A 62,659-nucleotide genomic window follows, 5' to 3' on the forward strand; every position below is an offset into this window, starting at 1 on the left:
ACTCAAGAAGATTAACTTCAAGTTTACACCTTAAATCTCTTCTTAACCCACATTATTTTATGATTTATGCTCTTAGAACACCTTAGAGCTCGAAAATCATCTCAAGAAGCTTGCTAGGGCCGAGATCTTCTCATTTCATCATCAAAAGCTGAAAACTCCTTCCATCTCTTCATCAAACCGAGAACAACAACCCAAAGTGAGCTCATACCCCCTTGTTTTCAGTTTTACTATGTTTTGGGGGAGAATACAAGTTGCTTATATGGTAGATCTATGTATTGTGCATGTTTATGTGTGTGTTTCTTATTATAAGTTGTGAAAATGTGATGAAACACTATAGATCTCGAAAACTCTAACAAAACTTGGTGATATTTGTAAACTAAAACACCTTATACAACATACTATGGAGTTGAAAGTGTTAAACATGTGAAGGTTATTGAAAAACTAAACAAAATCTTGTAAAAGGACGATTTTTGACAAATAAACAAAAGATGAGACTTTTATGACATTTACGGTTTTACAAGGGCCAAAAGAGTCATTTTATTATAAAAATGGATCTTTATGATATTCATGATTTTAAAAAGGGCCAAAAGTGTAATTTTTCGCATAATAAGCCATAATATGGGCCTTTACGTTTTTATTGGGCTCAAGTTGTAAATTTATGGTTTTTATGGACTAAAATGTCATTTAGTACAAATTTGATCCAAAAATGTAAGTTCACGGTTTTATGGGTTGAAAATGACACTTCATTCGAATTTGGGCCTAAAATGTTATTTTCACAAAACTTGGGCCGAAAATGTCATTTTTATCAAAAATGGGCTGAAAATGTAAACTTTTACAATAATGGGCCGAAAACATCAATTTATATATACTTGGGCCAAAAATGTCAATTTATAGATAATTGGGCCGAAGATGTCAATTTTCATGATATTTGGCCAAAAATGTTACTTTTAACCAAAGTGGGCTAAAAATGTCATTTTATTTGAAATAGCCCATAAATTTATATTTTTGGTCTTAAGGGACCTAAAGTTTCAATCTTACTAAAAATAAGCCTAAATTGTAAAGTTACGGCTTAATAGGCCAAAAATGTCATTATTACAAAAAGTAGGTATTTTACGTCATTTTGGTAAACCATCAAGCTAAAATGAACAACGTTATAACAAACAAACAAAATACATCAATTACATGTTTATTGGGCCTAATACTTACATTACATGTTTATTGGACCTTCGTGATCCATTTATATGTTTATTGGGTCTAATACATACATTTACATGTTTATTGGGCCTTAGTGGTCCATTTACATGTTTATTGGGCCTGAATTATACATTACATGTTTATTGGACCTTAGTGGTCCATTTACATGCTTATTAGGCCCGGAAATAACTTATATGTTTAACGGGCCATAGCTGCCCTTTTTCATGTCTGTTGACCCACATACATTCATATATATACTTTTTCTGGGTTTTGCATATCTTAATATGTATAGGAAAACATTATACATAGTGTGATTCAATACTCGCGTGAAAACAATTAAGGATCTAGTCAGACATGTCGTTTGACACATTTGAGTATACAATCGTAGCCTGTAGTTATTACCAGAGTCTCCTGGAGGGAGAGCGAGAGTTTGTGTATAGATCTATAAGGGGTGACACCCCCACACCTGAGCTGTTCGCTACAGTTAGACTAGGCTAGTATAGGGTGACAAACCTTACCTTTTTACAGCCCGACGTCTGAAAACACCAAGACAGGCGAATTAGTCACTATCAAGTGTAACGTCCCAAAATTGAATGCCAAAAATTTCATTTTTAGATAAGTTATTATAAAACCAACATTATAAGAAAACATCCATAATATCATATCATGTCAAAACCAAAGTAGAAATAATCAAAACATGTTATCATAAAACAATGTCAGAGTGTAATCTCAAAGATCTCATGTGCGGAAAACCATAGTGTGATGCGCTGCGATCGAACCGAATCCTTTCCATTGAAAACGAGTGCCTGAAACCAAAACTATAAATCGTAAGCACGAAGCTTAGTGAGTTCCCCCATCGTAGCACATACCATACAATCATATAGCATACATACTGCCAGGCATTTCTGGGGTGCCCTACCTACCCGGTACGGCCATTCTGGGGTGCCGACCTACCCATGCGGCCATTCTAGGGTGCCATCCTACCCGTGTCAAGTCATTCTGGGGTGCTGACCTACCCATGTCAAGCCATTCTGGGGTGCTGACTACCCTTCGGTCCTAACAACCGAACCTCGGGGACTATTTCACCCCCTACTACTATCGCATATATCATAGCATAATCTACTGTTAGACATATCTGGGGTGTCCGACCTACCCTTCGGTCCTAACAACCGAATCTCGGGGACTATTCCACTTCCTACTACCTCTATCTCATATAATATATCATGCTAGCAGCTAAACATATCATAACATACTGTTAAGCATATCTGGGGTGCCTAACCTACCCTTCGGTCCTAACAACCGAACTCTACCACTATCACATATCAAATCATGCTAGCATATAACATATCAGGTAGTAGCAAACACAGATGAATATCACAAAGACAAACATCTACCATACAATCCTTGCTGGTGGGCCAGCATTGTGGCCGTAAACCCACCGCTACTGGAGGTAATCACCTCACACTGTTGAAGTCCCGTAGACACAATCCCATACTGCTGAAGTCCCGCAGACTCAACCCCAACTGCTGGATGACAGATTCCCGAACTATCAACACCATAAATACATACTTTGGATAATTACTACATTACTCCCTTGCTTGGCTTTATTCAAGCCCAAGGCCCAATCCATAGGCCCAAAGTCAAACTAAGAATCAAGGCCCAACATATGGCCCATATATGACCCAATTTTTCAAATTAGGCCCTAACCCCTTACATGAGCCTTACCCTAGGCCCATTAAATCATTTTAGTCCATATGATTATTCATGGATGGCCCATTAATAATCCAATCATCAAGGCCCAATAATAAACCCAAATCAATTTAGGTTTTCTCATAAAATAATGATTAGGGATAAGTATCCTACTTAACCTATTAAGAACTTAATCTACCAAAAACTTAATCCATTAAATCCAATATTGCTTAGATTAGTTTTTGTCAATGGTTGTTATTTAATATCTACAGTTATTAAATAACTCCCATGTGTCCCGATTAATTCCCCAAATTAAGCTTTTATTGGCATTTGGGTTTTTCCAATTCAAATACTAGCCCATTATTAACTTGGGCTTTTAGGTCAATTAAAGCTTTATTGGGCCTATTAGACCCACTATAATATTATTAAGCCCATTAGAATTTTATTAGGTTAATTAGAGTCCATTAAACTTCATTTGGCCCATTATGGCTTACAAAGCCCACTATGATTTTAGTCTCTTATCCAAACATCCCAAACGAGTCACCAAACAAACGAGGCACACCGCCACCCGACACGGCAGCAGGAGGCGGCAGCCACCACCTCGCAGTGGTGGTTTGATCTTTCCTTTTTCACTATTCCAATTTGTTACAATTACAATGTTCATCCAATCAACACACTCACCCTAATCTAATTACAAACACACATTCACACGAAAATACACCCACCCATGGTGGTACACGGCGGCAGTCTCGGTTCTCCGGCTACACAGCCCATAAAACACGAATACTCGCCCCTTGCTTGAAAAATGAACGCAAATCACCCATCTGTGGTGACTGGCGACGACAGCAGCACAAAACGGCGGCGGTTGACGGCGGTTTGCAATGTAACAATGGAAGAGAGTGGCGGAGGGTAACCGGGGTGCATGAATTAGTCACTCGACGGCGGCAGCGGTATCGAGCAACGCCTCTTCAGCCCCCTTATGACCCCAACGTCCATACACCGGTCACCCACTGCCATGGCGCCGTCTAACAGAAGAAGGGAAGAAGAAGAATGGTGGTAGCGGACTTCGACCAACGATAGGGCTCCTCCCCAGCTCGCTTCTCCGGTAAAGAACTCGCAGCGTCCGACGATGGGCTTGTTTTCGAGCGGCAGCAACCGCAGCGTCAGGGCGGCTGTGGTGCAGTCCTCCTCACTCGCGACTGAAATGACACGTCCTCGTCGGCCTCCGTCTTCAGCCACCATGGAAAGGTTCCAGCAGCAACACTTGTCACGACGACGATTCTTCCGACCCCATCAGCTATGGCAGCCCCGGTGGTGAAGGGTGGCGCAAGTCGGGTGCGGCGTTGGGAGATGAAGAGGTGTGGATGGCGGCTGGACAAACACAGCTAGGGTTAGGGCACGTAAAGCATATATACCCGACTCCTCAAACTCTAACCCATCTTCACACTATCGGCCCCTCATTTCAAGATTCATTTTCAAGCATAGTCCATATTTTACCATGTCAACCCCTGCCTCTTAAATCCTTTACAAATTAAGTCCAACTTTTACCAAGTAGCCCTTCACTTGAGAATCTTTTTCAAAATAAATCCAATAATTACCTTTTTAACCCCAAAATCTCAATTATGACATATTTAGCCCTTCCTCCTCTTTTCCTTTCAAATTACATCCAAATTTACTCAAATAGTCCCTCCTCTACGAAATAATTTCAATATAAGTCCAAAAACTACAAAACGAGCCCAATTGAATATCTTTTAGACATATTATCAAATATTCTTTCCACTATGAATCTCGAAAGCATTCTTTAGACCTCCAAAACAAATTATAATGCCAATTATACACTTTTTCACTAAATTCTTTATTTAAATATATTCATATGCCGGAATAAAATGATACTTAAAACGCATCTTCAAATTTTAGGGTTTGTCTTGGAAACGAGGTGTTACAACTCTCCCCCACTTAAATTAGATTTCGTCCTCGAAATCAACACTTATCATTCCTTACATACTAACCCACTCAAGTAACCTGGCCAAAATCCTGGGCACACCCTATCCTTCTCAGGGTAGCCATGACCAATCTTCTTAAAGCCTTAAATTCCACTGGTGAACGAATTCCTCACAACAAGTCCACATTTACTCATCTGAAATATGTTGTCTTGAGATAGTCTGACTCTCTAATAGACCATTCATACTGAACCATTATCGTTGAATCCAGTCCGTTTATCCCTCAACTGACTACTCAACTTTGATAGCCTGCGGCTCCCACTAGAAAACTAAAATCACAGACCCAATTATCCCTGTAGATCACGTATACTTGGCCAAGGCTCAGCTAATCCCGCTGTGAGTGACTTGTCACTTCCCAATCAACCAACTATTTCGTCCGTACTTGCAACCTAAAACACAAAATACTAACATTGCCCAAACGCATAAACTGCCCGAACACTGAACTACCTGAAGCAGTATGTTGCCACATGGCTGCTTTCCCAAAATCTGACGGGACCTACCTGGTCTCAATTTGCCCGCCCATCATCTGAAAATACCGGATTCCGACCCGGCTGCGGAGCCAAAGGACTCCCACTTAGTCGCCTAACACGACTTCTGAATGAAATCCTTCTCTGGAACTAGTTGCAACTAGTTACCATGCCACTGTGACTCTAAAAACTTTTTGATCTAACCAATCAGTTCCATGCGTCGAATTCTAATATTACCGAATCCAAGGCTAAAAGTGATTGCTACCCAACCAATGGTAGCCTTATATCATACACGAACCTAAGCAGTCCATTGCTTCCCTGATCTCATAACTGTAGGGACGTTCCTACAGTCTTATCACTGGCTCAACCAGATCTAACCCCTTTGGGTAATTCCAAAATCCTATCCGTGGATTTCCATATCTTCATTACTACACCCGAACTGGTGCGTACTATTGTTCCTTCCGTGTTCTAACAACACGCTCAAGCTATCTACCAACCTAGTGAATGCTACGGCTACCCGCAGTCTCACGACACTCTATCATTATCTGACCGCTAGTGAATGTTACGGCTACCCTCGTAGTCTTACAACACTTCCCATGCTAACTGACCACTAGTGAATGCTACGGCTACCCCCGCAATCTTACAACACTTCTCATGCTAACTGACCACTAGTGAATGCTACGGCTACCCCCGTAGTCTTACGACACTTTCCATACTAACTGGCCACTAGTGAATGCTACGACTACCCCCATAGTCTTACAACATTTTCCATACTATCTGACTACTAGTGAATGCTACGGCTACCCCCGTAGTCTTACAACACTTTCCAAATCGGGTCGAACACGCACTTGACCTAACACATCACTGAACTAGAGCCCTAACCGGAACTTTAACCTGGTTCCCGAAACCTGCTATCACGTGACCCCACTGTATCAGTACTGTACCCATGCCCGTGATCAAAGCGTCACTGTAAACCACGAAATCATCTACACCCTCTAGCAGGGTGAGAATCGGTGCCCTGCACAACCCCTGTCTGAGAGTCTTGAAGGTTGCTTGCTGCTCAGGCCCCCAACAAAAGGCCACCGACTTCTTGGTCAGTCTGGTCAAAGGAACCGCAATCTCGGAGAAGTCTCATATAAATCTCCGGTAATAACCTGCTAGATCCAGGAAACTCCGAATCTCAGATGGAGACCTCGAAATCTCACACTGGATCACGGCCTCTATCTTGGCCGGATCGACTAAAATACCCTTCTGGTTGACAAGATGCCCAATAGATTTCACCCCGCGCAACCAGAACTCACATTTGGAGGAATTTATAAAAAGTCTCTCCCCCACTTAGATTCAACTAAGTCTTCACGGCACGCAAGAATTGAAGGATTCCCAATCCTTCTCGTTTTCTAATATCCCACTGATGACAGCCTGTGCTTACCAAAGCTAGCGATTAATCACCGGTTAAACCTTAAGATCGCCCATACTCGGAAATCTTGATGAGTACTCTTGAAATCTGGTACAGTCTGACATCTCAATCCACCTCCCATGCTGACAACTAGAGGCTTTAATCTTCACTCTGGCTGACGAGTCCTTGTTCCCGCTTCCAATCTCGCAGCAACACTGAAATCTAACCGTACACAACCTATGTGAAAATACAATTCTCTTGAACATCCAATGACCAACCACTTATGCATCTAACACTCGCAACTGACACTACCCTCTTCAAGTTACCAGTTCTGTCCTAGCGACGGTAGTGCTTTGAACTCCAAAGTTCATCCATAGACAATTGTTGACCACACCTGAACAATGATAGAACCCCTGAACGGTGACTTCACTGGGGAACTATCACTATAACCCTGACCGAGTATCCTTTAAATAGTACTCCTTCACAAATCCCGACAAAGATTCGGGATGATAACGGTACACGCGGAACCTACTTCACAATATGCATCACTCTGTGGGTTCATCAAGTACCTTTCAGCATGCAGGATGGCATATATGATCCTAGATAACCCAAACACTAGCAGAAACCGGCCCGAGATCTGACTTATCCAAACTCACTCAAAATTCCAAAGCGATACGTAATCCCAACATCCATCTAATACTAGTAGAAGATGACATACCTGCAACATCTGGAGGAATACTGATCACCTTCAGCTGACTTGATCAACCTCGCTACACTTGCAGCAGCCTAAACCCTTGGAGCGACAAACTCCCTTGTGCACTTTCCCGTACGTGCTGCACTGACTCCGGCCCTGCTAGCCTTTCACCCGATCATCAGAAGTCATGGGTCTCTTCTCAGAACCCTCTACTATACACACCTGGAACGACCCTCTCTTTCCAGGGTGCTCTAATTCGATCTCGCATTTGCAACTTCTTGGACATCATATCCTTCAGGGTCTGACACCCTGCCGCGCTCACTAACTCACTTGCCAATGGCTAAGCTGCAACAACTGGAACACCCTCTGTCCCCAAACCAGGTCACAAACTTCTCCCCAAAGCTTCTCAGATTCTCCAAGACTCTCACCGATTCGAGTATAGATCCTGTGCTTTCAGTAGTACGGGCCCAATACTACCTTCCACACCTATCCATACTTTCCTCAGCAATCCTCCCGAATCCTCCAAGTCACTTCCTCAAACTGGTAGACCCAAGTCTCACTGAGCCTCACTACTAACCCACTGAAACATATCCTAGGCTTACCCTAGGGAAATCTCCAACCCCAAACCAGTCCTCAGCCGCTGAAGGCCTCCTCGTAATGCCAATTAGCCACCACCTGAATACCATCACATGTAACGAGGCTCGGATAATCCTTCAAGTAAGGGACACATCCCTACAACGGTTAATACTCAAACGAGAGCTATACAATAGGGTCAAATCCAATACTCTAAGATTATTCAACCTTGATTACATGTGACTTAACGTATTCACCTAATAGCTAACTCCCATTACTTAGATTCCCCCAAAGCACAGAACAAGCAACATTCAGACAAAAAGGAAAATCTAACCATCATATTTCAATCAAACCATTCTATCCTCTAATCAGGAACCTGTACATGCAATTCAAAGGCTCATACAATCAGGCATAACCTAAACATGTTATCCTATCACTAACTGATCAGTACTAGCATGCAAGTCTACAAGCACGTATAATAGGCATATAAGGCATCCTCCTAGATCCTTAGCCCTAATCTGGCATGCAGTTCTCATAATCATATCATAACATAACATAACATATCATAACATGTATGGGTATCTTAGGGAAAACTTACTTGAGCTCGGCTGATTGCACGCATCACACACCTTGTTCTTTTCAAAGTCCTTTTCTCTTTTCAAACTTCTTTTTAATAAATGATTTTTCTTTTGAAAATTTTCATACCAAGTCCTTAGTTTGAGTTCAGACACACCCGAGAGTGTGCCCAAATCCCTCAAACCAAGGCTCTGATACCAACTTGTAACGTCCCAAAATTGAAGGCCAAAAATTTCATTTTTAAATAAGTTATTATAAAACCAACATTATAAGAAAACATCCATAATATCATGTCATGTCAAAACCAAAGTAGAAATAATCAAAACATGTTATCATAAAACAATGTCGGAGTGTAATCCCAAAGATCTCATGTGCGGAAAACCATAGTGTGAGGCGCTGCGATCGAACCGGCTCCTTTCCATTGAAAACGAGTACCTAAAACCAAAACTATAAACCGTAAGCACGAAGCTTAGTAAGTTCCCCCATCTTAGCACATACCATACAATCATATAGCATACATACTGCCAAGACTATTTCACCCCCTACTACTACTATCACATATATCATAGCATAATCTACTGTCAGACATATCTGGGATGTCCGACCTACCCTTTGGTCCTAACAACCGAATCTCGGGGACTATTCCCCTTCCTACTACCTCTATCTCATATAACATATCATGCTAGCAGCTAAACATATCATAACATACTGGTAGGCATATATGGCGTGCCTAACCTACCCTTCGGTCCTAACAACCGAACTCTACCACTATCACATATCAAATCATGCTAGCATATAACATATCAGGTAGTAGCAAACACAGATGAATATCACAAAGACAAACATCTACCATACAATCCTTACTGGTGGGCCAACATTGTGGTCGTAGACCCACCGCTACTGGAAGGTAAATCACCTCACACTGCTGAAGTCCCGTAGAAACAATCCCACACTGCTGAAGTCCTGCATACTCAACCCCAGCTGCTGGATGACAGATTCCTGAACTGTCAACACCAAAATAACACCCAATTAATAATTAGGTCCCAACATATAACCATAAATACATACTTTGGGTATTTACTATATTACCCCCTTGCTTGGCTTTATTCAAGCCCAAGGCCCAATCCATAGGCCCAAAGTCCAACTAGGAATCAAGGCCCAACATATGGCCCAATTTTCCAAATTGGGCCCAAACCCCTTACATGGGCCTTACCCTAGGCCCATTAAATCATTTTAGTCCATATGATTATTCTTGGATGACCCATTAATAATCCAATCATCAAGGCCCAATAATAAACCCAAGTGAACTTAGGGTTTCTCATAAAATAATGATTAGGGATAAGTGTCCTACTTAACCCATTAAGGACTTAATCTACTAAGGACTTAATCCATTAAGTCCAATATTGCTTAGATTAGTTTTTGTCAATGGTTGTTATTTAATATCTCCAGTTATTAAATAACTCCCGTGTGTCCCGATTAATTCCCCAAATTAAGGTTTTATTGGCATTTGGGTTTTTCCAATTCAAATACTAGCCCATTATTAACTTGTCAGGCTTTTAGGTCAATTAGGGCTTGATTGGGCCTATTAGGCCCACTATAATATCATTAAGCCCATTAGGATTTTATTGGGTTAATTAGGGTCCATTAAGCTTCATTGGGCCCATTAGGGCTTACAAGGCCCACTAGGGTTTTAGTCCCTTGTCCAAACATCCCAAACGAGTCACCAAACAAACGAGGCACACCGCCACTCGACATGGCGGCAGGAGGCGGCAGCCACCACCTCACAGTGGTGGTTTGATCTTTCCTTTTTCACTATTCCAATTTGTTACAATTATAATGTCCATCCGATCAACACACACACCCTAATCTAATTACAACCACACATTCACACGAAAATACTGATGGGTTTTGGACATAAGAACTTTCCCTATGTGCACATACAAACCTATAGCTTGGATCTAGGTTTCACTAATTGAACATGCAACATATCCAAGATTTTCATGGCTAGATCTAATGTAAACTAACAATTAAAACATATGAAAACATATCTAGAATAATACCTTGAGTTACTTGCTTGAAAACCTTCTTCTTCTTGGAGCTTAGAGTCACAAATGTCACTCCTCTAATGGCTTACAAACACCATCTAGCAAGAAGATGATTTGAGAGAGATGAGGAAGAGGGAAATCGGCTCTAGGGTTACTTCAATCACAAGGTGGCCGATTTCCTCAACCTTATGGGTCTATTTATATTGTGAGCTCCTAGGGTTTCACCCTAAAACCCTAATTGCATAACTTAGCCTCAAAGCAATCCAAATCCTCTTCTAGATAAGGCCTTGGACGATTTCTAGGTGATCCATATCCCTAAAATCGTCCAACCCATATCAATAAGGGTTATCAGCTCAAAATACAACTTTCACACATTTGACAGTTTATACCCCTTCATTCAATTAATCTTTTTAAGTCACCAAATTAATTCCTAATTAATTTATGACTTATATTAATCAAATAATATTATTATTCTTTTAACATATTATTCCTATAATACATTAATAATAATATCTCTTCTCTCTAAATCATCCTATCAAGTTGCTATGGTGAAGGCAACCCAAAAGGACCATGCATAACCGGGTCAAGTACTTACCAAATATAGTTACAGCCTTAGACACTAATCCAACAGTCTCCCACTTGGATAAGTCTAGTAACTATAAACGCAAACACAATCCGATTAGCAATCGTAGCTCTCAAATACGCTGTCAACTTTGATCTCATCAATAACCTGTCCTTTAGATAAGGGATCGTACGGTCCTCTGTTTTGATATCGTGCAGATGATTTCATGAAACATTGTCATACTTATTGTCCAACAACTATTTTCTCGATCTCTGATTCATTTGACATAGAACTTAATTGAACACATCAATTCAGACCTGACCGGGACCGACACATAAGTCAAATCAAATCATCGAGCGGCCGTGATATCGCTTTTACCCTCTTAGGATAAAAGTAACAGATAAACTTCGACTTATATGCATTTACTTATCGACTAACCAACTATACACAACAATGCGTTTTATTACATCAATTTACTGATGCGGTTTCGCATTATCAATGTACAACCAATTAGTAAATAATAAACCATATATCTAGGTTTTAAGACCATATGATATTATCGTCTTGCGATCACTCCAAAGTGATTTCAGCAAGCGCGGGTTTATTCCAATGCTCAAAACTTGTTCATAAGCACTCATAAACGTTGCAGCAAACCTTTGCTATGTCTAATACCATTTAAACAATCTACACACCAATTCACGACAATCTTCATTCATACCTACTTCCAACATATGAACGATTGTGGACAGTTCGAATAATTCGATTATTCTTAATAAACTCAATTATTCTGGAAGTCAAAACATGCAAAGTGAAACAATAGCTAAACAATTAACATAAGACAGTAACATTACTTATAAATAATACTCCTTTATTTAATCATCAAATGTCAATTACATTTATCTATTACATGTTTCTAATACTATCTAATCTAAACTAATATCATCCTTCAGCCCAATATTCCTAGCATGCTGCACTTGCTTAACCCTGCTCAGTCCCTTCGTAAGCGGATCTGTTGGGTTATCTTCTGATGATATCCTCTTAACCATGAGGTGTCCTTCTTCTACTCGATGCCTAATAAAGTGATATTTTCTGTCGATATGCCGAGATCTACCATGATCCCTCGGTTCCTTGGTCAAGGCAACCGCTCCTTCATTATCACAGAAAATTTCCATGGGCTCCTTTATGGCAGGCACAACTCCAAGATCGCCAATGAAGTTCTTCAACCATATTGCCTCCTTTGACGCTTCGCTCGCTGTAATGTACTCTGATTCGCACGTTGAATCAGCTACAGTTTCCTGTTTGGAACTTTGCCAAGTTACCGCTCCTCCATTAAGGGTAACTGGCGTCACTATACCCTCGCACCTTCAAGTCATCACTCCCTCCAAGGACTAGAAACCATTCCTTGGTCCTCCGAAGGTACTTAAGGATGTTCTTGAACGCAATCCAATGCGCTCTACCAGGATTCCCTTGATATCTACTGACCATGCTCAAAGCAAAGGCCACATCAGGACGAGTACAAGTCATAGCATACATGATCGAGCCAACTGTGGAAGCGTAAGGTACTCGGCTCATCTCAGCTATCTCGGCTTCGGTACTCGGACTTTGAGTCTTACTCAATTTAGTATTACTTTGTATCGGTAGTTCTCCCTTTTTCGAGTTTTCCATACTAAAACGTTTTAGTATTCTGACTAAGTCCTATTAGTCTCTTACTTCTTTCTCTTACTATCCGTATTCCCAAAATATAGGAAGCCTCTCTGAGGTCCTTCATAGCGAAGTACTTCCTGAGCCAGGACTTGACCTCCTGCAGAGTCGGGATGTCGTTTCCTATGAGCAGTATGTCATCGACATACAAAACGAGAAAGCTAACTATGCTCCCACTGGCTTTGACATATACACATGATTCATCTTCGCTTCATACAAATCCAAACTCTTTGACTTTCTCATCAAAGCAAAGATTCCATCTGCGAGACGCTTGCTTAAGTCCATAAATGGACTTCTCAAGCTTGCACACTCTATTTGGATGCTTCGGATCGACAAAACCCTCTGGCTAAGCCATGTAAACATCCTCACCCAACTTCCCATTAAGGAAAGTGGTCTTGACATCCATTTGCCATATCTCATAATCATGAAATGCGGCAATAGCTAGCATCACCCTAATAGATTTTATCTTCGCTACTAGTGAGAAGGTCTCATCATAGTCAACTCCAGGAATTTGAGTAAAGCCCTTCGCAACCAATCGCGCCTTGTACGTGTGCACATTCACATCCATGTCAGTCTTCTTCTTGAAGATCCATTTGCACCCAACCGTCTTACGTCCGGGCACATTGTCAACCAAATTCCAAACTTGGTTGTCATACATGGACTGAATCTCGTTGTCCATTGCCTCTTTCCATTTTGCAGACTCCGGGCCTGCCATGGCTTCCTTATAGCAATTAGGTTCATCTAGATTTATTAGTGTACTATCACTAATATACGTGTCCCCTTCGGTGGTAATATGAAAACCATACAACTGGGGTTGAACTCTAACTCTTTCGGAACGTCTAAGAGGTAATGACTCATCAATTGGTTCAACCGGAGTTTCCTCCTCGGGTTGAGCGCCAGCGGTAGAGGTTCCTTCATCATTCGACTCTTGAATCTCTTCACGATCGATCTGCCTCCCACTGTCTCCTTGGCTTATGAGTTCTCTCTCTCGGAAAACCCTCTTCTCGCAACGGAGACAACATTGTCACTCGGTCTATTAAAGAGATATCTAAAGGATTTCTGTGGGTAGCCGATGAAAATACATCGCTCACTACGAGGTTCAAGCTTGTCATGAGTTTCTCGTCTTACGAAAACTTCACAACCCCAAACCTTGATATGTGCCAACGAGGGAGCTTTCCCTGTCCACATCTTGTGAGGTGTTTTGGAAAGCTTCTTTGTAGGGACTCGGTTAAGGATATGGGCGGCAGTCTCTAAGGCATACCCCCAAAATGAGATAGGTAGTGAAGCATGACTCATCATAGAACGGACCATGTCTAACAAGGTTCGATTGCGCCTTTCTGCCACACCATTTAACTACGGTGTCCTAGGTGGCGTCAATTGTGAAACTATTCCACATTCCTTGAGATAGTCATGAAATTCAAGACTTAGGTACTCTCCTCCTCGATCGGATCGAAGCATCTTGATTTTCATGCCCAATTGATTCTCCACTTCGTTCTTGAACTCTTTGAACTTTTCAAAGGTTTCAGACTTGTTCTTGATTAAGTAAATATACCCATATCTACTATAATCATCGGTAAAGGTCACATAGAAGCGGTTTCCATCCTTTGTGGTGGATCTAAAGGGTCCACATACATCGGTATGTATGAGATCCAATAAACCCTCACCCCTCTCACAAGTGCCAGTGAAGGGTGACTTGGTCATCTCTCCAAGCAAACAAGACTCACACGTGTCATCTTCCCTAAGGTCGAATGACTCCAACACTCCATCCTTTTGGAGTTGGGCTATGCGCTTCTTGTTGACATGTCCAAGACGACAATGCCACAAAGATGCTTTATCCATACTATTGGAAGAATCTATACACAACACATCATTTCCTAGGTTATCTACAACCATAACAGTTTCATAAATTCCATTACAAGGCATTGCTTCAAAGTATAAAACACCATTTAGATAAGCAAAAATAGAACCATTCATATTATTAAACGAATATCTAAATCCTTGTCTAAACAAACCATGAAATGAAATGATGTTTCTTGCCATATCTGGCGAGTAGCAACAATTATTTAAATCTAGACTTAATCCATTACTACGCGCTAAAGAATACACTCCAATTTTGGTGACAGGCGACGATCTTCTATTTCCCATGATTAGATTTATTCTTCCTTGCTCCACATCTCTATCTCTTCTTAGTCCCTGCAAATCAGAACAAATATGCTAACCACATCCTGTATCAAGAACCCAAGAAATAGTGTGAGATGAATTACTAGATTTAATTGTGTATATACCTGCAAAAGATGGCTTGATCTTTCCATCCTTGATGGCTTGCAGATATTTCGGGCAGCTTCTCTTCCAATGCCCTATCTTGTGGCAATGATGGCACTCTGCCTCCTTCGGGTTTGGGTTGGGCTTAGCGGGATCAACCTTGGTCCCACTAGAAGAGGAACCATCTTGGGACTTTCCTTTGCGGTGGCTCTTTGACGGAGCCTTCCTCTTCTTGCCCCTTCCCTGCCCTATTGCCAAAACAGGAGCAGCGGTTGGTGCGGGAGTTGGTGCAATAGACTTGTCCTTTAGATTGCTCTCAGCAGTCCTTAGGAGTCCTTGGAGTTTTCTTAGGGTGACCTCTTCCTTGTTCATGTGGTAGGTCATCCTAAATTGATTGTAGCATGAGGGCCAAATCCTCCCCAAAATTAACATTTAACTTGCGAAGACGATCAACATATCGTTTCATCTTTTGCAAGTGCACAGTCAACGATTCTCCATTTCCCATCTTAGCGGTGATCATGTTGGTGATGATCTTGTAGCGCTCTTTCCTCACGCTTTGGTGGTACCTCTCCATCAAGTCTTGATGCATTTCATACGGATACATGTCCTCATAGGACTTTTGGAATTATTGGTTCATAGTGGCTATCATGATGCAATGGACTTCCGTTGCATCACGTTCGTGTGTCTCAAAGACAGCCATCTCTTCGGGAGTAGCGATTTCCGGGTTGACCTTCTCGAGTTTTTCGTCGAGGACATACTCTTTGTCCTCGTAGCGTGCAATTGTGCGAATGTATCTTATCCATTCACTAAAGTTCGTACCATCGAAGGTCACCTTTTGGCAAAGACTCATTAACGTGAATGAGTTAGCAACAACGTTGTTTGCGTTCGACATCTACAAATAGAAAGGACAAAGTTTGATTAGAATTTGGATCCTTAATTAAACACCCAAAATAAAAAATTAGGGCTAGGACCCAACAACATTATTTACATATTAGAAAAGGGATGTTGTAATCCAATCATGCAAATAATTTGGAGGTAAGTGAATGACGATTCACTAATTCTTCATCACGAAAACAGAACCTTAAGTTTTATTGAAAATTCCTAGATTTTAGAGATTCATTGAACTCTTCAATGGCATGTTTAAATCTTGATATGCCCCTCTAGTTTGTCACTGGGATACCGAGGATCACAAAGCAGGTGTGAATTACCATGCAAATCTACATGGTGCCTTCATTGTTACAATCATCTATTCGATGTGCCGGTAAACCACACACGCTCCATCAAACTATGATAAACAATGAATCACCCTTTGCCACCTATTCTTAGAACCAATTAGTGTGCCGGTAAACCACATACGCTCCACTAACTTCTTAGCAAGGGTGCAAAGTGCAATTTCTTGGGATTGCATCAATTCACTTTTCCTAAAGTAACTAAGATTGGGAATTTTATAAAATAGTTTAGTTACTTTATAGATTCATTATACTTATTAATGAGGAGAGAGAGTTGCCCTATCCTACCCGTTCGGCTAACGACCCTCCACCGGTCAAGCAAGCGGTGGGTGTGAGTGTACACCCATTAAGCGCCATTTTATAGGCAGCAACCTTATACCCACCTTATAGACCGACTTCGTGAATGAGGCCTACTAACGGTAAGACTAGCATTTTAATTCTACTTATATATTTATTAAGGTTTTAATAATATAATAGTATAGGGTTGAATTTTAAACTTGTAAAACTCTAGGGGTTGAAATTTAAATTCTTCTAAATTAAACTATTAATCACAAAATTCAAATTTCTAAACTTCGGGATAAAATTGAACTTTTCAAAACAATAGGGATCAAATAACAAATAATTCAAATTAAACAATTAATTTCATAATTATCCATATTTGACCTAATTAATTTTTAGTCATTAGATAATTACCAAATAATCTTAAATAGTCCAATATTTATCATATAAATAATCAATATTTAAAAGATTTGAAATTATCTATATTTATGTCAAGGATAATCATTAAATTAAGTTAAAATTCGGATTTTTACATAATAAAACGATTTAGGTATCAATCCAAGACAAAACAGCAACATAATCCCGAATTATCCTCTGTCTGACGCTCGGACTCGCCGAGTCAAGCTTTGGACTCGCCGAGTAGGGTCAACTCACTGAGTCCAAACACTGACTCGCCGAGTTGGGTCGACAGAGGGCAAGAAAAAATGATTTTCAGCAAGCAAAACAGTTAAGCATCATATTCAATTGAAACCAATCATGGCTCTCATACCACTGATGGGTTTTGGACATAAGAACTTTCCCTATGTGCACATACAACCCTATAGCTTGGATCTAGGTTTCAATAATTGAACATGCAACATATCCAAGACTTTCATGGCTAGATCTAATGTAAACTAACAATTAAAACATATGAAAACAGATCTAGAATAATACCTTGAGTTACTTGCTGAAAACCTTCTTCTTCTTGGAGCTTAGAGTCACAAATGTCACTCCTCTAATGGCTTATAAACACCAACTAGCAAGAAGATGATTTGAGAGAGATGAGGAAGAGGGAAATCGGCTCTAGGGTTACTTCAATCACAAGGTGGCCGATTTCCTCAACCTTATGGGTCTATTTATACTGTGAGCTCCTAGGGTTTCACCCTAAAACCCTAATTGGATAACTTAGCCTCAAAGCAATCCAAATCCTCTTCTAGATAAGGCCTTGGATGATTTCTAGGTGATCCATATCCCTAAAATCGTCCAACCCATATCAATAAGGGTTATCAGCTCAAAATACAACTTTCACACATTTGATAGTTTATACCCCTTCATTCAATTAATCTCTTTAAGTCACCAAATTAATTCCTACTTAATTTATGACTTATATTAATCAAATAATATTATTATTCTTTTAACATATTATTCCTATAATACATTAATAATAATATCTCTTCTCTCTAAATCATCCTATCAAGTTGCTATGGTGAAGGCAACCCAAAAGGACCATGCATAATCGAGTCAAGTACTTACCAAATATACTTACAGCCTTAGACACTAATCCAACAACTACACCCACCCATGGTGGTACACGGCGGCAGCCACCACCTCACGGTGGTGGCAGAGTCAGTCTTCCTCGGTTCTTCGGCTACACAGCCCATAAAACACGAATACTCGCCCCTTGATTGAAAAACAAACACAAATCACCCATCTGTGGTGACTGGCGATGGCAGCAGCACAAAACGGCGGCGGTTGACAGCGATTTGCAATGTAACAGTGGAAGATAGTGGCAGAGGGTAACCGGGGTGCATGAATTAGTCACTCGACGGCGGCAGCGGCATCGAGCAACGCCTCTTCAGCCCCCTTATGACCCCAACGTCCATACACCGGTCACCTACTGCCATGGCGGCGTCTAACAAAAGAAGGGAAGAAGAAGAATGGTGGCAGCGGACTTCGACCAACGATAGGGCTCCTCCCCAGCTAGCTTCTCCGGTAAAGAACTCACAACGTCCGAAGAATGGCTCGTTTTCGAGCGACAGCAACCGCAGCGGCAGGGCGGCTGTGGTGTAGTCCTCCTCACTCACGACTGAAATGACACGTCCTCGTCGGCCTCCGTCTTCAGCCACCATGGAAAGGTTCCAGCAGCAACACTTGTCACGACGACAATTCTTCCGACCCCATAAGCTATGGCAGCACTGGTGGTGAAGGGTGGCATAAGTGGGGTGCGACATTGGGAGATGAAGAGGTGTGGATGGTGGCTGGACAAACACAGCTAGGGTTAGGGCACGTAAAGCATATATACCCGAATCCTCAAACTCTAACCCATCTTCACACTATCGGCCCCTCATTCCAAGATTCATTTTCAAACATAGTCCATATTTTACCATGTCAACCCCTGCTTCTTAAATCCTTTACAAATTAAGTCCAACTTTTACCAAGTAGCCCTTCACTTGAGAATCTTTTGCAAAATAAATCCAACAATTACCTTTTTAACCCCAAAATCTCAATTATGACATATTTAGCCCTTCCTCCTCTTTTCCTTTCAAATTACATCCAAATTTACTCAAATAGTCCCTCCTCTACGAAATAATTTCAATATAAGTCCAAAAACTACGAAACGAGCCTAATTGAATATCTTTTAGACATATTATCAAATATTCTTTCCACTATGAATCCTGAAAGCATTCTTTAGACCTCCAAAACAAATTATAATGCCAATTATACACTTTTTCACTAAATTCTTTATTTAAATATATTCATACGCCGGAATAAAATGATAGTTAAAACGCATCTTCATATTTTAGGGTTTGTCTTGGAAACGGGGTGTTACATCAAGCATGGTTATAACGAATCACATAGAGACCAATATCATCATAACATTATGGAATACAAATACAAATCGTGACAATACAAAACATACATACACTAATACATGGTCTTAGGGTTTTAAGAGCACAATACTTTTATAATCAGAAAATATCGGATTTTCTAGGGGGGGGGGGGGGAAATACATTTATACACTACCTTCTACTTACAACAAAAAATACAGGATTTTCTGGGTTACATATTCTTACATATTTTCTACAACGGGAACCACACATGCATTTAATACTTAATTTGATATATCACTTTCAAACTATTTTACAGAAAATATCAGATTTTCTGGTGTTTTACGAACTATACAAAAACTTTTCATTCAAACATGCTTATGAACTCACCAACATTATATATGTTGACCATTTTCAAAATAACTTTTATACTCAGGAAATCGTTAAGTGGAAGGGTCAACAAGAGTATGTGGATTTTCTTTTATGTACTGTTAATCATCATACATTGAATGTTTTGGGCATGTAAATTAAAATACTATACTTGATGTAAACAATGGAAGTTGTATTATTGTATGTGTGGTGATGAGAATGTTATGTTTCATTTATATGCATTGTGGTGATATCCCAAGATAAATCACCCAAGCCCCCCGGACGTTTCCGCCGTCTGGTTCGGGGGGTGTGACATCAATGAAGACCTAGCGGGCACCCTTTTCTACCGTTGTTGTTGCTGTCATTGCGATCTCATCCATTCTTCTACATTGCTTCGGTGTTACGCCACAGTCACGACCATCGCCGCCCGTATGACTCGTTCCTGCTGCTCCGGTTAACATCCACCACCCTGAGGGAGGTTGCAGTATGCATTTTAGCTTCAATGTCGTGAGTATGTGCGTATATTCTAGTGTTGTTGTTCGTTGTGTGGGTGTGTCTTGGCCAAAAAATCAAGAAAAGCCATCACCATCGCCGTGAGGCGGTGATTTCCACCTCCTGCCATCGCCAACCACCATGTTAGGTGGTTGTGTGCATGTGTGTGTGTGTTTTGGTGTGGTATTGTTCATGTAGGGTTAGTGCATGGATTTTTGGCAAAAATCACCACCACCATCGTGAGGTGGTGGCTACCGTCGTGGACCGCCGTCGACCACCACTGCCCGAGGTGGCAGTGGGTGGTTCCCGACCTAGTGAAAATCCTAATTAACCTAAAAACCTAATTTGGAACCATGTTGGCATGTAATTGGGTAGGAAGCCATAATTAGGGTTCAGAAAACCCTAATATCATGAAACCCTGATTTTGGAATTGATCGGGACCCGCACTGAAACTATTTACTAGATTTAAAATATTAATTAATGATCCTTTGCAATCAACTTAATGCAATATTAGAATTAATGGATTAAGTCCTTAATGGGTTAAGTAAGAACACTTTACCCTAACCGTCATTTTATGTGAAAACTCTAATTATGTTTGGGCTTCAAGTTGGGACTTCTTTTGGGTTTTGGTGATTGAGTTATTGATGGGCCATATGAGAACAAGTGTATGGACTACGATAATTGGATGGGCTTAAGGGTAAGGCCCATGTAACAGGTTTGGGCCAATTTGGAAAATTGGTCCATAATTGGGCCTTGGTTGGTTATTCGGTTTTTGGGCCTTCATTGTGTGAGTTTGGGCCTTAGTCTTGGACCAAGCTAGGTTAGGGGTTAAATGGTCCTTTTACCCCAAGTGTGCATTTATGGTTATGCGTTGAAACCCAAATGGTTAATTGGGTTTTGTTTTGATGTTGACAGTTCGGGGATCTGTCAGCCAGCAGCCAGAGATTTATTCGTGGGACTTTAGTAGTGTGAGGTGAGCTTCTTCTTGAGTGAACGGGTCTAAGGCACCAATGTCGGCCTGTATATATGTGTGTATGATTGTATTTTTCTGGACTACGGACCGATGCCGGGAAGTACCCGATGAATGTTTATTTGCTTTCCGGATTAAGTTCCAATGTCGGGCAGTGCCCGATGAATGTTTATATGTGTGACATCCCCAATTTCACAGCTAGAAAAGACCGATTTAGTTTATGCTTTTACAATAAAATCAGAGTAATTATTTGATTAAAATTGTTGCGGAATTTGTTCCCAAAATAAAAATATGATAAAGATTTATCAAAGCATTTCTGTATAAATGTATTTCATTAAAAAGACTCGGGATGTCATGTTCGATACAGATCAAAAGCATAAACAGTACATTATAAGCCTTAAAACAGTTATTTACAACTACTGGCCTATAATCCATAAATCCCTCATCATCATCCAAATTATGCTCTGGGTCCACTACCTGTAATACAAGAAAACTCAGTGGGCCAGGCTTGGGAGCCTGGTGAGCATATAGGGTTTTCAACCCACAATAAATAATTATTTAAATTTCTTCAACCAACAATAACCCAATCACCCATTCCTGTTATTCTCACTTTACGTCCCTAAAACAACTAACACAAGGGACCTAGTCTAAGAATATTTCATCAGGGCGACAACACACCCTTCGGGGGTTTCCCATCAATATATGTCAAATAAGACAACCATGGGGGGATGGAGTACAACGAATGAACACCCAATTTCATTAACACCTACAGGTGGCGAGCCTGCTAGCGTTCCACGGGACTATCTAGAAAAGTCTGTGGTCGTCATCCATACTCCGCTAGATGACTGGAACAAAAACAACATCGAGGCCTCTCATCATTTTATCACACTCCAACTATTTCATCTACCCATTTATACCCAACATATTTGTAGATAATATATATATATATATATATATATATATATATATATATATATATATATATATATATACAGTTTAAATCATTTTAAAACTTGTATAAAACATTCATTCAACAACCATCTCAAATAAACAATCAATATATATATATATATATATATATATATATATATATATACACATAGCATGTATTTATATAAAATACTTCATATCTATGTGTAAGATGAAAGTGACTATACACTCACTTGATAAGATGATAATCGGACAGCACTTCGTTTCTTAAAATGATTGTTTCTGATAAAACCGGGGGGCTTTAATGAAAAACCGGACTCTGAGAGGTTGGAGCTTCAAAACCGAAAAGATAAAATTTTCCGGGTCTTCGGGAACTTCGGGACGTGTTTCGAGGGTTGAAAATGATACCGGGGCTTCGGGAAAAGTCGAAATAGTCAAAATATGGAAAGAGGGGCCAAAAATGGCAATTTCTTGAAATTAGTCGGCAAATCTCGCAACCCCCCTATTTATAGGGTGCGAGACCGAGGATTGAATGGTTGAGAAGGCTCCACGTAGCGGCTACAAAGCTCAGACCGAAGGGGAGACGTGGCTCGTGCGAAGTTCGGACACGCGAAGGGCATGTGGCGCTGCGAGGCGGGGCCATGAGGATAGCCATGCGAGACCGAGACAGCTGGCGAACACGCAAAAAGCGCACCACGTAGGCTCGCATGCGAGGGTGACGTGGCCGAACCCCAACCATGCGAATTTCCTCGATTTTAATGATTTTTCTCGATTTTTGTGTCCCAAACTTCTAAAATCCATAACTTTCACATACGGGCTCCGTTTTTGACGTTCTTTATATGAACGCGTAGGTAAAATTACGCTCTACAACTTTCGTTTAGATCTTCGGCTAATTTTGATTTTAATTTTAATATTATTATTTTTAACAGACCGGGACAGGAAAATCCGTTAAAAATTCATAATTTCTTCATCCGACGTCCGTTTTCGTCAGTCTTTTTACCGTTGTACTAATATTGACGAGACCTTCGATTCTCTTTTAGGTTGTGTTGGCTAAAAATCAATCAATCTAAAATTCGAGTTTTTAGCTGTCTACTCCTAAGCTGAAACTTAGAAAAATCATAACTTCCTCATACGAAGTCAGATTTGAACATTCTTTTTATAAAAATTCTCGGTTTAACGAATACTACGAATTTCGTTTAGATCGTTAAGACTAAAAAGCATTTTATCGTAAATTCACCTTTTACGTTTCCCGGTGCCGTGCCGGTTCCGTCGCGAAACTTCGACGGGTCATAACTTCTTCGTTATAACTCGGATTTCGGCGTTCTTTATATCTCCAGAATCCTTGTTTCGGCCACTACAACTTTCTTAAAAGATACCGGCTTTATTTAATATTTATTTTTCGACGCTTATTTTATCATTAATTAATTAAATCATAATAATTAAGCAAATAAGCACATAATTCACATAATTCCTCTTTATTACTTCAAAATGAGTTACAAAGGTTAACCTAGACTATTACATCAACAATAATTCTTAGCCTGGAAAGGCGGGCGTTACAATTCTCTCCCCCTTAGGATGATTCCGTCCTCGGAATCACACATCAACAAACAATTGCGGATAGTGACTCATCATGTCACTCTCCATTTCCCATGTGAGATTTGGCCCATTCGTATGTTTCCATTGCACAAGCACTAAATCGACCATCTTGCATCGCAACTTTTTAGTCTTACGGTCAACGATTGCCTCTGGTTCTTCGATTAACCTCTTGTTTTCATCCAACCTTAACTCATAAATTGGAATTATGTCGGGAACATCTCCCGTGAACTTCCTCAAATAACACACATGGAAAGTGTTATGAATACCATCTAGTTCTTCTGGTAGTTCTAGCTTGTAAGCTTGATTCCTAATCCTCTGAAGAACTTTAAACGGTCCAATAAACCTTGGATTCAACTTTCCTCTTTTACCAAATCTTATAAGTCCTTTCCACGGAGAGACTTTAAGCAAAACCGAATCACCAACTTCGAATATTATCGGTTTTCTTTTCTTGTCAGCATAGCTCTTTTGACGATCCTGAGCTGCTAACATCCTTTACCTAATCACTTTCAACTTTTCGGTAGTCTAATGGACTATCTCAGGTCCCATAAACTGCTTTTCTCCAGCTTCCAGCCAACATGACAGCGTTCGACACTTCTGTCCATACAAAGCGTGATAATGTGCCATTTTGATGCTCAAGTGGAAACTGTTATTGTAGGAAAATTCTCCCAAAGGTAAATGTTCATCCTAGCTCCCTTGGAATTCCAGGGTACATTCTCTCAGCATATCCTCCAGTGTTTAAATCGTTCGTTCGCTCTGACCATCAGTTTGTGGATGGTAAGCTGTACTCAGACACAATTTCGTACCCAATTCCTTTTGTAGACTTTTCCAAAATTGTGACATGAAACGACTATCACGATCTGATTCAATTGTTAGAGGAACACCGTGAAATTTTACTATCTCCTTCACGTAAGCATTAGCAAGTTTATCCATAGAACATTTCTCATTGGCTGCTATGAAGTGTGAACTCTTGGTGAAACGATCCACGACCACCCAAATCATGTCTTGACCGCTCTTTGTCTTGGGCAGTTTAGTCACAAAATCCATGGTGATGTCTTCCCATTTACCCATGGGTATAGGTAAAGGTTCTAAACTCCCATACAGTTTCTGATGTTGTGCCTTGACTCTTGCACATGTCACACATTCGGCCACATACTTTGCAACATAGAACTTCATCGTCGGCCATCAATAGTAGGGTTTCAGATCCCTATACATTTTCGTGCTACCGGGATCAATTGAGTACATGGTCATGTGAGCTTCTTCCATCAGAAGATCTTTTATTCCTCCTGTCTTAGGTACCCAAATTCGATCTTGGAATACCTTCAGTCCTTGACTGTTTATACCCAACACTAACGTTTTGCCCAAACGTTCTTCCTTTCGGTCATTCTTCCCTAAAGCTTCTTCCTGAGCTTTCTTTATACTCTCCATAATTATTGAGACAACTTCAATTCTTAACACTATTGGCCTTTTCTTTTCAAGGTTTACCTTCCGACTGAGAGCATCAGTAACAATATTGGCTTTACCGGGGTGATAAAGTATCTCACAGTCGTAGTCCTTGAGTAATTCCAGCCAGCATCATTGCCTCATATTCAATTCCTTCTGATTAAAGAGATATTGGAGACTCTTATGATCAGTGAAAAGTTTGCACTTCGTGCCATAGAGGTAATGCCTCCATATCTTTAGAACGAAAACTACCGCTGCCAACTCCAAATCATGAGTGGGGTAGTTCTTTTCATGCTCCTTTAGTTGTCTTGATGCATATGCTATCACTTTATCCCGCTGGGTCAGAACACAACCTAACCCAACTCCCGATGCATCACTATAGACTGCGAAGTCTTCAACTCCTTCGGGCAAAGAAACAATTGGTGCTTCACATAATTTTTTCTTTAACTTCTCAAAGGCTTCCTTATGCCTTTCACTCCAAGTATAAGTAGCTCCTTTGTGGGTCAAAAATGTCAATGGAGCAACTATCAAAGAAAAGCCTTGGATAAACCTTCTGTAATATCCAGCTAATCCCAAAAAGCTTCAAATCTCTGTGGAACTTTTTGGTTGTTCCCACTTCATTACAACTTCAATCTTTGCTGGATCAACCATTATTCCATCTTGGTTGACCACATGACCCAAGAATTGGACTTCTTGAATCCAAAAATCACATTTTGAGAACTTAGCATACAACTTCTCCTTTATCAATACTTCTAATACTTCTTGCAAGTGTTTACCATGCTCCTCCTGGCTTTTCGAGTAAATTAGAATGTCATCTATGAACACTATCACGGATTTATCGAGGAATGGTTTACAAACCCTATTCATCAAATCCATGAAGGCTGTTGGAGCATTGGTTAGTCCAAATGACATAACCAAGAACTCGTAATGTCCATATCTTGTTTTGAAAGCAATCTTCTTAATATCCTGCTCTCTTACCCTTAGCTAATGATATCCTGACCTTAGATCGATCTTTGAGAAATAACTCGAACCTTGCAACTGATCAAAAAGGTCATCAATCCTTGGCAACGAGTACTTGTTCTTTATTGTTGCCTTGTTCAGCTCTTTATAATCAATTCACATCATACTCCCATCTTTCTTCTTTACGAATAACATCGGAGCTCCCCAGGGCGATGAACTAGGTCTAATGAAACCATTGTCCAATAACTCCTGATGTTGCGTCATAAGCTCCTTCATCTCAGTTGGTGCTAATCGGTATGATGCTTTTGCTATTGGTGTTGTTCCTGGTAACAAGTCTATTCTAAACTCCACTTGTCTATCATGGGGTAATCCGGGAAGATCTTCGGGAAACACTTCCGGAAAGTCACACACCACTGGTATTTCTTGCACCTCCTTCTTTTCCTTCTTAGCGTCGATTACGAATGCTAGATATGATGTACATCCCTTGGCCAAACACTTTCTGGCTTACATTGTGGAAATGATTCCAGAACTCACTCTGCGTTTTTCCCCGTACACCATAAATGACTCTTTTCCGGGTGGGTTCACCCTTACTATCTTCTTCCTGCAAAGAATCTCAGCATCGTTGGCGCTAAGACAATCCATTCCCAAAACGATGTCAAAACCGTTCAACTCTATGGGTAATAACTCCTCATGGAATTCATTTCCGTTTTAAGTCGATGATGATGTTCCTAATACGATCACTAACAGGTACGAACTTGCCACTAGCAACCTCGACTATTAAAGCATTATCTAGTCTATCGAAAGGCAAAGCTAGTTTTCTACCAAATTCATGCGAAATAAAGGAGTAGTTGGCTCCAGAATCCAAAAAAATTTGGGCAGGCAATTTGTTTACGAGAAAGGTACCTGAAGCGACATCAGCTTCATCCTTTGCAGCTTCAAGTGTCATCTGTAAGGCTCTCGCCTTCGGCTTTGGTGGAATGTTGGGTTTTGCTGCCTCCTTCTTTTTCGGACAGTCTTTCAAAATGTGCCCTTCCTCGTTACATCCAAAGCACATCCTTTTGTTGGACGGACACTCGCTGGCATAATGCCCAGTTTTTCCACATTTGTAGCAAGTCACCTCCTCACTACATTTCCCAAAGTGTTTTTTCTTTCACTTTTCACACCATTTTGCCTCATTCCCGCCTCCTCCAAACTTCTTCGAACTGAACTTTCCCTTCTTATTGTTGGGCCTTGCAGATCCCTCAAATTTTCTCTTCTCGCCAACCTCAACCTTGTTGGCGGTTCTCACCTTGATCATTTCCTCCACAGACTTGGCAGCCCAAATAGTTGCCTCCAGAGTATGTGCCTGACGTACCGGCACCGCATACTCCCATGGGAGTCCCTTGGCGTACTTGTCGATTTTCGTCAATTCATCCGGCACAAGACGCAAGGCAAACTCCATCTTTTCTGTGAAGTTGTTAGTGTACTCATCAATCGACATGCTTCCCTTCTTCAGGGTCAATAACTGGTTCTCTAGCTCAAGCAAGTTTTGGGCTGAGCAGTACTTGCGCTTGAATTTTACTAAAAACTCCGCCCACGTCAGCTGCAGGGCCTCATTGGGGCTCAAAGTCTTCCCCAGGGTGTTCCACCAGCACACTGCTCCTCTTCGGAACTGACGTACTGCAAAGGTGGTTTGCAACTTGCCTCTGCAACCACACGTCATGAAGGCTAGCTCCATTTCTGAGATACAATCCATGACTCCGATCGGATCCTCCTTTCCAGTGAAGGGCGATGGTTTGCAAGTCAGGAAATCTTTGTACTTGCATCCAATTCCATCATTTCCTCCACCTTGGTTATTTTGTCTAACTATCGGTGGGTTGGCTTGACCAACAGTCCCACTGAAGTTTCCTCCTTCCGACTGCCCTTCATTTAATTTGGGTTGTTCAACAGGCATAGTAGGTTCTTCACGATTTTGCTGAAGTAACCTCCTGTCCTCCTCCATTTGACGATCCAACATTGTCTGAATCATCATTTTCACTCCAGCCATTGTTATTGGCTCCGGTGCAGCTCCTTCAACAGGTACTTGCTCAAGTACTGGTGGTTGATTTCTATTTCCATTTGCATTCCCACCTCCACTGCGGGTTCTTGCCATTCTTGATCTATACACCGAATAAGGTGAATTTAGATCTTTATTCACTATAGACTCCGAAACATTTACATGCTAGTTCTAATATCGTAGTCATACGCTTAGAATCCTACACACATAAGGTTTCGAGATCCGGTCGACAACAGACCAAAGATCCGAACAAATAATATCATGTATGGCAAACACATAACATTTAGCACATAAAAACATTTTAGGCATCTTTCCTAAAATATACTAGTGCTCACACCTCACAATCATCGCTTAGCATTCTAAGTTAAAGTCTAGAAATTCTACAAATTCCTAGTTCGCTTAAACTAATGCTCTGATACCAACTGTGACATCCCCAATTTTACGACCAGAAAAGACCGATTTAGTTTATGCTTTTACAATAAAATCAGAGTAATCCTTTGATTAAAAGTGTTGCGGAATTTGTTCCCAAAATAAAAATATGATAAAGATTTATCAAAGCATTCCGTAGAAATGTATTTCATTAAAAAGACTCGGGATGTCATGTTCGATACAGATCAAAAGCATAAACAGTACATTATAAGCCTTACAACAGTTATTTACAACTACTAGCCTATAATCCATAAATACCTCATCATCATCCAAATTATGCTCTAGGTCCACTACCTGTAATACAAGAAAACTCAGTGGGTCAGGCTTGGGAGCCTGGTGAGCATATAGGGTTTTCAACCCACAATAAATAATTATTTAAATTTCATCAACCAACAATAACCCAATTACACATTCCCGTTATTCTCACTTTACGTCCATAAAACAACTAACACAAGGGACCTAGTCTAAGAATATTTCATCGGGGTGACAACACATGCTTCGGGGGTTTCCCAGCAATATATGTTAAATAAGGCAACCATGGGGGGGGGGGGTGGAGTACAACGAATAAACACCCAATTTCATTAACACCTACAGGTGGCGATCCTGCTAGCGTTCCACAGGACTATCTAGAATAGTTTGTGGTCGTCATCCACACTCCGCTAGATGACTGGAATAAAAACAACATCGAGGCCTCTCATCATTTTATCACACTCCAACTATTTCATCTACCCATTTATACCCAACATATTTGTAGATAATATATATATATATATATATATATATATATATACAGTTTAAATCATTTTAAAACTTGTATAAAACATTCATTCAACAACCATCTCAAATAAACAATCAATATATATATATATATATATATATATATATATATATATATATACACATAGCATGTATTTATATAAAATACTTCATATTTATGTGTAAGATGAAAGTGACTATACACTCACTTGATAAGATGATAATCGGACAGCACTTCGTTTCTTAAAATGATCGTTTCTGATAAAACCGGGGGGCTTTAATGAAAAACCGGACTCTAAGAGGTTGGAGCTTCAAAACCGAAAAGATAAAATTTTCCGGGTCTTCGGGTACTTCGGGACGTGTTTCGGGTGTTGAAAATGATACCAGGGCTTCGGGAAAAGTCGAAATAGTCAAAATATGGAAAGAGGGGCCAAAAATGGCAATTTCTTGAAATTAGTCGGCAAATCTCGCAACCCCCCTATTTATAGGGTGCGAGACCGAGGACTGAATGGTTGAGAAGGCTCCACGTAGCGGCTACAAGGCTCTGACCGAAGGGGAGACGTGGCTCGTGCGAAGTTCAGACACGCGAAGGGCAGGTGGCGAGGTGGGGCCACGAGGATAGCCATGAGAGACCGAGACAGCTGGCGAACACGCGTCGGATCCATACTTGGCTACACTTCTGGTACGTCAGCAAAAAGGGAAGCACGTAGGCTCGCATGCAAGGGTGGCGTGGCCGAACCCCAGCCATGCGAATTTCCTCGATTTTAATGATTTTTCTCGGTTTTTATGTCCCAAACTTCTAAAATCCATAACTTTCACATACGGGCTCCGTTTTTGACGTTCTTTATATGCACACGTAGGTAAAATTACGCTCTACAACTTTCGTTTAGACTTCGTCGGCTAATTTTGATTTTAATTTTAATATTATTATTTTTAACAGACCGGGACAGGAAAATCCGTTAAAAATTCATAACTTCTTCATCCGACGTTCGTTTTCGTCAGTCTTTTTACCGTTGTACTAATATTGAAGAGACCTTCGATTCTCGTTTAGGTTGTGTCGGCTAAAAATCTCTCGATCTAAAATTCGAGTTTTTAGCTGTCTACTCCTAAGCTGGAACTTAGAAAAATCATAACTTCCTCATACGAAGTCAGATTTGGACGTTCTTTTTATCAAAATTCCCGGTTTAACGAATACTATGAATTTCGTTTAGATCGTTAAGACTAAAAAGCATTTTATCGTAAATTCACTTTTTACGCTCCCGGTGTCGTGCCGGTTCCGTTGCGAAACTTCGACGGGTCATAATTTCTTCGTTATAACTCGAATTTCGGCGTTCTTTATATCTCCAGAATCCTTGTTTCGGCCACTACAACTTTCTTAAAAGATAACAGCTTTATTTAATATTTATTTTTCGATGCTTATTTTATCATTAATTAATTAAATCATAATAATTAAGCAAATAAGCACATAATTCACATAATTCCTCTTTATTACTTCAAAATGAGTTACAAAGGTTAACCTAGACTATTACATCAACAATAATTCTTAGCCTAGAAACGCGGGCATTACAATATGCTTTCTGGACAATGTCCGATGCCGGGCAATACACGAGGAATGTTTGTATGCTTGATGTCTTCGTGATTCTTGCATGTGTCTGTATTTGTATGTTTCCGGACTAAGGTTAGATGCCGGGCAGTGCCCGAGAAATGTTTATATGTTTTTCGGATTACGGTCCGATGTCGGCTGGTGCCCGAGGAATCTTTATATGCTTTTCGGATTACGGTCCGATGTCGGGCGGGGCCCGAGGAATGTTTGTATGCTTGCATTTTGTGATTATTGTATGTGTATTTGTTGATATGTTTATATGTATACCGAGCTTTACTCGATTCCGGGCAGGACCTGATGCTAGATTTAATCCGATGTCGGGTGGGCCCCACAATATGTGATTATGTGTATGGTATGTGGTAGTATGGGAAACTCACTAAGCTTCGTGCTTACGGTTTACAGTTTTGGTTTCAGATACTTCTGGTAGCAAAGGGAAGAGCTCGGAATGATTGAATTGCACACACCATGATATTTAGCCTGGGATGTTTACTCTGATATATTTGACATGTGTTTTGATAGACCGTTTATGATGTTTTGAGATACTATGATTTATGTTTTGATGAGATGATTTTTAATAACTATGGTTTGTTTATGATATAAAAATGAAATTTTGGGACCATATTTTATGAGTGTTACACATATAATCAAATGCGATTAAATACATGAGAACAACTATTGAATCGAGAACGTGAAAATGAATCTTGTCCATTTAAATCATATATGATTAGACATAGATCATCACATATGGTTAAATACATGAGACAAACTATTGAATAAAAAATGCGAAAATAAATTGTGTTTGCAAAAATCATAGGTGATTATATGTATTTAATCACATATGATTTATGTGGACAATATTAATTTTTCTTGTGTATTTAATAAAGTCCCCCACCTGGAACCATGTTGGCACGTAATTGGGTAGGAAGCCCTAACTTGCCCCTCTTTCGAAACCTGATGAATCCCTTCCATGGCGATACCTTCAGCAAAACAAAGTCCCCTACCTGGAACTCAAGATCCAATCAACGACAGTCAGCATAACTTCTCTAATGGATCTGTGTGACTCGCAATCGGTCACGCACCTGTTGAATCAACTCGGTAGTCCTGAGCACCACCTCGGTGCTCCCCATAACCCGGTGCCCAACCTCGCCCCAACAGACAGGGGTCCTACATTTCCGACCGTATAGCATCTCGAACGGTGGTTGGTCGATACTAGCATGATAACTATTTTTATATGAAAACTCTGCCAGTGGGAGGTATGTATCCCAACTCCCTCTGAAGTCCAAAACACATGCTCGAAGCATATCCTCTAGTGTCTAGATCGTCCTCTCGCTCTGGCCATCTGTCTAGGGATGGTAAGTCGTGCTGAAATGTAACTGAGTGCCCAGTTCCTTGTGAAAATTTTTCCAAAATCTAGATGTAAATCGAACATCCCAATCAGAGACCACTAACACCGGCACCCCATGCCTATCCACCACCTCTTGCACATAAATATCCACTAATTTCTCAGCGGAGATGCTCTCGGAGATAGGAATAAAGTGAGCACTTTTCGTCAACCTTTCCACGATCACCCATATGGCATCCACACCCCTCGCTGTCCTTGGTAACTTCGTGATGAAGTCTATGGTCATCTCTTCCCACTTCCACATAGGAATGGGTAACTGTTGAACCTTGCCATACGGCCGCTGATGTTCGGCCTTAACCTTCCTGCAGTTCAAGCACCGCTCCACAAACCAAGCGATCTCTCATTTCATGCAGGGCCACCAGTAGCTCAACCTCAAGTCTCTATACATTTTTGTAGCTCCCGGATGGATAGAGAACTTGGACTTATGCGCCTTCTCTGATATTTTCTGTCTCACTCCCCCAGTCACCGGTACCCATACACGACCGCATTGTGTCAAAAGTCCTCGACCATCCCGAACAAACAAAGGAATCTGACCCCAAATCCGCTCTATCTTCCAGTTCTCTTACTTCAAACCCTCCACTTGAGCCCCCTTGATCATCTCCAGCAGTGGAGAGATCATCGTCATCCTCAAACAAACATTTTCAATCGGGGAACTTGTCTTCTTGCGACTCAAAGCATCGGTCACCACGTTGGCCTTCCCTAGATGGTATAAATCTCACAGTCATAATCTTTCAACACGTCCAACCATCTCCTCTGTCGCACATTGTGGTTCTGCTGATCCATGAAATACTTCAAACTCGTGTGATCAGTATAAATAGTGCACCGCACTCCATACAAATAGTGCCTCCAAATCTTGAGGGCAAACACCACTACCCCCAGTTCCAGATCATGAGTGGGGTAGTTCGCCTCATGAAGCTTCAACTGCCTCGAAGCATACGCGATCACATGCCCTCTCTGCATCAGTACAACGCCTAACTCGGAGATGGATGCATCACAGTACACCACCAAATCATCTAGCCCCTCCGGTAGCACTAGAATTGGGGCCTCACATAAATTTTGTCTCAAGGTATCGAAAGCCAATTGCTAATCCGAGCTTCATCGGAATGTCACATTCTTCTTGGTCAAGCGAGTCAAAGGCACAACGATCTTAGAGAAATCATGGATTACAAATGTTCATAAATTCATATAATGTTTTATACATGTTAATCTATGAACATTTGTTTATAAATAAACATGTTTAATATCCATCATTTGTTAGATTATGAGTCTAAACCCATAACTTTAATTGGTATATACTTGAATTGATAGTAGCATAGTCCTTTTGGTTGCCCTAAAACCTAGAAATTGGACATGATGATTTTAGAGAGAAAGAGAGAGAGACTAATTTATTATATGAGTAATAAATTGAATAAATGGTTTATTAATATATTATGATAATAATATATTACTTAGAAATCATATTATTTAATTAATAATTAATCGGAATTAAATAGAAATAATTTTGGGATTGATTGGATTAATTAAAAGTACATGAGTTGATTTGTTATTAATCAATAGTTGAGAAAAGAAGACTCTAGAACTCCTTGTAAGGGGTGGACGAAAATCCCTCGGGAAACCCTAGAAGATTTCGTCCAAGGCCCCTTGGACAAAGGGGCTTGGGCTACTTGGTCACCAAACGATGGAATCCCTTATACGCTAGTTTTGGCACCAAGTTTCCTCAACTATATAAGGAAGCTCCTAGCTCCTTGAAAACGCCACTCCATTCTCTTCCATAGCTTGGACAAAAATTCTCTCCTCTCTCCTAAATCATTCTCTTGCTAGCTTGTGTGTGATTCCATTAGAGGCACGACAATCATGGTGCTTTCTTCCAAGAGATCTACAAGAAAGGTATGTAATTCTAAAACCCTCTCATGTGGATTCCAAAGATTGCATAGCGTTTCCATTTTTTTTTTTTTTAATGATGATGATCGTAGGTATAGGTTCAATAGAGAAAACATAGATCATATTTAGGTTGCATACAAACTTAAGGTTTTATTTATTTTTGTTTGTTTACCTAAATACCATAAGTGGTGTCAGAGCGTTTGGTTTGTGTTCTATAAAATAGCTATAAGTCCTATAATAATAGAATATATAAATTAGGGTTTATTGAAAATAAACCCTAAGGAGCCTTGAATTTCGACAAGGGCTAGGGTTTTAAGTACCCTAGCCTCCACCCCATTAGTTTTCAATTCTAAGGGCTAGGGATTGGAATCCCTAACCTTCCTCCCCAAGTTTTCAAAAATGGTAAGGGCTTTTAAGGTTTCCTTATTTGATAATTGTTAGTTTAATTTGATTAAAGTGGATAATTATAAAATTATAATCCTATACCCTAATTTTCGAAAATTAAGGATTAGAATTAAATTAATTGTTTGATTTAATTTGATTAATCCTTAATTGATTTAATTTATTAAATCATTATCAATTTATTTTAAATTTAATTAATTGAATATTAATTTTGAAATTTAAAATATAAAACCAAGTATTTTGAAAAGTTCAAAATATATCTTATACTATATATAAAATTAAAAGTTTAATTATTATATGTATAAGATTAATTCAGTCAAATCAATAGTAGATCTCATTCACGAAACCATGCTATAAAGATGGCATAAGGAAGCAGCCTATAAAATGGTTGTTGAATGGGTGTCCACTCTCACTCACCGCTCTCCTATGTGGCAGGGGGTCGTTAGCCGAACGAGTTTGATAGGCCAATTAATTATCGTTAGCCGAACGAGTTTGATAGGCCAATTAATTATTATTAAAATCCCAAATCTAATTACTTTAGGAAAAAAATGTGAATTTGTATGCTAACCTATGAAATTACAGATTACACTTTATGGGTCGTTAGTGGAGTGTGTGTGGTTAACCAGCACACTAATAGTGACTAATAAAGAGTGGTAATGGGTATCTCATAACTTATCATTGTTGATGGAGTGTGTGTGATTTACCAGCATATCAATTGCGATGATAAATGACAATGAGGTTACCAAACACATTTTAATGGTTATTCAAATCTTGTTTGTGATCCTCGGTATTCAATTCACAAATAGAAGAGCATAATCTGAGATTAAACATGCCATTGAATAGTTTAAATGTATCTCAAAAGACCTAGGAATTTCACTTAACTTAATTTCTTTTAAATTTCGTTCTCTATTGGTGAAATTGGTAAATCGTCATTTACCTACCTTTATAAAATTTACAATTAGCTTACGACATCCCTTTTCTAAGTTGTGAATTTCATAGTTGGATCCTAGCCTTAATATTTTATTTTGGATTTCTATATTAAAGATTATTCCTATCTAACTACCTTCTATTTTCAAATGTCTACTCCAAATGATGCTTCAGGTTCCTCCTTGTAACACCTGCAGATTCGGGCTAGTCAATTTGGAGATAATAAGCGTTAAAAATGACTTTTTGATAGAAGATTATTTAGAATAAATAATCTTAACCAAAGCTATAATATGTCACAATGATTCCGTACATATAAAGAACGTTGAAATCCGACTTATAACGAAGAAGTTATAACCCGTTGAAGTTTCACGATTAAACTGACACGGTTCTGCGTATCGTAAAAAGTAAGTTTTTGACAAAATACTTTTTATCCTTAGCGATCTAAACGAAATTCATAGTATATATTAAACCGAGAACATATATAGAGAGAACGTCCAAATCCGATTTCGTTAGAGGAAGTTATGGTTTTTCTAAGATTTAGCATAACAGTACACAACCCGAAAATTGAATTTTAGATCGATCGATTTTTAGCCAACACAATCTAAATGAGAATTGAAGATCTCGTTAATAGGAGCTCAACGATATGAAGACAGTCGAAAACGGACGTCTTATGACAAAATTATGAATTTTTAACGGGCTTTAACTGTCTAAACCTATTAAAATATAACTTTAAAAATAAATTCAAAATTAGCCGGCGGTGTCTAAACGAAGTTGTAGACCCCGTCGCTACCTACGCATGGATATAAATAATGTCAAAAACGGCGCTTGTATGCGAAAGTGACGAATTTTAGAAGATAATTAATGTTTGGATTAAACCTCGAAGTACCACATGGCAAGATCTGGGCCACTACTTCTTCCCCACGGATTTGCACGAGATCTCGACTCCTGGCATGAGTACGCCCAACGTAACATGCAGTACGTCCAACGTACCCATTTAGTATGCCCCGCGTATGCAGATTTCCCAACCTATAAATAGAGCTTGTTTTTCCCTCATTTCTCCACACCTCTTCACCCATTTCTCTCCCAAACACCCCCAAACCCTCTAAGCCTTTCCCTAGAACCTCCTAGGTGTTAGTAGTAAATCCCGGAGCGCCAAAAGGACCCGAGAAGAAGAGTTTTCGGATCAGAAGTTATGCCCGCGCAAAGCCGAGTTTCTCGCTAAACCCCCTATAAGTGAGTTATGCTTACCTTACTTTAAGTATATCTTATGTTTAAGTTCATTGTCGTTATTACGAACCTATAAACAAGATTTATCGATGATTCAAAGTCGCTATACTGATTGATCTACTTATAGTAGACGTGTCTAAAATGGTCACGTTGGCTTGGTTGTTGGATTTCAGAAAAGCTATACGCTGAAATGGTCCTGCCTCTCAACTGTCCTGCCTGACTGATCCTTACTTGATAGATCATGAAGTAGACCTTGAGTTAATGATGAATATAGACTAATAATTAGTCGCAATAAATATTAGACTAAAACTTAGTGATAATAATACTAGGTTACGTCAACGGAAAAGACTATTGCTAGAAGCGAAGCGCTATCTGAAGTATGAATCGTCATTTTAACAAGTGAGTGTATAGTTACTTTCATATTACACATAGATAGTAAGTACGCATTGTCCATGAATTCAACTGTAAGTATAGTATTTGATTATGATGTCAATGTTCTTCATTATATTGATTGATGTAGTATACATAAATAACGAAAAGTAAAGGAGAAACTAAGGGAAAATTTTACAGTAAATACTATTTTTACTATTTTTACTATTTTTAACTGCATCTCATATTGTATTTACAAATCATGTATTAATTACAAACATATTCATTATTGTTTCATTTTAGCGCTTTTTTGAAGTTGATGAAACTGGAAACAATTTGTGATGAATAGGCTTGGTATCCTTCTACGGAACTTCAGAAGGAAATTGTATGTAGATTACATCAAGCCACATCTAGGAAATCCCAAAAAGCTTGCAAAAATCTCCGTTCGTTATCATGCATTAATTATTGAAAAAGATGACTGGAACAAATTGGTGACATATACGCAATCTGAAAAGTTTAATGTTACAATTTTTTTCCAAAACTTCTTCATTTATTTATCATAAACTTACCAAAAGGTGTTTGACAAATCTTTTTTTTTGACAGGTTGTGTCACAAAGGATTATCAAAGCACGAAAGATGTCAAAGTACGCTCATCGGATGGGATGATGGGGGTATACGACTCTAAGGCGGAAGTTGGTAAGTTCGGTCTTTAGCTACATGATCTTATTATATTAACTTCATAGCATTGTAGTTAACAGGATTTTGTTTTATATTGTTTACAATTTAATTTTTTTTTATCAAGATAGAAGAGAAAATGTCAAATTGATTTCAAAGGAAGAAATGCCCCCAAGGTCAATTATGTGGTGTAAAGGACGTGAAAGTAAAGGAAAATTTAAGGATGAAGATGTTAAAATCTTAGAGGATAAACAAGTACTAGTAACTTGACTAAATTTTTTTTATTACTTTTACTTTAAAGATTTGAATTAGTTTTTTCAGGACAGTAATTATTAATATTTTGTGTGCTAGATGGAACATGAAAAGCAGATAAAAGAAGGACAAGTAAATGTTAAACCAGGCACGGATGCCATGACCTTTTTTGTAGCAAGGAAAATGGCGTATTTTTAAAGGGTGTCGGCACGGGAGTCACTTACAACAAATATTTCAATGTTCCTCGCAGCAAAGGATCATCTAAGGAGGAAATTAAAGATCTTAAAGTTGCACTGCAGAATAGAAAGCTTAAGCTTGAGAAAAAAGATGTTGAACTCAAGGCTTTGTCTACGAAGGTTAATGAACAAGATAAAACACTAAAGCTAGTTTTAGCTCATCTTAATGCAAAAGGAGCTGACTTTCCAAATTTGTCTCATACACTTGTAAGTCATCTTATTAACAACATTTCTTGTCAATGTTACTTGTAAATTGCATTTGTAATATACATTTTCCCTGTTTTTTTACATTTGCTAGGGTATTTCAAGTGATAAGATTGTTGAAAGTAGCGAAACTCCTGTAGTCTCAAAACCAAGGAACTATCTGATGGGTTTTAGCCATAAGAACTTTCCTATGTGCGCATGCAAAACCCTAATGCTCGGATCTAGGCTTTCTAATAAACATGCTTTGAATCCAAGACTTGTAATTACTAATTAGCTTAAATAACAACATTGAAATAGATCTAGAATCATACCTTTGAGTTCCTTGTTGATCTTGAGGTCTTGGAGCTTCTAGAGTCACAAATGTCACTCCTCTAATGGCTTACAAACACCAAAGCAAGGAGGATGATTTGGGAGAGAGGAGAGGAATTTCGACCAGAGGTTCCTTTCTTTTGGTCAAGTGTCGAATTCCATCAGCCATGGGGTCTATTTATACTTGTAGACTCCTTAAGGATTACAGATAAGTCCCTATCAGATAATCTTCTCTTAAGGCTATCCAAATCCATTCCTAGATAACTCTAATGGACGATTTTAGCTTTCCTAATCCTCTTAGAATCCGTCCATAGTATATCCAAATGGATTTACAGTCTAAAGCTTAACTATCAAACAATTGACAGTTTATACCCCTTTATTTAATTAATCTCTTTAAGTCACCAAATTAACTCTAATTAATTCTATGACTCATATTAATCAAATAACAAATATATTATTCATTATATTATTCTCATAATATATTAATAATATTTACTCTCTCTTAATAAATCATCCTATCAAGTTGCTATGGTGAAGGCAACCCAAAAGGACCATGCACAACCGGATATAGTTACAGCCTTAGACACTATTCCAACAGTCTCCCACTTGGATAAGTCTAGTAACTATACAAGTACAATTCGGTTTGCAATCGTAGCTCTCAAAGACGCTGTCAACTCTGATCTAATCAATCTTGTCCTTTAGATAAGGGAACGTACAGTCCTCTGTTAGATATCATGCTGACAATCCTATGGAATGGTTAGTCAAGCATTTAGGTTTCTCGATCTCTGATTTATTTGACATAGAACTTAATCGAACACATCAATTCAGTTCTGACCGGGCCCGGCACATAAGTCAAATCAAATCATCGAGCGGCCGAGATATCGCTTTTACCTTCTTAGATAAAAGTTACAGATAAACTTCGACTTATATGCATTTACTTATTCATTAACCAACTATACACAATAATACGTTTTATAACACCAAGTTACTGATGCGTTTTCGTATTATCAATGTACAATCAATTGACAAATAATAAACCATATATCTAGGTTTTAAGACTATATGATATTATCGTCTTGCGATCACCTTTTATATCGTATTCCATAAGATGATTCCAGCAAGCGCGGGTTTATTCCAATGCTCAAAACTAGTTCATAAGCACTCATGAACGTTGCAGCAATCCTTTGCTATGTCTAACACCATTTAGACATTCTACACACCAATTCATGACAATCTTCATTCATATCTACTCCCAACATATGAACGATTGTGGACCATTTGAATAATTTGATTATTCCTAATAAACTCAATTATTCTGGAAGTCAAAACATGCAAAATGAAACAATAGGTAAACAATTAACATAAGATAGTAACATTACTCATAAATAAAACTCCTTTATTTAATCATCAAATGTCAATTACATTTATCTATTACACGTTTCTAGTACTATCTAATCTATGCTAATATCATCCTTCAGCCCAATACTCCTAGCATGCTGCAAGTGCTTAACCCTACTCAGTCCCTTCGTAAGCGGATCTGCTGGGTTATCTTCTGATGATATCCTCTTCACTACGAGTTGTCCTTCTTCTACACGATGTCTGATAAAGTGATATTTTCTGTCGATATGTCTTGATCTACCATGATCCCTCGGTTCCTTGGTCAAGGCAACCGCTCCTTCGTTATCACAGAAAATCTCCATGGGCTCCTTTATGGCAGGTACGACTCCAAGATCACCTATGAAGTTCTTTAGCCATATTGCCTCCTTCGACGCTTCGCTCGCTGCAATGTACTCTGATTCGCACGTTGAATCAGCTACGGTTTCCTGCTTGGAACTCTTCCATGTCACTGCTCCTCCATTTAGGGTGAAGACCCAGCCCGACTGCGAACGGTAGTTGTCCCTGTCGGTCTGAAAACTGGCGTCACTATACCCTCGCACCTTCAAGTCATCACTCCCTCTGAGGACTAAGAACCATTCCTTCGTCCTCCGAAGGTACTTAAGGATATTCTTCACCGCAATCCAATGGGCTCTGCCAGGATTCCCTTGATATCTGCTAACCATGCTCAAAGCGAAGGCTACATCAGGGCGAGTACAAGTCATAGCGTACATGATCAAGCCAACTACGGAAGCGTATGGTACTCGGCTCATTTCTGCTATTTCAGCTTCGGTACTCGGACTTTGAGTCTTACTCAATTTGGCATTACTTTGTATCGGTAGTTCTCCCTTCTTTGAATTTTCCATACTAAAGCGTTTTAGTACTTTCTCTAAGTAAGTATTCTGACTAAGTCCAATTAGTCTCTTACTTCTTTCTCTTACTATCCTTATTCCCAAAATGTAAGAAGCTTCTCCGAGGTCCTTCATAGCGAAGCACTTCCCGAGCCAGGACTTTACCTCCTGCAGAGTCGGGATGTCGTTTCCTATGAGTAATATGTCATCGACATATAGAACGAGGAAGCTTACTATACTCCCACTGGCTTTGACATATACACAAGATTCGTCTTCGCTTCGTACAAATCCAAACTCTTTGACTTTCTCATCGAAACAAAGATTCCATCTGCGAGATGCTTGCTTAAGTCCATAAATGGACTTCTCAAGCTTACACACTCTATCCGGATGCATCGGATCCACAAACCCCTCTGGCTGAGCCATGTAAACATCCTCAGCCAACTTTCCGTTAAGGAAAGCGGTCTTGACATCCATTTGCCAAATCTCATAATCATGAAATGCGGCAATTGCTAGCATTACTCTGATAGATTTAATCTTCGCAACTGGTGAGAAGGTCTCATCATAGTCAACTCCGGGAGTTTGAGTAAAGCCCTTCGCAACCAATCGCGCTTTATATGTGTGTACGTTCCCATCCACGTCGGTCTTCTTCTTGAAGATCCATTTGCACCCAACAGTCTTGCGTCCGGGCACGTAATCAACCAAATTCCAAACTTGGTTATCATACATGGATTGGATCTCGCTATCCATTGCCTCTTTCCATTTTACAGACTCCGGGGCTTCCATGGCTTCCTCATAGCTATTAGGTTCATCAAGATTTACTAGTGTACCATCACTAATATACGTGTCCCCTTCGGTAGTAATATGAAAGCCATAAAACTGGGGATGAAATCTAACTCTATCGGAACGTCTAAGAGGTAAGGATTCGTCAATTGGTTCAACTGGAGTTTCCTCCTCGGTTTGAACGCCAGCGGTAGAGGTTCCTTCATCTATCGAATCTTGAATCTCCTCAAGTTCGATTTGCCTCCCACTGTCTCCTTGGCTTATGAGTTCTCGCTCTCGGAAAACTCCTCTCCTTGCAACGAAGACAACATTGTCCTTCGGTCTATAGAAGAGGTATCCAAAGGATGTCTGCGGGTAGCCGATGAAAATACATCGCTCACTTCGAGGTTCAAGCTTGTCGTGAGTATCTCGTCTTACGAAAGCCTCACAACCCCAAACCTTGATATGTGCCAACGAGGGAGCTTTCCCTGTCCAGATCTCGTGAGGTGTTTTGGCAACCTTCTTAGTAGGGACTCGGTTAAGGATATGGGCGGCAGTCTCTAAGGCATACCCCCAAAAAGAGATTGGTAGTGAAGCACGACTCATCATAGAGCGAACCATATCCAATAAGGTTCGATTACGCCTTTCTGCCACACCATTCAACTGCGGTGTCCTAGGAGGCGTCAATTGTGAAACTATTCCACACTCCTTGAGATAATCGTGGAATTAAAGACTTAGGTACTCTCCTCCTCGATCGGATCGAAGCATCTTGATTTTCCTGCCCAATTGATTCTCCACTTCATTCTTGAACTCCTTGAACCTTTCAAAGGTGTCTGACTTTTGCTTTATTAAGTAGATATACCCATATCTACTATAGTCATCGGTAAAAGTCACATAGAAGCGGTTTCCATCCTTCGTGTTTGATCTAAACGGTCCACATACATCGGTATGTATTAGGTCCAACAGACCCTCGCCCCTTTCACAAGTACTCGTGAAGGGCGACTTAGTCATTTTTCCAAGCAAACAAGACTCGCATGTGTCATCTTCCCTAAGGTCGAATGACTCCAACACTCCATCCTTTTGGAGTTGGGCTATGCGTTTCTTGTTGACATGTCCAAGACGACAATGCCACAAGGATGCTTTATCCATACTAGTGGAAGAATCAATATTCAAAACATCATTTCCAAAGTTATCAACAATCATAACGGTTTCATATATTCCATTACATGGTATAGCTTCAAAGTAAAAGACACCATTTAGATAAGCCAAAATAGAACCATTCTCATTATTAAAAGAAAATCTAAATCCTTGTCTATATAAACCATGAAATGAAATGATGTTTCTTGCCATTTCTGGCGAATAGCAACAATTGTTCAAATCTAAAACTAAACTATTCCTAAGCACTAAGGAATACACTCCAATCTTGGTCACAGGCGACGATCTTCTGTTCCCCATGATTAGATTGATCCTTCCTTGCTCCACATCCCTACTTCTTCTTAGTCCCTGCACATTAGAACAAATGTGATAACCACAACCGGTATCAAGGACCCAAGAAATAGCATGATTAGAATCGTTAGATTTGATTGTATATATACCTGCGAAAGATGGCTTGATCTTTCCTTCTTTGATTGCTTGCAGGTAATCTGGGCAGCTTCTCTTCCAATGTCCTATCTTGTGGCAGTGGTGGCACTCTGCCTCCTTCGGGTTAGAGCAGGGCTTAGCGGGATCAACTTTGGTCCCACTAGAAGAGGCACCATCTCGGGCTTTCACCTTGCGATAGTTCTTCGATGAAGCTTTCCTCTTCTTTCCCTTCCCTTGTCCAATAGCCAAGACAGGAGCAGCGGGCGGATTTGGAGTAGGTGCGACAGACTTGTCTTTGAAGTTGCTCTCAGCAACCCTCAAGAGACCTTGGAGCTTGCTTAGGGTGACCTCTTCTTTGTTCATGTGGTAGGTCATCCTAAATTGGTTGTACATCGGAGGTAAAGAGTGAAGCACCATGTCGATCGCCATGTCCTCACCGAAGTCAACATTTAACTTGCGAAGGCGGTCGACATACCTTTGCATCTTTTGCAAGTGCATGGTAAGAGATTCTCCATGACCCATCTTCGCGGAAATCATGTTAGTGAAAATCTCGTACCTCTCTTGTCTCGCGTTTTGGTGGTACCTCTCCAATAAGTCTTGGTGCATCTCATACGGGTACATGTCCTCGTAGGACTTTTGGAATTCGGAGTTCATGGTGGCAATCATGATGCAATGTACCTTCGTTGCATCTCGCTCATGAGTTTCAAAGGTGGTGATTTCGGCTGGAGTAGCGATTTCGGTGTTGATTTTCTCGAGCTTCTCATCAAGGACATACTCTTTGTCCTCATATCGAGCAATGGTGCGAATGTATCTTATCCATTCACTAAAGTTCGTTCCATCGAAGGTGACCTTTTGGCAAAGGCTCATCAATGTGAAGGAACTAGCAGCAGCGTTGTTTGCGTTCGACATCTACAATTAGAAAAGGACGAAGATAGATTAGAATATGAATCCCTAATTATCACCCAATAAGAAAAATTAGGGCTAGGATCCAACAATAACATTTACATACTAGAAGAGGGATGCCGTAATCTAACATGTAAATAAATTGAAGGTAAGTGAATGACGATTCACTAATTCTCCATCACGAAAACCTGAACTATTAGTCCTAAGTGTTTTTGAGAATTCCTAGGTTCGGATGAGATTCATTGAAACTAGTCAATGGCATGTTTAAATCTCGATATGCCCCTCTTGTTTGTGACTGGGATGCCGAGGATCACAAAGCGGGTGTGAATTACCATGCAAATTCACATGGTGCCTTCATTGTAACGATCATCTATTCGATGTGCCGGTAAACCACACACGCTCCATCGAACTATGACAAACAATGAATCACCCTTTGCCACCTTCGCTTAGAACCAATTAGTGTGCCGGTAAACCACACGCGCTCCACTAACATCTTAGCAAGGTGCAAAGTGTAATTTCATGGGATTGCATCAATTCACTTTTCCTAAAGTAACTAGGATTGGGAAATTTTAAAATAATGTATAGTTACTTTATATTTCTTATTATACTTTTAATGAGAGGATGAGGTAGCCCTATCCTACCCGTTCGGCTAACGACCCTCCACCAATCAAGCAAGCGGTAGGTGTGAGTGTACACCCATTAAGCGCCATTTTATAGGCCGCAACCTTATACCCACCTCATAGATCGGCTTCGTGAATGGGGCCTACTAACGGTAAGACTAGCATTTAGTTATACATATATATATATATATATATATATATATATATATATATATATATATATATATATATATTATTCTAGTAATATCATATTAGTATAGGGTTGTATTTTAAAACTTTTAAAATCTAGGGTTCGAAATTTAAGTTGTCTAAATGAAAACTTTTAATCACAAAAGTAAATTTCAAAACATGAGGGTAGGTTTTAAACATTTAAAACATGGAGGATCAAATAACAAATAATTCCAATTAACAATTAATATCCTAATTATCTATATTTGATTTATTCAAGATTTCTTTTTAAGATAATTACCAAAATAATCAAAATAATTAATTAATTATCATATAAGGAAATTAAATATTTAATTAGTTGATAATTACCTTTAACTAGATCAAGATAACAGTTATATTTATCAGAAAAACGAATTAATGTTGATCTAATTAGTTTATGGTAAGTTAAGATAAGATAAACACAAAGAAATCCCGAATCTGGCCATTCCTGACGCCTGGACTCGCCGAGTGCACAAAGGGACTCGCCGAGTCAGGCCTACTCGCCGAGTCCACTTTGAGACTCGCCGAGTCCATGACTCAGAAACCAAAAATCGAATTTTGCAGGTTTGTTTCAGTTAATCAAGCAACAATTTACAGAAAACCAAGCTAGGCTCTGATACCACTGATGGGTTTTAGCCATAAGAACTTTCCTATGTGCGCATGCAAAACCCTAATGCTCGGATCTAGGCTTTCTAATAAACATGCTTTGAATCCAAGACTTGTAATTACTAATTAGCTTAAATAACAACATTGAAATAGATCTAGAATCATACCTTTGAGTTCCTTGTTGATCTTGAGGTCTTGGAGCTTCTAGAGTCACAAATGTCACTCCTCTAATGGCTTACAAACACCAAAGCAAGGAGGATGATTTGGGAGAGAGGAGAGGAATTTCGACCAGAGGTTCCTTTCTTTTGGTCAAGTGTCGAATTCCATCAGCCATGGGGTCTATTTATACTTGTAGACTCCTTAAGGATTACAGATAAGTCCCTATCAGATAATCTTCTCTTAAGGCTATCCAAATCCATTCCTAGATAACTCTAATGGACGATTTTAGCTTTCCTAATCCTCTTAGAATCCGTCCATAGTATATCCAAATGGATTTACAGTCTAAAGCTTAACTATCAAACAATTGACAGTTTATACCCCTTTATTTAATTAATCTCTTTAAGTCACCAAATTAATTCTAATTAATTCTATGACTCATATTAATCAAATAACAAATATATTATTCATTATATTATTCTCATAATATATTAATAATATTTACTCTCTCTTAATAAATCATCCTATCAAGTTGCTATGGTGAAGGCAACCCAAAAGGACCATGCACAACCGGATATAGTTACAGCCTTAGACACTATTCCAACACTATCAAAACATTTAACACCAGTATATTATCATCTCACAAGATCATCATTGTTATATATATATATATATATATATATATATATATATATATATATATATATATATATATATATATGGTTGAGATCGGTTGAGAACTCAAAGTTTCCCGAGAACCCGAGAATTAAAGTGGAGTGTTGGATCAAAAGTAATTCGTTAAGGACCTGATCGTCATCTTACCAATCTCATTTAATGTTTAATTTTTTTGTGTTATTTAATATATTAATATAAATGTACAAAAATTAACAAAGTAACTCAAAATTTTGGATTTTTTTTTTTGAAAAATAATTTTTGATTTTTTTAAAAAATTGAGATTTTTTAATTTTTTTCAAAAAAAAAATGAAAAAAAATATTTTTTAAAAAACTGCATCTTTTTTTAAAAAAAAAACTGCGGTTTTTTTAAAAAAGTACAATTTTTTTTTCAAAACTGCATTTTTTTTAACAAAAAATCTCATTTTTATTAATCAATCTATAAACATAATACAAGTATTTTATTCGATACAAAATAAAATATAAAAAAAAATACAAAGATTCACAGTGTTATCATTTCTTCATATCAAGATTTCTATATTTTCTTCAATTTATCACTTTTCACCTCTTCAATATTTTCCAAAAATTCTTCAAAATCTACTGGAAAATTAAAAAAATTGATTAATGCAAGAACACGCACATGTATATATCATGTAAGATTCACATGTGATTATATAATGTGATATTCACATGTGATTGTATCTTTTAAGATTTAAATGTGAAATTCACAAGAAAATTTTAAAAACTAATTAACGAAGAACACTTACACAAAATGCATGTGTGCATATAGACATAATTCATATGTAATTCACTTGTGATTTACATGTGAATCACATGTAATTCACTTGTGATTTACATGTGAATCACATGTAATTGATATGTGATTCACTTGTGAATTACATGTGATTAATATGTGAATTACATATGAATAATATGTAATTCATACGTGATTTACATGTGAATCACATGTAATTCATATGTGAATTACATGTGAAACACATGTAATTCATATGTAAATTACATGTTAATCAAATCTAATTCATATATGATTTACATGTGATTCATATGCGAATAACATGTGATTTACATGTGAATAACATGTGATATGTGAATAACATGTGAATCACATCTAATTCTTATATGAATAACATGTGATTTACATGTGAATAACATGTAATTCATATGTGAATTACATGTGTATCACATGTGATTCATATGTGATTTACATGTGAATCACATGTAATTTACTTAATAAGGTTCGGAAAAAAATCAAGAAAAGAAGAAAAAAAGTTACACAAGGGATTTTCTAGAAGGTTGTCATTATTGGTTCCAACATCAATCATGATAGGAAGAACCTATTACAATGAAAAAAAGGAAAAAGATATATGTTTGCAAGTGAGAAATTTTAGAAATATGTATATATTGAGATGGATAATGTGCAAACATTACTCTCTGAGGATTTATTCCAGCTACAGCAAAAGTCAATGAAGAGGTTTAATACGAAGTAACCCACCTAACATCCTCCATTTGCAATTTATAGAATGGTTCATTGAGCCTTCAAGAATAAAAATAGTGATTGAACGATGAAATTCACGAATATTTCCAGATCAAAAGTAGCAATTGATTTGGGGGTTTGGTTAGAGGTTTTTAACATCTTTTGCAATTCAATTTTCCAGTTCCGCCATCCATTGCTGATTGGACTTTTGAAACAAAAAACAAAATCAATATGAAAAAGGTCAAAAATAAAAAAAATAAAAAAAATAAAATAAATAAAATAAATAAATAAATAAAAACTTTTTATAAATCTAAGTAGATTTATATATAGAAGCGAACCTGAAATGGCAGGGCCACAGGGGTTGACTACGACATCACCAATTAACATATACATTCCAAGTATTGCAATGAAAAACAATACATTAATATACATATAAAGAGATTGAATAACGTGCAAATATTCTTCACGTAAAAGAGCATGTAAACATGTTGCCATTTTCAATAGTTAAATGGCTTTAAAAATATCTAGATTCTTTTTGTTTTTTAGGTTTCAACCTACCAAACAATACCTACATCTCAATTTATATAATTATATAATTAATTCATTTCTATAAAACAAAAACCCTTCAAAGAATTCCAAAAACATAATGATTTTCAAATTTTATATTTTTAAAATAGAAAAATAATCAAAGAATAAAAACAATTACTTGGTACCGAAACCGTTAACACCGAATATTGATTCCATGTAAATCAAAGAACCGGTATTGGACCTGTTACACATAATTGGTGTGATTTTGGGACAGGTTCCGGTTTGAAACCGGTACGGGATTCGTATTTTGTACAATTACTTGAAACCACTTATCATACTATATATGATCTATCTTATAAAATCCTACATTTCACATTGTTTTGGGTGTTTGACAGTGTCATCTAATGGTTTGTCAGCCATGTGAAATAGTATTTCATCTCAGTATATATATAAGAAAGCAAGCAAGCACCTATGTTTGAGTGAAGGCAATCTAATAAATATGACATTAAAGAACCCTAGAACATACAGTAAGAAATATTCTTTTGGTTGTTTGTGTCCAAAAACATATAAAAATCAAACAAAGCACTGAATCTCATGCAACACATAAAATAAGTTTAAAGCTAACATTAATAGATACATTATCGTTGAATATACCTTAATTTCATTACCAAAGCCCATATAGCAAGTTCTTACAAATTCCGTCACTCAAATTCTTAATGTCCTTGTAACAACTCAAAACCATCATCTCCATAAACAAGACATGCTAACATGAGCATTGAAATTGATAAGAGAAAAGACATTTATAAAATAGATTGTAAATAATTGTAAATGTACTATAAGAGTTTCTGCATTTACATATTAGGCGTGGTCTTTTTAGTTTCATATACAATTGACGAATGAAGAAACTTACATATGCAATATCAACAATTTCAATTCAGCAAAAACAAAATATTAATATTCCTCAAAACTGAAACAACTAATTAAAATCAATAGAAAAATGAAACTTACAGAGTCGTAGGAATCAGAGGAAACGAGTAACAAAGTTTTGTTCGAATCTTTCGGAATCAATCTTCGTTCTCTTCTAATTAACTGGACAAATCAATTACGATGATGTTTCAAATCTATCGTCGGCAGGGCAGGTTAGGAGCGATCTTCCATAAAAAAACAAAATCGACTGTTAAAAACAATCTCATATTTAGGTCGGTGATTAATTCCAGATCTGGACGACGTTGTGATGTTGATTTTAGGAGAAATTGCAACACTCGATAACCGAAACATCGGCGAAGGCGGCGAAGTAGGTGGAGATGATGAAATATCAAAGATCATTCGACGCCGGCAAAGCAGATTGTTGAAGCAGGCACCGGAGAAAAAGGTTGTTGGGAGGAGGACAACAGATCGTGGGTTGGTTTGTGAAAGATAGATGTCTTGTAAATTTCCTGTATCAGATAACAGATTAACATAAACTTTAATTATATTATTCTTTCCTATAATACACCTCTCTCATTTAATTAAGATACCCCCAACTCTTCGGTGGTTCTACTTATTTATAAAAACATCACCTTGTATTTTAGCCCTTCATTTTTTTGATCAAACGTTCCACTTTCAGTTCTCGGGAAACTATGAGTTTTCAAATGATTCTCTCTCTCTCTCTCTCTCTCTCTCTCTCTCTCTATATATATATATATATATATATATATATATATATATATATATATATATATATATATATATATATATGGAGAGGTTATATTGAGAACACGATAAGGTTGAGAACGCAAGAATGATTGTGGACCAATCGTTTGTTAAGTACATAATAGGCAATTTACAACATAATTTAATATGAATACGTTATATGTAATTAATGGATGTCAATGTAACCATCGGTTTCCAAAATTATAGACAGGATTTAAGAAAATAAAGATTCTATTTTTAATTAACAAGAAATTAAAAAAGTATTATTTAACATTATAATTTTAAAAAAAATTCTTTTACTTTTATCAATCAAATATTAAAGATATTGAAATAAATATATTTTCTTTGGATTCTTATGAATATTTAAAACATAATTAAATGTTTTTTTTTTTCTTTTTCATTTATAAAAAAAATAATAATCATCAATTTTTCTTTCAAAATTAAAAATAAAAAAAATTTCTAGTATCTGATTCATACGGTTTTAATTCATGAATGAATAAGAGGCAAACTATCAATCATACACGAATATACCAAAAACTATTAATCATACATAAATATACCAACGGCCGAATAAAAAACAAACTATTAATCATACATGAATAAAACATAATATTCAAATAAAAATCAAATACAACTATAATCATAAATGAATAAAATATGTTGTACAAATAATTATAATATACCTCTAATCATAAATGAATAACACAAAATAAAAAAGAAATTACAATGCATAATTTAGGTATTTTTCATTAATCTTAAATGAATAAGACACAAAAATAGTTGCAATATAGAAATTGTGTTGTGGCTTATCCAATGAAGTTGTTATTTTGATTTTTCTTTGTTGTCTCTGATTCTTGTAGTCTTGCGGTTTGTATATTGCAACTTTTAATTTGCTACGCATAATAAATTTTTGTCTTTCATTCAATTACCTAAAAAAGAAAGAAAAAAAATCCGTTAGAAACAAGAACCCCCACCTTGTAATTTAACATGCTTTAGCTCCAACTCAATATCCCACCAATCACATAATCAGTGACCAAGGTTCATCATTTTCACAGGACTTTCAATTTATGGATGCAACTTGCTCAAATATATTATTCTAGAAATTTTATTCATTAATGGATAAAGCTACAATCATAAATGAATATCAAGGTGGTGCCCCCGAAAAGAAAGTATGGATTCGAGGTCACCATTTGGCATCTCTTAGCACTTGCCAACAGGCGAGTTATAGTGAAATCATTTATCAATTTAGGATACATGTATAGATATGGAGACTGTAAATGTGTAATTCCACCACACCTGCATAGTAAAAGCAATTATAAAAAACATCGACTTGTAAGATGAAAACTAAGAAATGAACCAAAAATACATCATTTTACTTAGCAAAATTGGGTGTACAAATCAGATTTCAAAACTAGTAATCTTGCCTAGTCTACAGGTCAAACCAAAATGACGGAAACAATTCAAGTTAAAAGATCAACAAGAACCCAAAATTGAACAAACAAAAGAACTATAAAGAAATAAACATTCTAAAACTTAGCAAATTTCCTATCAAGCTGAGAAACTTCCAAATCTACGCACTTCCAGTATAGGATTATGATATAATAATAAGCCCTATTATGCGGATTAAACAACAAAAGAGGAATACATTGGAGCATACCCGATCAGTGAAAGTGAGACCAACTTTAACCCATAAACTAAGAAATCATATGAATCAATGCCGAGAATCATTAAGAATTCATCCTATTGACACAAAAGAGAAATACGATAAGGAAGAAACCGAAAAATAGGAACGATCGTCTCAAACAATACATCGACACGTGAAACAACTTGTGGAGTTACCGTGATTAACGAAGAAGACAATAAACTTATGATTCCATTGACGGTGATTAAGAATTCACGATGAATCGACTTCGGAAAAAGATTCGTGATAAAAATTTAATCTATTCAAATAGGATAGGATTGATGTTGGCGACATGCTAGTGAAGTGAAGATGCTCTGGTAGTTGTTGCTATGGAGAGGCGGTGGTACATCGAAGTCTAGAGAGAGAATTGGGTGTCAGATGCTAAATGCAACTATACAAGTGTGAGATCCGAACGTACATATGTGTGGAGGCGGACCTGATAGCCATGGCCGATTGCGACCAAACCCTAAGCGAGGTGTCGGCTACTTTTTTGTTGGAAAATGAAGATCCATTGAAGCATAATAGGGGAGGAAAATGAAGATCGGGTTGTAAATGGATTAGACAATCTTAATATGAAGTATAAATAGGGGGTAGAAGTTGGGATAGATAAAGGCAGGTTGTGATGAAGGTGATGGATTTTGTGCCAAGAACAAGAGTCGCTCCCAAACACGCAGAGCCAACATTCAAATATTAAGCCCAATTTAAGGAAATTAGATTTACGTTATTTTCTTATTTACACTACCTAAATTAAACCATTTCAATTTACCTCAATACCCTTTGTTGTACCTTTTTATTTTCATTTTAAGATTTTCAGTTTTGATATTTACAAAAATGGCCCTTACATGTTATAGCCCTAGATTTAAGTAATTAGATGGTCGAAATTTGTTCTTACGTTTTTAACCTTTTATGTGTTCTCGATATAACCTATATATATATATATATATATATATATATATATATATATATATATATATATATATATATATATATAGGGTTAAGTTTATGTGAGATGACCTAATTTTGTGAGACCGTGAGACGCATTTTTTTATTTTTTTTATTTATTTTTATTTTTTTTAGTTAATTCAAGTTCCGAAAATAATATTTAAAAAAAGAATTTTTGGATTTTTCCATTTATTTTGCATTTTAAAATTATTTTTTAGAATATGTACAGTGTAATATTCTATTAGAATATTTCACGTATTTTTCGAAAAAAACAAGATTTTTTTTTATTTTTTTTTATTTTCTTTTAGTTAATTCAAGTTCCGAAAATAATATTTAAAAAAAGAATTTTAGATTTTTTCATTTATTTTGCATTTTAAAATTACTTTTTAGAATATGTCAGTGTAATATTCTATTAGAATATTTCACGTATTTTTCAAAAAAATGGGATTTTATTTATTTATTTATTTTTTATTTTTTTTAGTTAATTCAAGTTCCGAAAATAATATTTTAAAAAAAGAATTTTTGGATTTTTCCATTTATTTTGCATTTTAAAATTATTTTTAGATTTTGTTTCACGGTCTCACAAAATTAAAATGGTCTCAAATGAACCTGAACATATATATATATATATATATATATATATATATATATATATATATATATATATATATAGTACTAATTTCTGTTTTTTCACTTGGAACTTTAATTTATTTAGGTAATTGCAAAACCCACTAAGAAAGCAGTTCAAACCAAATCTGCAACTGCAACTCCCGATAGATAATTGCTTTCCATGAAATCTGGAACACTAGTATATACTAACTTTACAGTTTTCAATACTTTTAATTTATCTTTTATATTAAAATATAATTTTATATATCTGTCTTAAATCTTTATATTAAGCAAATACAAAAGCCACCAAAAAATCTGCTGAGTCTAAGACTACCACTATCAATCCTGAGAAACCAACAATTTCACCAAAAAAAAACCTTCACCGGGTCAATGTTTTTTTTCATGCTAAATATATATTTCTGTCCTTTTTTTTCTGATTCTAATGTTACTTATCATTGTAGCCAATAAAGTGTAATCTATCATATACGTATAAAAGGAACATCATTGCTCGTGGTACCGTTCACTTATCATCAGAAAGACAATTCGTTCATGGAGTTCCTCTACAAGATGATTGCTATAAAGTTTCCATTGATGAATTGGTAAAAAAAGATGCATTTCTACCCCATAAAACTGGACAATTCACAACAGTCGAGGATACATATAAAAGTTTTGTTGCTTGGCCAAAATACCTTGTGCAAGTCAATTCAAAGGTTTGTTTATGCTAACTTCTTTGTGCATTACAATTTTTTTCTTCATAAACTGGTATACTAAGTTTTGAATGAACTTATTTTTTCATTTCAATGTTGTTTGTATAGGTACCAAATATTATATCACATCAAGACCATCAACTTCAAAACTCAAAGAAAAGGAAACCAACTTACATATCATCTGATACCCTTCTCAAGAAGACAAGAAGCAATATCAATAAGATGAATGCCTAGTTATGTCTAGGTTTTAGTTTATGTTGTGTTTGCTTTTTTTTACCATAATTTAAATACTTGCAATTAGTACAATTTTCTTTTTCTTTTTTGGTATTTTAATTAGGAATTTAATATATGGATTTGGATTTCAATTATTACTAACATCAAATTATGAATTTTGATATTGTTTCATATTGTTGGGTTTGATTACTTTAATTTAAATTATTCTAATGTGTCTACAATGTAGAAAAAGTAACAAAAATTTAATTATTGTGGCTTTAATATAAATTTGGCCATGTTTTATAGGTTTTCAATGTCTCTAAAATTATACAATGGTTACTTTACATCATTTTTTAACGTGTGACTAAATGGTTAACAATAGTCATAATTACAAGAATTATGAGTCTAAAATTGTTTTAAAATGATGTTTTTTTTTAAGTTTTTTTGACTAAGTTAAACAATAACAACATAAAAAAAACAATTTATGTGGCAAATAAATACCATAATTGATTGTTGTGACTAATTACTACCAAATCGTCACTTACAAAATTAATTACATGTGCCCATTTACTGAACATGATCATGTTCAACGTAATTACATGTTTCTAAAACATACCCAATAGTCTTAATACGATACCGAATAGTCATTACTTTTAATTAAATGTGTCTTTATAATACTTATGATTGTATTTCACTTAATAGTGTGTCTTTATACGATAGCCAATAGTCACAAAAGTTGATTGTTTTTGTGATTAGCTATTAGCAAATCGCCACTTATGAAATTAATTACATGTGGCCATTTAGCGAACATGATCATGCTCACCGTAATTACATGTTTACAAAAGATACACAATAATCTTAATAAATTTTAAGTGTGTGACAACATATCAGAAAACAACCACACTAAAACAACATAAATGTCGCAAGTTGGTGATATACAGTCACTACAGTTACTAAATAAATGTGTCTACTGACGGTTTAACGTTACACTATTGGATAAAATGGTTGATTTAAGGAACAAAAGTCCGTACACAATTGCCACACTTTTATAATACGGCCACATATTTTCATATCATACGGACACTACATTATAACATGTTTTTTAATGTCCGATATTGGATAACTACATATAAAATATATTAACGATGTTTATACCCCATATCAAAATTCCTAGTTCTGCAACTGCTCTTGGCAATTATGTTTTACAATTCTACCCTTAATAATAATGATAATAGTGATCGAGAGTTGGTCTTGAAGTTTTCATTAATTGTTTTGGGTTTTATTGGATCCAGACTTTATATATATGTATATTCTTTTAGCTTGAACCATCACCTAATTTTGTAAGCAATCTTTTGTATTCTACACATTGATGCATAAAGGATAGGAGGATATCATATTATAAAATGTCATGTTGACTCCTTTGGTGTAACGAAACGATGCAATATAGGTTGGTACATTTTAGCTTTTTTACAAAAAAGTAATAAATAAATAAAAATCCGTTAAAATAGGTCGAAAGTATGGCATGTATAATCAAACGAAAAGAGCACGAATCTTGGGATCTACATCCATTGGACTGGGAGAAAGAAATTAACATAATATTAGATAAAAAACAATTAGTCATATAAAAAAAAAAAAAAGCACAATCCATCGGACTTCAGAATTCAAATTTAGTATATTTGTACATTTTTCTTTTACAATAAAGTCAGTTTTTCTTTAAAAATTACGATAAAACTAGTACACATGTTTTTATCATCTACATCGTATCACTTCGATACTTTGATTTTACCGGTAACCATGGGAATGTGAGAAAGGGTGTGGTGATGTATGGAGGATAGAAGCATGCGAAAGTGCCCATTTTGTTTTACTTTTTTTTTTTTTTTTTTTTAATGTAAATCATTAATTTAATTCAAAGAAGAAGAAGTACAAGTTGGTCATTTCCAAAGACCTTGGTTTAAGTTTTTGAAACACAAAGATAATTAGTGTTAACTTTTTTTATGAAGATTTACACACAAAGTAGCCACCTTTATTTCGATATGCGACGTCCATTTAAGCACTTTACTCACCAACAGCGAGACACAAAGTGTGTGTGTATATATATATATATATATATATATATATATATATATATATATATATATATATATATATACACACACACACACTAGCCATCTACCCGCACAAAGCGGCGGCGGCGAACAGATTTTTTTGATAATATGTTTTTTTTAACAAAAATGTTATGTTCTAAAAGAAAATACATATCCAAAACAATAGAATCCAACTTTGGTGTTATTTTTAACATGTTTTTATAGGAACAATGTCTCACACCATAAAACAAAGGTATTGTTATGGTTACCAAAAAATGACTTTTACTAACAATGATCATATTTGTATAATTTAGTAATCACTTTGATTTTTTTATTTATAAAATAATAGAAATATACCAAACATAGTAACAAATAGTCAAAAATAATAATGAGAGCAACAAATTAGAAATATCTTGTAAGACTTGTTGGAGTGGTGCTTTTACATTATCTTGAAAAGAAATAAAAAATAATAATGGAATAAAATTAAAATAAAAACATCAATTTCCAATTAATTATGTCAAGGGTCTCTATCTTGGTCCTTAAGTTGTACAAACGTCAATTTCCAAATACAAACCCCTTGTGATTAACATATTTTTTAAATGTCATTGCTTCAAAATGTTTTTGCCCATTAGTTATTTTCTAATGCATTTATGTTTTACTAAACATGTTAAAAGGTGTAATTAAAAAAAACATGCCGTCAAAACTTGATACCAACCAGTTCCTTCATATTTTCTTGCATTCATTCCATATTTTCTTTTAATAAAACAAATTCAATATGAATGAAGCATCAAAAAGTTGTCAAGTAACCACTTGAAAGATCAAGTATTTTCATAAATGCATTTTCACTCTTTTTTTCCAATTAATTTGATGTAGTTTGTGATTTTCTACCAAATATAGCATTTAATTTCAATAATTATCTTTATTAGGCATAAAAAGTTGTTTTGAGTTGGATGTTAATGATGTTTCTATAACTAAGTGAAAATTTCAAAAGTATAGTGATGTGATGATAAAAAAAATGTAGGGTGCTATAATAAATTACTGGAAGATGAAAGTCAAACCATGAATAGCATCATAGATTAAGAGCCAACTGAAGCAACACCAATCACTACAAGTTTATATGAAGATTTAACGGAACACCAAGGGTAAAGATGTCATTTTCAAAAAATGCAATCCACTATATTTGTATACGTATCATTGTTGTCTAAAGACATAATCAAAGCACAAAAGGTCCAAACTGTGAGTATTTTTGTCAAATTCGAAGATAAAGAAGGTTTTCAAGATTTACCATCCCACCACTCAACAGTAACTAACTATAAAGGGTAAAGATGTGATTTCCGAAAAAAATATTACAATCCTCCGAAATTAGATAATATGGCATCGTTAACTAAACAAAAGATCAAAGCATAGAGGACCAAATAAGAGTTAATTTCGTCAACATCAAAGAAAAAGAAGGTTTTCCCCTCACCATCTCTTCAATCTACCCACCGTACCTACAGTAATACCAACTTGCACCTCCAAACCCATGGGGAGAACTGCAAGTTTTTCTGCTCCAACTTAATTAGCATCATACCAAAAGCACACCAAGTAAATACTTTTTGAATACATACTGTTGGTTATAACAAAAATATGCAGATTTCACATAATAAGTAGATTAAAAAAATGACCATTTCAAACTTTAATTTGCAGACTACTTGATACCTAACTCTGCATATCAGGAAAAAAAAAAAAAGGCAAAAAGTAAACAGAAAAAAAAAGCTAGAAATTTATCATAAAAAGGGGTTCAAAGAGAAAATAATTTACGATTTACCTCTTCCAATTAGAAGTAGTGGTGCCAATGAAGAAGTAGGGTTACCTCAAGAGTCAAGAGTTTAATTTAGACCTGCAGTCAATTAACGCACCTGATCATCCGTTTTCAGACCTAAATTACATTAAAATAGTATGGCCAAAAAAATCAGTGAAATTAAGATAAACAGGATTTAGGATTGAAAAAAAGTCAGCATTCGGCATTTTGCAAATTGATAAGTGTCTTTTCTTTTATGCAGTGGGGAGAGAACGTTGGTGGCGGTAAGGATGGTAAGAGGATGAGGCGAGTGTTGTGAAGTGTGAGGTCCTCATGGCAGTAGTGCCTGGTGCGATCCAAAAAATGGTGGTTGTTGAGTCTTGTAGAGCACCTAGATGAAGAGAAATCCAACATGTTAGGGATAAATTTGACAATAAAAGGGACAAAGATTCAATTCACCTTTTTTTCTCTAATTCAGCATGTGTCCCTAGTTCACCTTGCAGACCACTTACATTAAGATCATCGGAAAGAACATTAAGATCATCTGAAAGAACCAGGGTGCAAATATTAAAAAAAAAAAAAAAACAATTGAGATAATTTCCCAAAGTTGTAGCTTGAATCTAGAAAAATACTGAAAAAAAACTAAATAATTATCGTTGAATTCCCACAATAAAGTAAAAACCTTTTCTTAAGTGGAAATGTGAAATGAAGTTTACCATGAAGTAGAGGAATTAGACTCGTTAGTTTGGCGTTGCCAAACCCTAATTATCCACAGGAAGTAAATGAACATCACAGTCATTACAATGAACAAATTAACCAATTTTAGTACGACACAAAAAGCAACAAATCTAAGAAAGATTAATTCAGTTTTATAAATATACAATAAAGATGGGAATTCAAATTATTTAAGTTTCATACCAGGGTTGGAACTTGAAGCGGCGTAAGAAGGAAAGGAAACTGAGTATGAAACTATCAGGCAACTTATCCCTTTCAAAAAAAATTATGAGGTTTCTGCTTTGGTAAAACAATGGATGTCAATCAATGAGAAATTGAAAAATAAGGAGAAAATGAAACATTTGAGGACAACGTGAACTCCCTAACACACCACACACCACTGGTTGCAAAATAAACCAAAAATCGGACTTACTAGATATTCCAACTAAAAATCAGACTCGATCATGCTTCTGTTGCAAAATAAACCAAAAAAATGAACATATGTTGCGATAGGGGAGAGATACACAAAAGTTTGAAGCCCTACCATTTGATGTACTGCATCTAATAGTTCTAACTTAGATCTAAGGGTTTCATTTGCGAATCCTGCTCAAGATAAGTAAGGTTACAAATCAACGACTGGTGCAGTGGTGTCAGATCGTTGTCACAGGAGTGATGGATGATCATGCGATTGCGATTGTTGAGAATACGAACCCGTGAACAAATATCAAAAGACTAATTTATACATGAAGATGGGAAATCAATTCGTATTTACTAACAAGACCATAAGTTGATTTAGGAAAGGAAAGCCATACTTGTGAATTGAAGGCAGTGAGCATAACAAGGGTCTGACATCTTCAATCTTCTTCAAATTACTTGAAAATCAACAAAATTAAATCAAAGAAATTAGGAAATTTAAACCGAAAATAAAAAGAAAATAAAAGTGAATTGAGTATTCAAGGATTAGAAAAGAGGGGACAGAGATATTGAATTTGAAACTTAGAGAGAGAAAATATGTTTTGAGAGAGAAAGTCTTTTCTTTCATTAATTTCTTTTAATGAAAATGTTCATTACATATATAAATTACATATATAAGAACTTAAACATAATTGTAATGAAAATAACTAAAACTCAAAACTACTCTAACAAACAGGACACGTGGCAATAAACTCTTATTGATAACACCCCCCCCCCCCCTCAAGCTAGAGGATATGGTTGAAGACCCACCTTGATTTGTAGCTTCTTGTTGTTTTGGTCCTGGTAAATACTTTGTAAGAGCATCTGCAATCTGTTGATTTGTTGAAACATGAGATAAGGACACTTTTGAGTTTTTCTCTAACTAAATGACAATCTATGTCAATATGTTTAGTTCTCTCGTGAAAGACTGGATTGGAGGCTATATATAGTTGCTTGATTATCACATTTGAGGGGTATTGGCGTAATATTGGGCACTTGAAATTCTTGAAAAAGTCGACTTAACCAAGCCAATTCAGCAACTAATCTTCTCATGGATCGATATTCAGCCTCTGCTGAAGACAAAGAAACGGTAATCTGTTTCTTGGATTTCCAAGAAATAGGACTATTTCCAAACATGATAAAATACCCACTAATCTTCTCATGGATCGATATTCAGCCTGGTGATTGGGCATGCGGCCCAATCAGAATCACAATATGCCTCAAGGATATAATTGTCATTTTGGCGAAAAAACAAGCCTTGATGTAATGTGACTTTGAGATATTGTAATACGTGTAGAGCAACTTCATAATGTGCTTGAGATGGCGTTTGATTGAATTGACTGAGGTACTGTACTCAGTAAGACAAATCAGGTCTTGTATGAATTAAAAAATTCAACTTTCCAATTAATTGACTATACATGGTAGGATCATCTAAAGGATTCTCCATAGCTGATACTAGAAGAATCTTGTAAGGAAGAGGAGTGGATACATCATTCAGTCACAAAATATGTATGAAGTAATTCTTTGATATATTTTTGCTGATGAACAACCATGCCATTAGGAACCTGATTAAACTCCAATCCAAGAAAGAAATGAATTTGTCCCAAATCTTTTATTTTAAATTGATCATCCAGAAAGCATTTAAGATCTGCAATTTCATCTTGATTATCTCCTGTAACTAATATGTCATCGACATAAACCGCTACAATAACAATGGAAGTAGATATGGTTTTAAGAAACAAAGAGTAATCATTAGGTGAATGATGATAACCTCTTGTTCTTAATGCTTCGGACAATTTCGAATACCATTGCCTGGATGCTTGTTTTAAACCATATAAGTACTTTTTTAACTTACAAACATATGAAGGGGATATTGTAGAGATTCCAGGTGGTATCCTCTGTAACGCCCGTAGATCAGGGCTAATCAATTAAGAGACGATAAGCGTCATAAATGAATTTTTGATAGAAGATTATTTAGAATGAATAAACTTAACTAAGTTTTAGTATATGTCACAAGGTTTCCGTGCATATAAAGAACGCCGAAATCCGAGTTATAACGAAGAAGTTATGACCTGTCGAAGTTTCGCGACAGAACCGACACGACGCTGAATGACGTAAAAAGTGAATTTACGTTAGATTGATATTTAGCCTTAGCGACCTAAACAAAAGTCGTAGAGTTCATTAAACCATGAGCGTGCATAAAAAGAACGTCTGAATCTGACTTCGTATAAGGAAGTTATGATTTTTCTAAGTTTCGACTTAGCGGTATACAACCCGAATACTCGATTTGAGATCGAGCGGTTTTTAGCCGAAACAATCTAAATGAGAATCTAAGATCTCGTCAATTGTAGTGAAAAGATAAAAAGATAGGCAAAAATGGACGTCGGATGAAGAAGTTATGAATTTATAACGGAGTTTTCCTATCCCGGCCTACTAAAAATAATATAATAAAAATAAAGTCAAAATTAGCCAACGGAGTCTAAATGAAAGTTGTAGAGCATAATCTCACCTACGCGTGGATATAAAGAACGTCGAAAACGGAGCTCGTATGCGAAAGTTATGAATTTTTGAAGATCGTGGCACACATACCAAAGCTTATCTGAAGATTACGCCCAACGTACTCTATGTATGCCCAGCGTACTCCAAAATTTCGCCCAGCGTAATCCCAGACCCAGCAGCCTATAAATAGAACCTGAGATCAGCTATTTCCCTTGCGAATTTTCTTCCTTTCTCTCTAAGTTTTGCATCGTTTTGCGTGCCAATTATATCCCGAAGCCCCTGTATCATTCCCGAGCCCCGAAGCAAGTTCCGAAGCCCCGAGGATCCCGAGAAGTGAGATTCCCGAGCCGAAGCCCTGCCCGCGAGGAGCCCGGTTTTTGTGAAGATCTTCCAGATCTACCGAAGAATACTACTTCTACAAGCCATAGTGTTGTCCGATCATCTTCTGATCAAGTGAGTGTGTAGTTAATTTCTTCTAACGCATAAATATTAAGTATTTGCTATGAAATACGTGCTATGTGTATAATATAAAGTTGTTTATATGTGTGGGTGTATAGTCCCTTTCATAAACACGGGTATAATACAAGTATTGTTT

The 62,659-nt window shown here is 37.2% G+C and overlaps 2 long non-coding RNA genes across 9 annotated transcripts; both read right to left on the reverse strand.

The window, feature by feature from the left end:
• Positions 1-51,018: 51,018 nt before the first annotated feature.
• LOC145088889 (uncharacterized) lies at positions 51,019-52,750 on the reverse strand. 5 transcript variants are annotated; one of them, XR_013701287.1, is made up of 3 exons: positions 52,040-52,750; positions 51,570-51,678; positions 51,019-51,311 (listed from the first exon to the last, which is right to left on the reverse strand). It is a non-coding gene; the product is annotated as an uncharacterized LOC145088889 (long non-coding RNA). The 5 variants fall into 5 exon arrangements; XR_013701288.1 differs by lacking the exon at positions 51,570-51,678 and having other exon boundaries at positions 51,026-51,311; positions 52,040-52,122; positions 52,222-52,750; XR_013701289.1 differs by lacking the exon at positions 51,019-51,311 and having other exon boundaries at positions 51,447-51,678; positions 52,040-52,122; positions 52,222-52,750.
• Positions 52,751-57,844: 5,094 nt separating this feature from the next.
• LOC145088890 (uncharacterized) lies at positions 57,845-60,140 on the reverse strand. 4 transcript variants are annotated; one of them, XR_013701292.1, is made up of 3 exons: positions 59,657-60,140; positions 58,858-59,582; positions 57,845-58,789 (listed from the first exon to the last, which is right to left on the reverse strand). It is a non-coding gene; the product is annotated as an uncharacterized LOC145088890 (long non-coding RNA). The 4 variants fall into 4 exon arrangements; XR_013701294.1 differs by having other exon boundaries at positions 58,858-58,942; positions 59,115-60,134; XR_013701293.1 differs by having other exon boundaries at positions 57,845-58,322; positions 58,426-58,789; positions 58,858-60,127.
• Positions 60,141-62,659: the final 2,519 nt, after the last annotated feature.

This window comes from Lactuca serriola, chromosome 2 (assembly GCF_051521515.1).
Source record: "Lactuca serriola cultivar US96UC23 chromosome 2, Lser_US96UC23_V15, whole genome shotgun sequence".
Lineage (NCBI taxonomy): Eukaryota > Viridiplantae > Streptophyta > Magnoliopsida > Asterales > Asteraceae > Lactuca > Lactuca serriola.